Here is a 67578-nt window from a genome sequence, read left to right as displayed (position 1 = left end):
CCTGGTGGCCCTGGCAGTGCAGAAGAGACGCCTGGTGGGCAGCTCAGAAACGCCACAGCGCACCGGGCCCCAATATCATGTGGCCTCCTGTTGGGCCAGGGATGTGTTGGAGTCTTGAATCCCCTCCCCTGGCCCTACCTAACTGACCAGCTGACCCTGACCATCCCAAACTCAGCCTCAGCCTCATCAACCAACCCTCCCTAGGGTTCTGTAAAAGTATCAGAGCTGAGGAGGGCGTGGAATCCTCATGCTCCCCACACCCCAGGACCTTTGCACATGCCGTCCTTTTTGCCTGGGATTCTGGTCCCTTGTTTGTACCTAAAAAGTTCCTCCTCCAGCTCTGGATCAGGGGTCATCTGCACCAGGGAGCCCTCTAGGATGAACCCCACCCACCTAGAGGGTCCCGGCCCTGGCCTCTCACCCTTGGGAGGGTCTTGCTCAGGTTCTAATTCCTCACGGTGCCGTCTGGATCAATATCCATCTCTGGTTGACCGGGAGCCCTCGGCAGGCAGACCCAGCGCACCTGATCCATGGTTGTATCTCTAGAACCTGGCAGACAGTAGGCGCTCAATAGAGAGTGACAGGGGTGCGGGGTGTGGTTCTGTGTAGGGTGTGGCTTAGCATGCTGAGGCCCTGGGTTCCATCCTGAGCACCAGAATGAAATGAAAGTGGAATCAATCACTGGCCTCGGAAAAACAATAGTCACAAATAGTCCATGAGCACTCGGACTTGACCGCTCCTTCATTCAACAACTGGGTGGTGATCGGGGTCACGGGAACAAGCCACAGGTGGCTTTAGTGAGGGAGAATCAAAGGGAGGGTGGACGTGACTGAGGCAGGCGTAAAAATGTCACAGAGAATCCACTAATTGGTCCAATTAATATGCATTAATCTTAAACAGGAAGATAACCTTGAGCTTAAGTATATCCCAAGTATCACGTGGCACATATTTATACTTAAAAACTCGATGGCCGGACACGGTGGCGCACACCTGCTAACCTTGGGAGTCGGGAGGCTAAGGCAGAAGGATCAAAAGTTTGAAGCCAGCCTCCACCACTTAGCGAGGCCCTCAGCAACTTAGTGTGAGACCCTGTTTCAAAATAAAAAATAAAAATGCGCTGGGGACGTGGCTCAGTGGTAAAGTACCTCTGGGTTCCTTCCCCAGTATAAAAAAATAAATAAATAAAGGATTTATTATTTATCTGAAATGAAGATTTAACTGGGTCACCTGTATTTTTTATTGGGCAACCCTCATCCACTATGACGCCCAGTTGACAGAGGAGCGAGTAGAGGCCCAGAGAGGTTGAATGGTACTCCCAAGGCAGCACAGCCAGGGACGGCAGAGGAAGAATCGAAGCTCATCTGGAACCTGGAACCGTTAGCACCTCATTCCCACTGGGTCAGGAGCCCTGGCTGGAGGTGGCCACAGGAGTGGGTCCTGGCTCAGCAAGGACCCTCTGCAGACCCCGAGGAGCTGGCCACGTCCCGCTGGCCACGGGAACTTGGGCCTCTGGAAGTGGGTCTGGCTGGTCCCTTGCGAACTGTAAACAGCCGGCACCCATTGTCACAGTGCCCATCTGGCGGTGTGACTTCCCTGTGACCTGATACCTTGCTCTTGTCACTGGATACTTGGTAAACAGCATCCTGACGGGAGGTAGCAGTGTCTATCGGTGTGTGGCTGGGGGTGGGTTCAGTGACAGCCAGGAGCAGGGTCCCACTGAAACCCAGGACCTGACACCTGTTACCCCCGCCAGCTGCCTTCGATCTGGTACTTGGAGAAGGAGCCTCTTAGCTCTCACGGCTGCTGGTTTGGAATGTCTTTGGTGGCAGCCTGAAGCCACTTTACGCAGGTCCCCACTCTGTAAATAAGAATCCGAATCCCAGCCGCTCGGGAGGCTGAGGCAGGAGGATCTCAAGTTCAAAGTCAGCCCCCGAAACGGCGAGGCGCTAGGCAACCAGGGAGACCCTGTCTCTAAATAAACGACAAAGTAGGGCTGGGGAGGTGGCTTGCTGGGCGGGTGTCCCTGAGTTCAGTCCCTGGTGCTGCTTTCCCACCCACCCGGCGCCTCCTCCAAGGGCCACGTGAAAGTGGATTTTTACATTTGCAAATGATCTTTTTAAAAAATGCCTGAATGAAGAAACCTCTTTTGTGGCACCTGGAAAACAACATGAACCTAGAGTCCGGTCACCTGCAGCGCCGGTGGCTGCTTTCCCGCGACAGGGCAGGGCCCACGGTGCAGCAGAGCTGGCCTCGGGCCAGCGAAGCCTCAAATATTTACCGTGTGGCCCTGTGCGGGGAAAGGCTGCCAACTGTGCCCTGAGCTCTCGGGCAGTCGCCGTCCCCGTCCTGCGCTTGATCCCTGTTAGCAGTCGATGACCCACCGTGTCCACACACCGTGCCAACAGCGAGTCCCCTCCTGGGTCACACTCCTGTCATTACGATCCAGGCAGGTTCCGTGCAGACAGAATATCTGGTCTCTGATGACCTAATGTGTCCTGGGAGTGTCACCAGCTGCTGCCAGCAAACACAACAAAGATAAGACTGAGTGGCTGAGAATCAGGTCACGCTCTCGACACACTCGGGCGGGATCCCAAACGCTGAGGGGCCGGACTGCTTTCTTTGGGGGTAATGGGGAGCCATAGAGGGTGCGTGAGCAGAGCAGCGCCACGCTCAGCTGGGACACGGGGAGGGGTCTCTCCTGACCTTGGGTTTCCAGCCTGTGCAACGGGCTGAGGTGCCCGCAAGGACTTTTCCAGGTTCAGATCTGGAAGCATTTGGGGTTGTGACAACCAGGCTCCACGGGACAGGCCAGCACGCAATCACTGAGCAGGGGCTTTGCTTCCCCCACAGGCACCAAGGGGCTCTGCAGGCTGCTCACACTGGGTGTGGGAGGGAGGCAGCGAGGTCTGGGACCAGGGATGAGGCTGGGGGGCTCTTGGGAGGCCATGGCCAGGTGGCTGGGATGTCACAGTGTGGTGTCATCCATCCATCAAATTTTTGTTCACGGGGCAGGTACTAGGGTGGCCCTGCCTTCTGCATCTTGTCCCCGGGTTTCCCTGGAGCTCTGTGGCAACACAGATGGAGCATCCCCGTCCCCAGTCCAAACTCCACAATGCTCCAAAATCCGAGAGCTGGTAGGCATCGGCACGGCGCTCCCCCAGGTGAAGCCCACACGGGGACTGTTTCCTGCACAAGTTATTTTATTTTTTTATTTTTTATTTTTTTTTTAAAGAGAGAGTGAGAGAGGAGAGAGAGAGAGAGAGAGAATTTTTAATATTTATTTTTTAAGTTCTCGGCGGACACAACATCTTTGTTGGTATGTGGTGCTGAGGATCGAACCCAGGCCACACGCATGCCAGGTGAGCACGCTACCGCTTGAGCCACATGCCCAGCCCTGCACAAGTTATTTTAAAGGCATCACATAAACCACCCTGGGACGCGCAGGTGCAGGGGGGCTGAGCCGGACCCTCCCCCAGATGCCTCACTATGCAATGTCCCCTCACCCAGGGCACCCCAAGGCGGGAATAATGCTAGGCCCAAGCACTCTGGATAAGGGACACACAAGCTGTAGCACATTCATTGAGCATCTACTGCATACTTGACCTGGGTCTCCCACAGTTCCCATTACAGGAGGGAGGTGTAGGCCAGGTCGCGAACCCGCCGTCACACTGAAGTAGCGCAGTGGAAGGCTAGAGCCAGGGAAAGAGCGCTCTGGGCAACCGCAGCTGCAGGGTCAAAGGCCCTGAGGCCGGTATGAGCCTGTTCTAATGGAGGCCGGGCATGGCTGGAGCTGGCTGGCCAGGGGAGGCTGCAAGGCCAGGCCAGGGAAGGTGGAAAGCGTGGTCCTGTCTTCCTGCTGGGTGGCTGCAGGCCCTGAGAGTCCTCAGGCTTGGACAGAGCTGAACACAGACGCCCTCAGCCCGGGCGTCAGGAATAAGCTGCACAGAGATGGAGGCAGGAGGCCGAGGGGCCAGGCTCAGCCTGGAGAAGGGGGGCTTGGAGGCGGGGTTTTGTTTTTGTTTCCTTTTGCTTTTTTTGCAATCCTGGAGACCAAACCTGGGGCACTGGACCACGGAGCCACATCCCCAATCCCTTTTATGTTTTGAGACAGGGTCTTGCCAAATTGCTCAGGACCTCACTCTGTTGCTGAGGTTGGCCTTGAATTTGCGATCCTCCTGCTTCAGCCTCCTGAGTTGCTGGGATGACAGGCGTGCGCCGTGGTGCCCGGCTTGGAGGCGGGGTTTTGAAGGGTGACTAGAAGTTTGCCCACAAGATCAAGGCCTCCCTCGAACAGGCGTCCAGGAAGCGCTAGCCCCGCCCCCTCTGGCCCTGAGACAGCGATTCTGGGCGGGGCCTTGGCCCTCTAAGTCTCCCACACCTGAGGGCAAAGGCTCTGAGGCGACAGGCCACCCAGTCCAGCCTGGCTTTGACTCCACTTCCCCTCCCCCTTCCTCCTCCTCTCCTCCCTCCCCCTCCCTCCTCCCTTCCTCTATTTTTGGGGCGGTGCTGGGATTGAACCCCGAGCCTCACCAGTCTAGACCTTTCTACCTTCTGGGTGTCACCGGTCACGGGAGGCCACAGAGATCAGACCCGGCTGAGAGGAGGGGAGACGGAGGCCTAGAGGGAGGTGGCCCCTCCTGGACGGGGGGCGTGGCCAGCCTGGAATCCCGGTCTGTGGTCACATGGGGGGACTGAGGGGCGCAGGGGACTGACACCTGGGCTTGGTGGCTCCAGGGGTGGGAAGATGGAAGGGAAGGAGCTTGGAGGCCACAGGGCTTCAGTGGCCTGGAGAAGCCACCTGGGCTGGGAGCAGGAGAGCTGGGGGGGGACACCGGGGATGTCCGATCCCGGCTGCATCGTGCTCCTTGCACGCGCCCTCGTGGCCCGGGCACCCGGTGACATACATACCCGAGTCCCGCCCGCCCGCCGTGGCCGCCTGCGAGCTCCTCTTCAGCCCTCAAAGCCCCACGGCATCCAGGCCTGGCCCCCCGCAGCCCCGGCCCAGCGCCGCGCATGCGCAGGCTGCGGACCCCGCGGACCCGCGGACCTCGGCTGCTGCCCACCGTGTCCCCGGCCGCGGGACCGCGCGCGGCTCCAGCCAGCGGCCCTGGAGGGTCGGGAAGCAGAGTCCCCTCCCGTTTCCGGGCGGCTGGGAATGGCCGGTCCCTCCCCGCGGCCCCCAGGCCCCCAGACCAGGCGAGGAGACCGAGGCGCTGAGCGGCCAGGCCCAGCCCCGAGTGGCGACCCCTCCCCGCCCCCGGGTGGGCAGCAGCCGCTCCCCAGGGACTGTGACCCCAGCACCTCGGGGCTCCGGGGCTCTGGGACCCCCACAGCCACCGCTCTCTGCCCTGTGGCTCCTGTCCCCCTGTGCATCACCCTGTGTGTCCCCAATGAAGCCCCAACTCCGAGCCAGAGGTCAAGGCCCTGCGCGGGGTCACCCACCTCTGTCACACTCAAGGACTGCTGGCCACACCAAGCAGACTCGGGCTGTCCCCAGGGGTCCGGTGGAGCAGGTGACCGAACACGAGGACAAACACCCTCCCAGGCTGCAGCCCCGGCTCTGGTGACCCCTCTTCCCCCCTCGGAAGCCCCAGCCTCAGTGTCCCCTCTGCCTCCCAGGACCCCGCCCACTCCTCCTCTCTGGCTCTGCCCGACTCCACTGGGGGCTGAGAGTGGCTGTGTCCCTCTTTGTTCCCACCAGGACTCTCTCTGTTCTGTCCTTGTGGTAGATGGCCCTTATCTCACCCGGAGAGATTGGCGGTCCCCAAAGTCAGGTGAGCACCCCTGCACCCGTCTCCACATCATTGGTGACAAAAGGCTCTAACTGGGGACTGGCTCCAAGCCACCAAAAGGTAGGCACAGGGCAGAGACCCCTCCCCTTGTTCTGAGGGCTGGGGTCCCTGCCTGTCCCTCCCTGGCTGCCTCCCAGCCCTGCGTTCACCCGCCTCCTGCCCAGATCCGCCTGTGGCAGGCACCGAGGGCCACCGCTGAGTGGCTGCTTCCTCCTGGCCCCACGCCCGGCCTCGTGCTTTCTGGGGACTTTCCTGGACATCCAAAGCAGGATGGGGCCGGGAAGTGGCCGCGTGGAAAGAGCCAGCCCCTGGGGGCCTCTGGCAGATGGACCAGTGCCTCCCCCGCAGGGGACCTGCCCTGCGCTCCATGTGGCCCCGGGGCTGTGGCTCCAGGTCTGGCCCAGTGCCCTGCCCACCCCCCACCAAGCACCACGGCTGCCCCCCACGCGCAGCCCCGGGACAGGGACCCTGCTCTTTGCAGAAAAGATGCACGTAGCAGCCGGAACCTTCCAGGCGAGGCCAGGAGGCCGGGAGGCCGCTGGGGCGCGGGGTGCAGGGGAGGGGACTTTCAGTTCAGCCCTTGGCTGGGAGCCGCATGCCGTCCTGGGGCCTGGGCAGGGCTGAGCTTTGGAGGAAACAATGTCAATTGTAAAATTAGTGACCAAGCACCTGCACTGTGTCAGGCACTGGGGACAAGTGAGACCCTGGCACCGCAGACACCAAACCAGTAAGCACACAGCCCCAGGGAGAGGGAAAGACCAGGAAGCTAATACACCACGGCAGAAGTGGGAACCCAGGGGTGCTCTGGCCAGGGACAGGAAGGGCATTCTGAGCAGGTCACTCATGGTCTGAGATGTGCCCCAGGAGGTGGTTCTGGGCACATCTAGGGAGAGGGAGTGCAGGTGGCGGGAGCAGCAGATGCAAAGGTCCTGAGGTAGAGGTGAGCTGGAGGCAGTGGTCTTATTCAGGAAGGTCTAAACCTAGAGCTGGGAGGGGACGGGTCAGGGGTTTGGGGCCACCAGGACAAGCTGTCCTGTAACCGGAGCCCAGCAGGAACGCGTCCCGCTCCCACCCACCCCCAGCGCTCCCCGCTCAGGACAGAATGTGCCTGCCGGGAGGAAGGCAGCCGGCTGTGCCTGGTGGCTGGGGCGGGCGGGCGGGCGGGCGGCTCAGGATTCCTGAACAGCAGCCCGGCCGGGCTCCCTGCCAGTGCAGGCGGGAAAACAAGCGCTGGGCGCGGTGCCGGCCTGTCACCCTGTGCCTGCCTGTCACCCCGGGCCCCAGGGCTGGCCGGGCCACCGCCAGAGACAGAGATGGTGAGAGGATCAGAGACCAAGAGAGACAGATCGGGAGAGACAGAAATGAAAGTGACACAGAGACACAGAGGGACAGAGAGACACAGAGGGACAGAGAGACAGAGAGGCAGGGGGACACAGAGGCAGAATTCTGGGCAAGTCCAAGCCAAGGAGAGGGCGGAGGAAGGGGTAGAGGAGACAGAGACAGAGACAGAGAGACAGACTGGGGAGAGACGGCGTCACAGACCCAGGGACGGGGCGGTGAGGGACGCAGAGGGACCTGCAGTCTGTCTCTGCACAAGCAAAGTACTCGGTGCAAAGGATCCTGGGAGCAAGTGAGAAGGGGTGACACCCCCTCCCCATCTGAATCTTGTCCTCCATAAAGTAGGGGTCCTCCCGTCCTTCAGTCAGTCCACAACCTCCTCCCTCGGAGGCTGCGGCTGGGGACACAGTCATGACCTGACTCAGCCCTCAGAGTCTCAGACAAACAAGTGAAATCTCAGTGGGGAATTCAGAGTGTAGTGAGGACCATGAAGACATCAGAACAGAGGGAGGAGAGAGGGTGAGGGCAGGTGGTAACTTTTGTTAGGAGGCTGGATGCCTCTGAAAAGGGAAACAGGAGCCAGTCACAAGGGAAGGGCATTTCAGCAGAGGAAACAGCATATGCAAAGGCCCTGAGGTGGGAATCAGCTCCGGGTGTTTCAGCAGCAGCGGGGGTGGGGGAGTCGGGAGGAGCTGGGGGGGGAGGGGAGTCTTTGGGTCACTTCACACTAAGTTGACTGCGTTCCTCTAGGCCCCAGAAGCCCCTCCCTGTGTTCAGGGAAGTCAGTGAATTGGACTGTTTGAGCCAGCTCCACCCTGTGTCATGTATCTGACCCAGAAAGTCCTCCTGTAGGGATCGGGTTCCCCGCAGTTGCAGACTCAGGAGTCCTGAGGACACGGGTGTCTGGTCCTCCCAGCCCTGCCAGAGGGGAGTCTTTTGAACTGTACGCACATCCGATGTTAGAAGAAACGCCGAGGCCACTCTCAGTTTGGGAACACAGATCTGGAAACAGGTCTTGCGTCTTGTTTACCCCAGGTGTCGGGGAGTCCCCCCCCCTTTTTGGTACCGGGGATTGAACTAGGGCAGGTGACCACTGAGCCACACCCCCAGCCCTATTTTGTGTTTTACTTAGAGACGGGGTCTCACTGAGTTGCTTAGCGCCTCCCTAAATTGCTGAGGCTGGCTTTGAACTCACGATCCTCCTGCCTCAGCTTCCCAAGCTGCTGGGGTGACAGGTGTGTGCCACCGCGCCCAGCTCATCCCCTCTTGAAACTACCAATGTGGATGCTTAGGGACTGTGCTGTGGGGACATGTGCCCTCAGCCAGACCCCAGGTACCTTCTGTTCTGAGCTTGGTGCCAGGGCTGCTGTCCAGGGCGATGTCGGGTGGTCCCCAGGACAAAGAGCAGAAGAAATTGGGGGCCAACATCAGGCCAGGGTAAGGGGTGTGGTCTGGGGCTCTGCAGACACAGTCCAGGGACATCGTTGGGGAAACCAAGACTCCGGGGTATGTCACCTACCTGAAGTCACACACAGCCCTCACCTGCATCTCCCAGGGTCCAGTGCCTGGGCCACCAGTCCTCATCTCTAGCCCCTGACCCTGCCAGTGGCCACCATGGGCTGCCAGTTAATTTAAAGTATTTTTAGCCAAGCGTGGTGGCCCACGCCTGTGATCCCAGCAGCTGGGGAGGCTGAGGCAGGAGGATCTCGAGTTCAAAGCCAGCCTCAGCAATGGTGAGGCACTAAGCAACTCAGTGAGCCCCTGTCTCTAAATAAAATACAAAAAAGAGCTGGGGATGTGGCTCAGTGGTTAAGCACGCCTGAGTTCAATCCCCGGTACCAAAATAATTATCATATTAAAAATTTAGGGCTGGGGATGTGGCTCAAGCGGTAGCGCGCTCGCCTGGCATGCGTGCGGCCCGGGTTCGATCCTCAGCACCACATACCAACAAAGATGTTGTGTCCGCCGAAAGCTAAAGAAATTAAAAAATTTAATTTTATATCCTAAAAAGTATACATATTTGGGGGTGCCGTGTGGCCACTCAATACTTGGGTACCATGTGCAATGACCATTTCTGTCTCCTAAACGTTCACCATTTCTTTGTGCTGGGAGCTTCAAACTCCCCTTTTCTAACTCTTTATAAAATAGAAGTTGTCTTAAGCTGTGGGTGGAGCTGGGGGGGGCGCTGGGTTCCAACCCCGGCACCAGCTACTCCTACCCAGCTGTATTGGGGGACCCGTTATCTGACCTCCTTCGGTCCCCTCTCCCTTTCCTTGCCTCTCCTGGGCACAGCCTCGGCTACCAGATCTGGGCGTGGCTAGGATGCCGGGGGCGGGGCCTCAAAATCTGGCGCGGAGCCTGCGCAGAAGCTTGGGGAACCTGGCTGCGGGGAGGGGCGGAGGTGAGGGCTTCGGTCCCAGGAAGCCAGTTTGAGTGGCAGCTGCATTACTCCAGATCCTGAGACCCTGGGTGAGTGGCCTCTTACTCTTGGGCTGGCTGTCCCGTGAGTCACAACTCCATGTCAACAGCACTGAGAGCTCAGTGGATAGTCAAAGAAATCCTTTGATGTCCCTAGCGCAGCTGTGTGCAAAGGTCCAGCACATGCCCACGGTCCTCCGGCGAATGAATGGCTCAGCGCTAGGTGGTGATCCAGACAAAGGAATATTATTTGGCCATAAAAAGGAGCAGAGCCCTGATCCGTGCTGCCGAGTGGGTGAACCTCAAAAACATGCTGAGTGACAGAAGCCAGACAGAAAAGGCCACAGAGCGGGTGACCCCATTGACAGGGAATGTTCAAAACAGGCACATTCACAGGGACAGAGAGCAGATTGCCCATTGCCAAGGCCTGGGGGAGGAGGAGCAGGGCGTGACTGCTGAGGGGACAGGGTCTCCTTGGGGAGTGGTGGAAACTTCTGGAACAAGATAAGTCATTGATGGCACATTTGAAGCGCAGTGTGGTGAATTCTGAGGTTAATTTTATGGTATGTGAATCTCAGCTCAATTAAATCCAGAAATGTCCAGAGTCAGGTCGGTAGGGTCACCCTGTGCCCAGCCACCTGTATGTTCCGGGGGCAGAGGAGCCCCCGTCCCTGCTCCCCCGTCCTGTTCAGGGTGCAGGTGAGGGGCACAGGGCCCTCCTGCCCTGCTCGGCTGCCCGACTCTGGGCCAGGCTCTTCCCAGCCCCGGCCTCCCCTTCTGCACTATGGGCCAGAAATGCACTCCCGACTGTCACCCAGGAGAGTGGTCACGGCCACACCCGCCGTCTTGGTGGCTAAGATGTAAACCAATAAAGCCAGTCTCTTCTGCCACACTTTTATTTTATCAAAAATAATTGTATAAAATAGTGATTTTAAGGCCTGTCACCCACGCCGAGCCCGGGGATGGGCCCTGCGGCTGGGGGCTTGTCCAGCTGCCCCCTTCAACCCCCCCAGGGGGGGCCTCCTGAAGCACAATGGTCCCTGATTTGTCACCCTAGGCTGACTTGAGTCCCCAGGGCCTGCTTTAATGCTGTTGTCACTGTCGTGAAGTCCTAAGTCGCCTGTGAGCCAGGCCTCCCGTCCGTGTAGTAAGTAGCTTGCTGGTCCTGCCCGCCCTCCCTGAACCTGGGTCCCGGGCCACAGATCGCCAGGCAGCTCCTATGTCCTGGGGCACTTGGAGGAACTCCCGGGCTGTCCAGCCTGAGCCAGGGACCTCTGCTGCCCCACGTCGCTCCAGTGACCTGATTTCCTGACCGCTTGCTCCTGGGCCCTCTCGCCTGCCGGGCCCCTCAGCCCATGAAGACAGCTCCCCTCTCAGCCGCCTTCAAAAGCTGAAGGTGGTGGCCCCCAGATGCCACTCAGCGCTGACCTTCTCCGACTTCCCCTCCCCCTCGCCTGCCTGCTGAGCTCCTTTTTGTCCTCCAAAGCCTCGGCCAGCCAGGCCTCCCCTGCAGCCTCTCTGGATGCCCCCAGCCCTGGGTCCCCTCTGACTTCACGAGATGGGAAGTGTCCATGTCTGGCTCTGGCTCCCTAAGGCTAGAGGCTCCTGGGGGACTTGGCACCACCCACAGGTCAGGCACACAGGGGCCCAACAGTCCCCTGGGTCCGGTGCTGGCACCGATGCTTTGGGATGGCTGGTCCAAACACGTCAGCTCCCAGCCTGGCTCCTCCTCCGTCCTGTGGGACAGTGGGACAGTGGACAGCCTGGCCCTGCCCCAAGACTCAGTTTCCTCAACTTCAGGCTCCTGAGCCCTTGGTCCAGCCTTCTCCGTGGTCACGGTGGCAGGAGGTCTGTGGGCAAGCGCGCCCCTCCAGGTGTCCCCGTGCCGCTCAGCAGGTCATGCAGCGTGGCCTCATGGCCTCCGGAGGGGGGTTTGGGTCCTCCTGGGAGAAGGGTGCCTGTCAGGCCGGGGAAGGCAGGGGAGGTCCCTGGGCAGACAGGGGGTGAGGAGCCCCGCCACCAGGGGGAGCCCTCGCCCGCTGCCTCCACCCACAAGGTCCCCAGGGCTGGCAAGGCACCCGGGGCTCCTGCCCCCCCCTCACCTCCGAGTACAGGGGGGGCGGCTGGAAGCGGAACTCCTGGATGCAGGTGAAGTAGGGCCCCTCCAGGCTCAGCCTGGGGTCCGGCAGCAGCGGGAAGGGGCTCTGCAAGGTGGCTGCCACCTCTTCTTCGGTGACCACCTCTGAGTATTCGGGAGGGGCTGGGAACAGGGGACAGAAGGGTGAGCAGGGCTGGCAGGGAGCCCTCAGGCTGGGATTCCTGGGATCCGGGGCCACCACGGGACGCTTTTATTTTTGGTGCTGGGGACGGAACCCAGGGCCTCTGCGCCGGGCGCCCGACCCGCAGCCTCTGGTTGGGAAGCAGGTCCCCCCGTTGCCCAGGCTGGCCTGGCTCTTGCGACCCTCCTGCCTGTCCTCCAGAGCCTCTGGGATGACAGGTGTGTGCCACCGTGCCTGGCCACCAACGCAACCGTTACTGCGATCTTTCAGGGTGGGCACAGGGCGACTGCGGGAGGGAGGGGACCTGCGTGTGCCCTGCTGTCTTCTTAATAGGGCGGGACTCACCCTCGGGGCGCTCGGGCAGGGCCGCCAGCCCCCAGTCCAGCAGGAAGCTGGCGTGGCTGCCCACGCTGGATGAGCGGCTGCCAAAGGGGTGCAGGGGCACAGTGCCAATGACCAGTGGCAGTTCCAAAAGCAGCTTGGACGTGCCCGGGATGTCCACGCAAACCTGGAGGGAGCAGAGCCATGAGGGAGGGTCCCAGGCCTCCTGTTCCCTCCCGCAGAGGACTCGGGCCCCGACCACCCCATGTGAGACCCCAGCTTCAGCCTGGGGGTGGGGACTGAGGCAGAGCCACCTGCCCCCAGGGCCCAGGGGTCTGTACCTTGAGGGAGTAGCCGACGTGCAGCACGCGGCAGTGCAGGATGGAAGGGCCCACGGGCGGGATGCGCAGCGCCCGGCCCTGCCACAGGGCCCGCCGCCCGGGAGCCACGGGCTCGCCCGCCACGCTGGCCACCACGGATCGCTTCTGCTTTTGGGCGCCTCTGGCCATGAACGTCTGCGTCTGCACCACGGCCGCCCGGGGCAGCACCGGCCTCTTGCAGCCGTTGTCGATCTCAGCGAAGACGGGGATCACCTCTCCTGCGCCAGGAGCATGGCCTCAGTCCCCGATCACAGGCCAGGCACCACCTGGGCTTCGGCCCCCCGCCCGCCCACCCCAGCCGCCACCTGGAGTGTAGCCCTTGCGGTCGATCTTGGCAGAGAGGGAGACGAGGCCGCGGTTATAGTACCAGGATCGGGCCACCTTTTCCCGAGCGCCTGCTTGAGGTGCCTGCCCAGGTGGAGGAAAGGGACATGAATGGGTCATTTGTATAAACCAGACCCCGGGGGAGCCTCCACGCACCCTCAGCCGAGGGACAGAACCTGGGGCAGGGTCTGGTTCCTTTATAATAACCCAGGAACCATCTTTTAACATGGAACCAGGAACAGGACTCATAAAACTAAAAATGAAAGGAACAGGCCAGCACAGGCGTATGGTTAGTGCCTACTGAGCCCTGCAATCACCAGCCCTGGCTACCAGGCATTTCAAAGACCTGGCATCTGAGGTTCAGAGAGGGCAAGACACTTTCCCAGAGCCACAGAGCAAACTGGCACATCGGGATTTGTCCCCAGCTCCAGTGGACTCTAGCTCACTCCACTCCCTTCCAGGGTCCACTGAGAACCCTGCTTGGTGAAGGGTGAAAGCAGCCAATCAGGGTCCCCCAGCCCCTGCCTACCCTGCTCCCTGCTTTCCTCCCACAGGGGAGTCGCTCACCAGCAGGGCAGGTGTATTGATGTCCACAGGCTCAATGACAGTGAACACCTTCCTGGTCCTGCGTGCTGGGACCCAGGGGCGGTGCAGGGTGGCCTTGATGCAGTATCGGACACTGCCATGTTTTCCCTCAAAGGATGTCACCAGGGTCCTGGGGATAGAGAGAAGGGGATTCAGGGGAGGAGTAGGCAGACACAAAGGTCCGGTGTCTCAAAGGCTTAGGGGCAGAGAGATATCCTGGGGGTCCCCCGGAGGCAAGGGCAGTCTTGGTGCTCCTGGGTCCCCGGCCACCCAGCAGAGTCACACGGGGGCAGGGGCGGCCCCAGGCAGGGGGCTTACAGAGGCAGCTGGAAGCTGAACGGGAACTCGTGACACCCAGCAGGCAGGGTCGTGGTCTCTCCGGTGTCTGTAGGTACAAGCAAGAGGGTGGCTCAGCGGCTACGCGGGATCCCGGATGTCCTGCCGCCGGCCGGGGTGGGCGTGGGGTCCCAGCCGGTACCTGGGGTGAGCAGCGTGGCCCGGTGGCTCACGACCTCCACCCGCTCGCTGTAGCTCTGCGTGTACGCGGTGCTGGAGCCCGCGCTGCGCGACTCGGTCCAGTGCACGTGTGCGCGGCCTCGCGCGCGCAGTTTCAGGGTGCCCACGCGCGCCGCGCCCGCCATCTCCAGCAGCACCCGGCCCGCCACGACCTGGCCGCCGCTGAACACCGGCTCAGCGCCCGCGGTCGCGCCGTCCAGCTGCACCGCGAACGCCTTCACCTTGTCAAACAGCATCACGCCCCGGGGCGCGAACCCACCACGCGCGGACCCTGGCCTCGAACCCGCGACGCGGAACGCGAGCTAAAGACGCTGCAGTCTCCAGACGCAAACTCTCCCCGCGCACGCACGCGCAGTCGCCGAGCGGGCCAGAAACCCCGCGCCGTCCGGCGGCGGCGCCGCTTTTATACGGCAGGGCGGAGGTGGAGCCTGAGATGTAAGCCTCTCCCCCCGAAAAGGGATCCACCAATAGCGTGGCGAGGGGCGTGGCTTCGCCCAGGCGTGGAGCAAAATAACAAACGCCCCTGTTCAGCGCCGTCGCGCTCTAAGCTCGCGGACCGGCGGTGGCGGGGCGGGGACAATGAAGCCTGAAGCGTCCGAAGCCACTCTCTAGAGGGTCCCGAGAATACGGAAGGGAAACCGAGGCTCAGAGGCGGAGACCCAGGCCCAAGATCAACTAGCAAAGCAGTCTCCCTCTCGGCTTAATCATCACCTGGCTGCCACTTGCAGACGTGACTGGAGACACGTCTAGTCAGAGCTGGGCAGCGGCCCGACCCCAGGTCGAGTTGGGGAGGGGCCGGTCTCGGTCCTGCAGCGCCAAGCGGGAGGGGGGAGGAAGAGGAGGAGCCTCCCTCCTCAGGAGCCCGCTCAGCCACGTGACCACATGTCAAGGGTCAGCCTCTTGGTGCCTCAGTCTCCACTTCTGTAGAGCCGAGAGGCCCCGGCTCGATTCCTCCGAGCGCCTCGCGCCCAGCTCACCAACAGGTTCCCGAGACTCCCGGCCGCGCCTCGGTGCTTCGGCCTAAGCTTCCCTCCCGACTTCCGGCTTCTGGCAAACTACTCGCCCCTGGGTCCCTAGGCCTGATCCAAGCGTCCCCAGCCCCCACAGCCCAAAGGAAAGAGCCAAGCACGGGGCACACTCGGGCACCCTCGGGTGCAGGACTGCAGGGTGCTCCCGGGCCCGCGTGACCCTTCTGGGCCTCAGTTTCCCCAGAGAAGAGCCTCACGGGGCATTTCGCCCGCGGGAATCGTTTCCGTGCAGTCTGCGGCGCGCTGGCGCCCTCTGGTGGCAGCAGGACGCGCCGCTGTTCCCACCCACCTCTTCTCCAGCCTTCCCCTTATTGTCGCCGGGGCGACAGAGTCCTCAGCCCACCAGTAGAGGGCGGCCAGAAACACAAGGCCCCGCCCCTCGCTATCGGTCCTGCGGGTCCGAGCCGGTCAGAGGCAGGAGGCGCAGGATCAGCCTGGGGGGCTGCCTGGAGGAAGCGACACCGGCTGAGTGGAGGGGCGGCCCCTTCTCCAGGGTGAAGCTTGGAGGCCAGAGCTCAGGGCGAGGCAGGAGAGGAGGTTACTCCGAGGCAACCGGAGGCTCCTACTCAGCCCGCTTCACAGATGAGCCCCCAGAGGCGCAGAGGCAGGGGGACCCTCGCTTGAGGTCACAGTAGTTCCGCCAGCGTCACCCTCCAGTGTTTTAAGGAAGCCTCAACGAATGTCTGGGGCCAGGTGGGCACCGAGGGGTGAAAGTGGCTCTGACATGAGCCCCTGGGGAAGGGAAGTGCCTCGGGGGCCCCTTCCTGCCCCGCCCCATCGCGCTACCCGCTCGGTTTCCACGGTAGTTGAGCGGGGTGGGGGTGGGGAGTGGGGTGGCCGGGGACCCTGGCGCCTGGGAGCTCTTGGCAAAGCATCCGTTTTACGCAGTACCGTTGGGAGCTGTCGCACTTGCACCTGGCCTCGCCAATTTCGCAGACTGGTATAAGTGAGATCTGGCTTTGCCAGGAGCAGCCCAGAGAGGCCAACATTTCTCCTGCAGTCACACAGCAGGACGCTGGGGGCAAACTCCCTCCTTCTGTGGCCCTGGCCCGCTCCTGACAGGCGTGTGGCCCTGGGGGTGGACTGAGATTCAGAACGCAGTAAGGACACGCCAGAGACCCAAGACTCTCAGTTGATGTGACCCCACCCTGACTCCCTTCACCCCAGAGGCATCTACACCCCAGTGCCCACAAACACCACCAGATACCCCCACCCTCGGGAACAGCCCACAGCAGCAGGCGCCGCAGGGTAAACTGAGGCAGAGGAGCACGTGAGACGGGGACTTCTTTGAGAATCGAGGACCCTAAGCGGAGGGGTTCCCCAGAGCCTAGCCAGGGTTGAGGTCCCCTTGCTTTGAGAGGGGTCTCCTCACCGCATAACCTGTAAGTCAAGGGCACCTAGGCCTGGAATAAGGGACACCCAGAACCTGGCAGGGGGTCCCAGGAGAAGAGGTTCTGTCTGGTCCAAGGAGCGTGGGTGTCCCAGAGGGAAGGTTCGGCTCCTGGGGAGGGGTCCCTACTCTTTGAGAAGTATCACCCCGTCCAGATCGCCTAAGTCAGAAGGCTCTGGGCCCTGGAGAGGGGCGTCAGACTTGGGGACAGGTCCCTGCGGGGGGGAGGACCTGCCGGCGTGGGGTGCAGACGGTGCCTCACCTCTGAGTAGCAGCTGCCGCCGCCGCAGATACGTCTCGGCGGCCGCGTAGTCGCTGGACACGGCGTTGACGCCCACGCTGCGCCCTTCCAGCCAGTGCGTGGCCGCCCCGCCTCGCGCTGCCACCACGAGCGCCCGCACACGCAGCGGCGCGGCCACCTCCAGCAGCACCCGGCCGCACAGCCGCTCCCCGCCGCGGTACGCGCCGCCCGGGCCTCGCGCCAGCTCCAGGGCGAAGCTGCGCACGCCGCCCAGGCGCATGGTGCGGGCCGGGGCGCGCGGCCGGACGGTGCCCGGGAGCCCGGCGGGGACACGGCGCAGGCGCGCGGCGGGTCTCCGGGGTCCGCGGGCGTCCCGGGCACCTTCTTTTGCGTCTGTTAACTTCTACCGGCGCCGCGGGCCGCGGGAGGGCTCGTCGTCGGCGAACTTCCTGGTCCTCCGCCTCCGCCCCAGTGACGCGCCCAGGCAGCTGCCGAGGACGTGCCGCCCAGTGTCTGCCTGTGGACTTTGCCACCCCCTAGAGTGTGGCGGCCCGTGTTTTTGCAGGGTCGGCAACGATGAGTCAGAACCGCCGCCCCGCCTGCTCCCCCCACACGCCCTCTCCCTGTCACCTCTTGGCTGTCCCCCAAACACTCCAAGCTCAAATCTTGCCCGTGGCCTTTGCACGGCTGGTTCAACGCCAGATCCCCTCTCCCACCCACCCCTCCCACACCCAGATGTCATCTCCGCAGGCCCCAGCACCTCTGACCTGTTTACACCTCTGGCCGCGGGTTTGGCTGCCTGTTTACGTCTCCTCTTCCACCAGACCCGTGCTCCCCAAGGGTGGGCACCCGGTGAGCACCCGCCCTGCTCTCCCCAGAGGCCCAGGAGCTAATACTGGGCACAAGAGGGGACAACCGCTTCCCTCCAGGACTGTTTCCCAAACCAGCTAACAGGGCCGCTATGAAGCCTAGGACGGGCGGTGGATGCTTTGCAGCCCCTCTGGTTCCCGTGAGGCCTTCAGGAGACAAAGTGGAGGCCCTAAGCAGGCCTCAGCCTTTAGCAAGTTCTGGTTAAATCTACTGCCACCTCCATCTTACAGAAGACCCCGGAGGGCTAGCCATTGCTCAGAGACACCCCTTTGGCAACTGGAACCCAGGTCTCAATAGTGTCCTCTGGCCTGGTGTGGTGGCGGATGCCTAGAATCCCAGCAGTTTGGGAGGCTGAGACAGGAGGATTGTGAGTTCAAAGCCAGCCTCAGGCAGTGGTGAGGTCCTAAGCAACTGGATGAGCCCCTGTCTCTAAATAAAATACAAAATAGGGCTGGGGATGTGGCTCAGTGGTCAAGTGCCCCTGAGTTCAATCCTGAGAACCAAAAAAAATAGTGTCCCTGGCACCTCCCCAGACCCATCTTGTTCTTGGGTCTGAGCTGTCCTCTTCGAACGTATCAGGGACGGCCTATCTCCTGGGGCCAGATGCTGATGGCCTTATCAGAAGCTGCCAGGGGCCTTGGTTCTCCCACCCGCCCCACCCCCCTGGGCTAGCATCTGCCAAGTCGGACCGTGGCCACGCCAGAGACAGCACCCAAAACCCAAAACCTGGAGGGGCCTTTGGTTCTGATTGCATCTGGAACCCTGCCCACCAGTCCACCCACACGCCTGTCCTAAAGGATGCCACCTGTCCCCACTCAGACCTCCCTCCTGTGGCTTCCCCAGAGTACCCGCCGCCCACCAGTGCTCCCAGCTGCAATCCTGGCCCGACGGCTGCCTGCAGTGTGGCCTCTCTGAGCCTCAGCTTCCCCTCCCATCCTGGTGACGTCACTGTGGTCATTTACATGGTATTCAATGTATATAGCAGGTGCTCAATGTGTGTCCTATGAAAACTGAATACCCGCTTCACCCATGTCACCTGCCTCCCTGGATGGTGACCCGTGGTTCTATCCATCCAAGGTGGGGTAGGCATGGATGTCACCAAGGAGCTGTCCCCAGTGGAGCTCAGAGGACACTAGGACAGGACAGTCAGGGAACCGGCTGTCCTCAACCCTGCCTGCTTGGGGGCCTCCAGCCTGAGCACTGCTCCCGTGGTGTGCGACCAGGGGCCCCAGCCACCAGGACAGGCCACTACGTGGTGGGTCCTGCTTTATTCAGAGTTGGCAAGGACCCTCCCCGGCTGCTCCACACCCTCCGGGGGCGCGGGCGAGTCGAGGGGCCAGTGACCAGGGGACGCTCCGGGCTCCCCCGTCTGCTGGGCGCCTGCCCCGCCTCAGCCGGCACTGGGGACGCCCGGTCCTCGAGCCCAACTCAGCTTCGGCTTCTTGAACGGCAAGAGGCGACACTGTACAGGGCTTCCTGGACGGCGTGGGGACGGCGGCCACACGATGGCCAAGATTTAGGGGTCGGGTGGTGGGCAGAGCCGTCACCCGCAGTCTGAGGGGGCCACGGGTGGCCACCGGCGAGGCGGGCTCTGGGCTGTCTGGTCCAGGGGGCCGGGGCCCGGCCGGGGCGGCGGTGGCGGGGGTGGCGGGCGTATGGCTTGGGCGACGAGGCCGGGCAGGGCCTGCAGGGAGGTGCCCAGCGCGTCCAGGCGGCTCTCCAGGGCGGCCAGGCGGACCTCGAGTTCCTCCTGCTGGGCGTGCAGCTCGGACACCAGGTCATACATGACGCTCTGGGTCTGCAGGAGAGAGGAGAGCTGAGCGGGCGGAGGAGGGACGGGCACAGGCGACCTCGGGCTGCAGCTAAGGGGGCGGTGGGGGATGGGCACGAATGCCAGGCTCAGGGCTAGGGGACCTGGAGGGCCCGGGAAGGGTGGCCGCAGCCGGAGGTGCCCTGGGGGTGACCTGGACATATGTAGCCACAGGGGACTTCGGTGGGGGCTGCCAGACCTGGAGGAGGCGCTGGGCTGGGAACAGGGGAGGCTCCGGGCCAGGGTCTGAGGGGAACATGACGGGTTCCTGCCCCACACTGAGCTGGGGAGGAGGCGGGGCCTGATGAGATGGGGGACTATTCTAAGGGTCACAGATCAGGGACGTGTCACTGGAACATTCGCTGTTTCAGCAGCTGGTGGGGCGTTCCCGTCACCCCTGAAGCTTCCCCACAACCCAGAGAAGTGCTCCTGTTCACGTGGGCAGGAGACGACCCCAGGGACAGTCCCTGGCGCAGATGCCGCTCTGGCCGACAGGTGGCGCCAGAACCCCGCTCTGTGACTGACGGGGCCAGGTCACAGGAGAGATCTGAGGACTCCCCAGGCAGCACATAGAGGAGGTGGGCACCTGCTCCCTAGGAAGCTTGTCCCCCATGGGTCCCCCTCCACTGCCACCACCCCTGGGTGAGAGGGTGACATCTGCTGGTGCCTGAAGCGGCATCCAGCCATGGACAGTTCTTTGGGGCTCTCTGGGGACAGTAAACCTCAGAGTCAACCCCCTCGAATTTAGAATAGACATTTTACTTTTCCCAGAGAAAACTATTCCATTAGCCAGAAATCCTGGAGACCACGCAAATTTAACAGGGAGCCGGCGCCTATGGCCCCAGCTCCCCCTGAAGCAGGAGGATCACCTGAGCTCAGGTGTTCAAGACCCGCCTGGTCAACAGGTGAGAGCCCCGTTCCAAGACCCAACCCAACCAAAACCTACTAACCAAAATAACTGAAGAATATTCTATCTTTTATTAATTTTTTTAAAATTAGAAACTCACATAATATGATCCAGTGAAAGACTTATTTCAAAGAAGGTTTTGTTAAGTGTATTTTTGTGAGGAACGGGTGATGAAAGGGTGGGTCAGCCTTTTAAAATCCAATTTTCAGGGGCTGGGATTGTGGCTCAGCGGTGGAGTGCTCGCCTAGCACGGGCGGGACCCGGGTTCGATCCTCAGCACCACATGAAAATAAAGGCATTGTGTTGTGTCCATCGACAGCTAAAAAATAAATAGTTTTTAAAAAGCCAAATTTCAAGGCTGGGGTGAGGTTCACGGGCAGAGCCCCCGCTCACCTGGCGCAAGACCATGGGTTCCAATTAAAACTAATTTTTAAAGTAACCATATTAGTATTTGAGACAGGTTTCCTGCTTTGTGGCCCAGGCTGGCCTCAAACTCCTGAGCTCAAGTGATCCTCCTGCCTCAGCCTCCATGGGCTGGGACTCCAGTCACCACCCCCCCACCCCCTGCCCAACACATGAGTCTTTTAAAATAAACCCAGCTGCCAGTGTCAACAGGTAAAGATGCCACACGCAGAGGTAGATGCCTAGTGTCTCTCTTACATCAGGCCTACAGAGGACCCTGGTCCCCGGCCAGCACCTGTCCCTCCAGTCCTCCTCTGCCCGCACCCTGCCCCGCCCGCTCACCTTGGCCAGCTCGGCCAGCGTGTTGGCCTGGTCATTCAGCTTCCCCTGTTCAATCTTTACACTCCGGAGCCTGGGGAGACACAGGAGGGTGAGTGGGGACAGGTGGCAGCTGCCGTGGGAATGGGGTCCTTCATGCACCCACCCGCAGTGGCCTTTGGGACATGCATCGGGTCTGCGGGCGGAGGGCGGCTCAGCTCCCATGCTGTGGCCACTGGCTGAGGTGTCTGCAGGACTGGCCCCAATCAGAACCGTCCCAAGACCCAGGTGAATCTTCACACCAACCCATGGGACAGACATGCACCCTGCCTGCCTCTGAGGTAGGGGTTGGCATGCCCCGCGGGTGCCCATCGCCACCATGCACCCCAGGCTCCTGCCACCCCGAGCCCCATGGTGACTTACTTTTGAGCCCTGGCAGGACCAGCAGAGCAGGAGGGAACCACGAGGCAGTTTTAATGTCAGCCCAGCTGAGCGGCACGCACCCGACCCCACCCGGCCCCGCACCCCACCGGGGGCCAAGCTGGGGGTCCCGTGGCAGAGGGGCTGCTGTTGCTCTGCAGGAGGGGCCCAGCCTTGAAGGCTCAGGGCCAGCCCCCCAGGCAGGTGCCTGTCCTCTGTCCCTCCCCTCAGCAGTGTCCACACGGTCCTGGCCATGTGGCCTTGCTGTGCCTCCCATCAGGCCCGGGCCCTCAGATTGTGTTTCACCCAGAAAAGCTGAGGTCCGAGGGGCAGAGCCACTGCCCAGCGGCATGCACCCCAGCTGGATTTGAACCCATAACCGCCCCTGGTTCTCTATGCCCTCGGCCCCTGGACAGCTGCCTGTGGGGGCAGCCGATGTGTGTGCTCTCCTGTTCCCACTGTCCCTCCTGTGCTGGTCAGCCCAGGGTACCACGTCAGGGAGGACTCACCTCCCTGCACCCCAGCCCCAGGATTCCAAGCTCAGCCTCCGTAGGGCTCCCGGCAGGAGATGCCCAGGGAGCCCCAGTCCAGAGAAGCAGAGCTGGAAAGACACCCCCAGCCCCGGAGTTCAGGGCTGGGTGCTGGGGAGCCCCAGGAACAGCAGGAGGCCGCCGGGAAACCCAGACAGCCTTGCACTGGGAATAGTATCCTTGGCTTCTCTGAACTGCCCTGTTTAGGGTGAACCATGTTCTCCCCAAAACTACCCTCACTCCCAGTACCTTAAAATGTGACCAAATAGGAAATAGGGTCTTTGCACATGTCCTCAGCAAAGATAAGGTCATTAGGGTGGCCCTAATCCATTGTGACCAGTGTCCTTACTGAAAGGGGAGGGGGGCTGGGGGAGCTCAGTTGAGGAGCACTTGTCTAGCATGCACGAGGCCCTGGGTTCCATCCCCAGCACCACAGAAAAACAAAGCAAAATAAACAAACAAAACCCCTCCCATGGTAGCCAAGTGCTGTGCCCCGAGCCTGTCGTCCCATCTACTCAGAAGACTGAGGAAGGAGGATCCCTTGAGTCTAGGAGTTCAAGGCCAGCTGGACAACATAGCAAGACCCTGTCTCAAACAGAAACAAAAACAAGAGTCTTACCACAGTCATGTGACAAGGGGCTGCTGTCATCAGAAATCAGTCCAATGATAACAGTAAACACAATAAATGTAAACGGACTAAACTGTCTAGTTAAAAAACAAGGACGTCCTGGGTTTGGGCACCTCCCTGACCCCCGCCCCCCCCCCAAAAAAAGACAGGGATGTAAAAGGCATGAGGAAGTCTTTAGGGTGACAGATATGTTCATATCTTGGCTGTGGTGATAGTGTCATGGCGATAGTATACATATTTTAAAACCAACAAAACTGGGGGGGAAGGGGAGGGATAGAGGATAGTTAATGGGTTTGATCCCCAGCACGGGAGGGCATAGGAGGAATGACTTCTAATATTCAGGGGCACTGGAGGGCAACTGGCTGACAACCTCTAATTGTGATGCGTCAACATAGCTAGTCACAACGCAAGTAAATAACATATACTTTGAGACAGAGTCTTGCTATGTCGCCCAGGCTGGCCTTGAACTCCTGGGCTCGACTGATCCTCCCGAGCAGCTGGGACCACAGATGTGGACCACCAGGCTCACGAGGAAATGATAACCACTCAAAGAGATGGATATAACAATTACCGTGACCTGGTCTTCACACATATACACACGCATGGAAACATCACACTGAACCCCCGTAAGTCTGAACGATTATTCTGTCAAGGTTTTGAAAATATGAAAAAGCCAGGTGTGGTGGTACACGCCTATAATCCCAGCAACTTGGGAGGCTGGGGCAAAAGGATTGCAAACTGGAGGCCAGCCTCAGCAACTTAGTGAGACTGTCTCTCAACAAAAACAAATAAGGCCTGGAGATGTGGCTCAGTGCCCTTGGGTCCAATCCCCAGAACCCAAAAGTAAAAATAAATAAACAAACAACATTGACTTCATCGTTTCTTTTACTTTCTTTGGAAGTGGAAATTGCACTGTTGTTCACGTGTTCTTCTGTCCCAGAAAGTAAAGCTTTCTCAGAAACACTCAGCTTCCCTGTTCAGCAGAACTGGACAGCAGGACAGAGACCATCCAGCCCCACGGCCTGAAATATTTACTACTTGTCCCTTTACTTGGAAAAACGCCCTTCCTGGCGACATTTCAGATTCACCTGAGGAACTGAGGTTCCTGCTGCACCCAGGACATCTCGTAACTGCTATTGGAAGTGGTCTGTGAGCTTTTTTTAAGCTCCCTAAGTGACTCTAATGAATGGCCAAGGATGAAACCCACTTGATTAAATAATTCCTGGGGCCAAGGGACCACAGAAGTAATCAAGTAGTTTCTAATGATGCCACATAACCTCACGGATCGGATCACACATTTCATTCCAAGCTTCCTGGGAGGCAAAGCAAAAAGGGAAAATAGCTTCCAAGCCAAAAACGTTCAACCATTCTTGTTATCCCAGAGAGTAAAGTCTGCTTCCTCCACTTATATTGGGTGGCTTCTGCGACTCATCTGAGGCAACTGCGGTGGCTGTTGCCTGGCCTGTCGCTTGCCACCCCCCCATCTTCTTCTCTCCCCCAGCACAGGATGGCAGGTCCCAACCAACTGACCACTTGGCGTGGAGGGGACCCATGACGAGGCCACGGTGGGCTGCCTGGCCTGGCCCTTGGCCTCCTCCTGGGGGCCACAGCTGCCTCCAGGCCCGGCAGCCTGGGAAACACGAGCGGGAAAGTTGCTGGACTTACTGATGGATGGCTTGGAGGAACTTACGCTGGTGTTTCCGAACCCGGGCTTGGTCTGGCCTCTTCACCAGCCTGGTGTGTTTGTAGATGAGCCACGTCTCCCTGAGAACGTTAGCGGCGGCATTTTTTACCTGGGGCCAGAAAAAGAAGTTTCTCAGGGTAGGTAGAAAACCAGGGAAGGTTCTAGAAACCTCCAGGAACCCCCCAGGTCTGGAATCCCTGGACTGTAAGGTGTGGGGCTGTGGGAGCACTCCACACCCTAACACACGGGCTCAGCCCGGCCAGGCCCTGGGGTACACCGTGGGAACCTCAGGGCAGCACATCCTCCCGTTCTGATATGGCCTTGACTTTTTTCATACGAGGGGTTGAGCCCAGGGCCCTCTGCCAGAGAGACATGTCCCCAGCTCTTTTTCATTTATATTTTGAAACAGGGTCTCACTCAACAGTGACTAGCAATCCTCCTGCCTCAGCCTCTCAAGTAGCTGGAATTTCAGGCGTGAGCCACCCTGCCTGGCTGAGGCCGCCCTCATTCTCTGTAGGGGGACACTGAGGCACAGAAGGTCAATCTGCAACCTGGCCAGGTCAGAGAGCACGCACGTGGCACCAGAGGCGGGGTCCCAGGATCCATGCTTCCCTGTCTGGGCCCTCGGGTGGCTCCCCAGGCCGCCGGGGTCTGTGCACAGCATGTCATTGTGCACTGGGGGCAGGGCTCGCAGTCTCCACCCAGGCAGGGCGGTCACTCATGGGTGCCTAGGCCCGGGGAAAGGCGAGCAGGGAAGGCGGCCGTGTCCAGGGCTGGGGTCCTCACCCGCTTGGTGAGCTGAGTGTCCATCATGAAGTTATGCACGTGCTTTTCAGCCTTAGTGAGCTCCAGCTTCCGGGCCACCACGGCCACCACGAGCGCCGTGCAGCCAGCTCCCTGCAGGCAGAGCGAGGGGCACATCAGCCTCCAGCCCTAAGGTCGCCTCCTCCTCAGGAGACCTGCCCTGTTCCACCCCTGCTGGGCTGCTCCAAACCCGCCATGGAGGCAGATTCCCCTCTGGGAGCCCAGGCGGCCTCCCGCGCCTCCTGCCTGGCCCAGGGGCGGGGAGCCCACGAAGAGCTCAGTCCCCAGCCGCTCATTCTTCTCCCCTCCAGGTGGGGGCGGCCGAGACTCAGAGGAGAAAGGAGCAAGAAGCAGACCGGAGGCCCGCAGGCCACGCCCACAGCCACGGGCACAGCCACGCCCCCAAGGCGGGAGGATTTGGAAGATTTTGTTCAAAGCTCCGGGTCTTGGACGGGAGACAGGGCCGACGTACACAGGGCCACCAAACAGGGTCAGAAGGACAGGCGAGGGCTCAGGGCATTTGCGGGAGGGGAAAGGCAGAGGGGGCCCAGGAATAATGGGAGCTCCCCTGTGGCGGTTGGGGACTTGCTTGTGGCCCCCACCTACTGCTCAGGGCACCAGGGAGACGGGGAAGGGCAAGGCCAAGGTGGGAGGGAGACAGAGAAGAGTGACATGGAGTAGAGGAAGGGGGGGGAGTTCTGCCACCGAGAAGCAGGGGACAGGGAACCTCAGACACCCAGGGATGTCGCAGGCCCAGGGAGGCAGGTGGTCAGGGTGGCCGGGGTGGCAGAAGGCACCCATGACTGAGCCGCCAGCTGCTTCCTTCTGCCACTGCCCAGTCACAGGCTGGCAGCAGGGAAAGGGCCACACTGGGACCTGAGGGTGGGGGCCAGGACGGCTGAACGTTTCTCTGGGGACAGAAGGAAACATTTATGGGAAGGAGCAGGGAAAGGCCAGGACATTATCAAAAAAAGTCCTGGATGGGTTTGAAGACCAACATGCCAAGCCTGGGTGGGCGGGCAAAGGGGAAGCAGGGGCTCCCCACCTGGGCCAGAATGAGGATCCAGGAAAAAGGACAACTGAGGGACCCATGCAGAAGCACATGGGTGCTCCATAGCCACAGTCTAGACATGACGTTGGCCACTCAGTGCCAGCTCCCAGGCCAGGCTGGGGTGCCCTGAAGATGAAAAACAAGAATCTCATAGATGGTGCTGGAAATTGGAGCCTGCGAGGCACCGAGCACAAGGAGATGCGCTTGGGTAAAGACGGAAGGGGAGAGGGTTGACAGAAGAGGGAGCAAAAGAACCTGGCTGAAGCGTCCCGGTGTGGCTTCATGTGACACCTAAGGCTGAATGGAAAGGGCCCAGGGCGCTGGGTTCCGTGCCCACCACCGAAATCCAAAAAAGCCACCAGATTGACCTGAGTGACCAGTTCCATGTGCAACGGGGGCAAGGGCAGGGAGCAGGCTGCAGGGTAGACACCGAACTTTCTGGAAGGAGCCACGCCTGACAGCCACGCCCATGAAGGGAACATGGCTTCTCCACTTCATCCTGGCCCCCCTGGGTTCCAAGTCCTCCTGCACCAGCTGCCTGGGGAGGGGAGCGGGCACGGTCTCCCGCTTCCCCCCTCGACTCCAGGATGAAGTGAGGCCAACCCACACCGAGTCCCTCCGCAGAAGAGCGTGCAGCCAGTTGGGGGGGGGGGCGGAGTCCGCTTGCAGCAGAAGCGGCGGCCAGCAGGGGGTGACAGGATGGGGAGAGCGGGAGGGAAGGGAACAGAGCGAGGGGGGCGGCGGCGGGGGCGGGAGGAAGGAGGAGCACTTGTGGAGGAGATGAAAGAAACTTGGCGAAAAAGAAGGTTCCAGAAGGAGGAGATGATGGAAAGGAAACGGATGATGGAATCAGGGGAAAGAGGAGGACGCCCACGCCCACGAAGGCGGATTGAGAAGCCCAGGAGAGCCGGGTGCTGCTGGCCCGAGTCCACAGATATGCCGCAGCCGGGAAGCCACACAGGGCCCTGGGCTCCTGGAAGCCAGCCAAGGATGGGGGCACGGCGGGGCTGCCCAGGGCACTCATGGTTCCAAAGCATAAATGAGCCTAGTTTTTGTAGCAAGAGGAGAAAGTGGCAGAGAACAAGCTGAGAAACCAAGGTTCCTTGCCTGGGATCCAGGGCTATGAATAAACTGGGCTACGGAGAATAAGGGGGCAAAGATGATACTCTGCTCAGAGTGGACCTCAGCTCCTGGAGGGGCTACTCAGCCAGAGCTGGAAGAGCCCACTGAGAGACCACCGAGGCCTGAGGGTGCAGATGTCGCACGACAGGAGAGGGAAGGAGCAGGGGAGGACGGGTGGGCTGGCAGGACCTCAGGGCTCTGGAGGAGGGGCTCCGGGCAGGGTTGAAGCGGGGTGTCTCCCGCCCTTACCATGATGCCAGTGAGCAGGCACACGCCCTTCCCGCAGTAGGTGTGGGGCACCATGTCACCGTAGCCAATGGAGAGGAAGGTGATAGAGATGAGCCACATGGCCCCCAGGAAGTTGCTGGTCACTTCTTGCTTGTCGTGGTACCTGGGGAGTGGGGGTGGGGCTGCCATCAGTTCACGGTGATGTCTTGCCCGTCACACCCCTGGGGCAGGGCCGGGACTGAGGGCCCCTGCCCACCATGCCCACCGGCTGCACCAGGCCCTGACCTCGGCCACAGGGAGTGGGCCAGTCCGGGGCATGGTTCTGCTGGGGGCAGGAGGTAAGGGCGCCACAGCCTCCTTCCCCCCTCTCTCCCAACCCTCCCCCTTGCCCAACACCCAAGCTGCTGCCCCCCAGCCCTGGTGACAGGACAGAGAAGAGCCCAGGTGAGGGTGTACCCACACACGAGCACACAATCCCTCTCCCAAAAGACACACACACAGGGACACAGGTGGCTGAGGGTGCCAGAAGCAGCAAGGAGTGAAGGCAAGGATTTAGGTGAGACACCAGGAAGAACTTCCTCAGCCAGTGAGGCCCCAGAAGAACTATTGGACAGGCCAGGGGATGGAGCCCAGGACTTAAGAGAAGGAAAGCCAATACACAGGGGAGGCACCAAGGCCCAAACCCCGGGGTCTTGGGTTTGAGAAGGTGGGGGCAGGTCACTTGGCACAGGGGACAGGCCTGGAGCTATAGGCTGGTATCCAGGGGAACAATCCCCAAGATCTTGGAAAGGACACAACTTTGTCCCAGTCTCAGCCAGGCCTGGGGCCCCAGCCACAGGGGTTCAGAGGCACATCTGTGGCCCCTCAGGGTAGGGGCTGGAGGTTGGTTCTCTGGGTCTGGAGCAGCGGGGAGACCTGTCTGCATCCTTCTCCTCCCGGGACAACTCTGGATGTCCAGTGCCAACTGACAAGACTGCTGCAGGGAGTCAGGGGCCCTTCCCCGCTGACCTCGGCCTTCCCAGCCTCCAGAAGCCGAGGCCAGCTGTGGAGACCACCCGGGGACAGTTAAAGTCAGCAGTCGGCTGGGGAGATGGGAGGTGGGGACCCCTAGGCCTGCGGGGCACAGGGAGCCTTGGAAGGAGCAGTTGTGCTGGACACAGCCTGGGGACAGGGGTCTGGGGGAGGGAAGGAGGTGGAGGCCTCCCGAAGGGGAGCTGGGCAGATGGAGCCCCCTGATCAGCTGTTTGGGGGTCTCCAACCCCTGAGTCTTGGATGCTTTTCAGGGCCCCTCCAGTCTGGGCTTAGGCTGCTCACGAGGTGGGGGATCAGAGACAGAACCCCCTCTTATACAGAAGCATGTGAGTCCCAAACTGCCCCAGCCTCAATGGGGGTGAGGGGGGACCACAGCACCCGGCCCAGGAGCCAGGAGGGTGGGGGCGGAGGCGGTGAGGCCACGCCCACTGGAGCATGAGGCCACGCCCACCGGAGCATGAGGCCCAGCCCACCGGAGCATGGGGGGCTGCGCTGAGAACCCCAGGGGCAGAGGCGAGGAGCATGCAGGAGGCGGGTGGGGCCAGCAGCGGGGGCAAGCGTCATTGCTGGGCTCAGAATTTAGGACTGGCTGCCCTTGGCCCTGCCCCATCTGGGGGAGAGGCCTGCAGGGACCCAATCTGGACCTCAGGGACACCTGACCATGGGCCACCCCAGACCTACTCCTGACCCCGCTCCTGTCCTGATGGGCGGGGATGGGCTCCGGGACTGGCACGGGCACATGGGGGTCCGAGAAGACCCCCCCCCCGCAATGACTCCCAGATGGCAGACCTTGATCCCCAGAGGAGCTGGCCCCGGCCACTGTGAACCAGCCATCGGGTCCGAGAGGGGCTGCAGGAGGGGTAGGGCGTCAGAGCGAGGGGGAGTCCACCTGGGATGGCCAAGGCCCTCTCCAGCTAGGCATGAGCAGGGGGAGCCCCTCTTGGACAAGGAAGCCCAGGACAAGTCCTGTTGCCCCTCAGAGACTCAGTTTCCTCATCTTTAAGTTGGGCTGATGGTCTGCCGCCTCCCAGGACTGTCCAGACAAAGCCCACAGAAGCCCTGAAGGCCGGGTGACCCCAACCCGCTAAGCACTCAGGAGGGGGCTTCAGAGCCGCCCAAACAGGACGCTTCTCCAAGCGCCTTCCTCAGGGACACAAGGACCCAGGCCCAGAGAAGATGGCCTCCAGCCAGCGCGGGGTGCCCCCAGCTCCTCTGGGCAGCGCTGGCAGCCCGCTGACCCTCACTCGCTGTCGGCAGCTAATCTTAAATTCCCAGCAGCAGGGGCCGCGCGGGGGCTGCAGCTCTGAGCGCGCTGAGCTCGGCCAAGGGCGGGACTCACATGTTCTCCCTACAGTCCGGCAGGGCGGGCAGAGGGAGAAGGAAAGCTGGTTACCGTGGGGGCAGGGGAACAAGGGCGTGGGGTGTCCCTGTCCCGCTGCGTCCTGCTGCCTCTGCCACCCTGGCCTGAGGTCCTGGAGGAGCACGGGAGGCCTGCGGAGGGGAGGTGGGGAGAGCGGGAGCCCCGCCCACGTTGCGGGAGGAGCCAAGAGTGGCCCAGGACACCCCCCCAGCTGGGATGAAGGTCCTCAGGAATGAGCATTGAGACCACAAATGGGGCCAGGGGCACCACAGGGCTCTGGGGAAGGGTGATGAGTGGAAGTGCCGGCGGGAGGGGGGCCAGGGTCACGGGAGACGTGGCTGGGCAGGGGGACAGAGGCCGGGGTCCCCAGCCTTCCCGCTCGGCCTGGCGGCCCGGGGCGCACCTCTCACACACGCGCACGGTCCAGGCCGCGATGATCCAGGAGGAGATGCTGAAGACGAGCAGCACGGTGCCCGGGCAGATGGTCATGAGCGTCTTCATGACGAAGCGCGTGTTGAAGGTGATCTTGTTGAGCGCCCCGATGCTGCGGCTCGAGGCGTCCGTGAAGATCTTGCTGTGCAGCAGCATCACGCGGCCCAGCAGGTAGAGGCGGAGGAACATCGGGATGGACAGCAGCACGTCCACGTCGGCCTCGGCCACCGACGGCGCGTACGTGAAGGCCAGCCGCGCCGTCCACGTGAAGCGGTAGTGACCGGGCACCGGGTGGATGGCGCACACGGCGAGCTCCAGCGAGATGAGGAAGACGCGCTCGCAGGTCATGGCGATGCGCCAGTCATCCGCGCCGTTGTCCACCATGAACAGCTGCCGAGAGCGGACGCAAGGAGGGCGGTGGGTCCCAGACTCGCACTCAGGTCCCACCCCCAAGAGCGCCCTTGCCAGGAAACCCAGCCCAGCCTCAGGTTCCCAAGAAAAGTCAGAAGCGTGGCCTCAGAGGAGGATCCCTAGTTCTCAGCTCTGGCCAGATTCAAACTGAACATCACACCGGCCGGGCACGTCTGTCATCCCAGAGGCTTGGGAGGCTGAGAAAGGAGGATCGCAAGTTCAAAGCCAGCCTCAGCAAAAGTGAGGCACTAAGCAGCTCAGCGAGACCCTGTCTCTAAATACAAAATAAAAAGGGCTGGGGAGGCGGCTCAGTGGTTAAGCGCCCCTGGTTCAATCCCTGGTTCCAAAACAGAACAAAATCAAAAACACACAAAGACCTACGCTAACAAGACCGGTGTGTGGACAGGAGAGGAGGAGACCAGGGATGACAGTCAACACATGAGAAACCACACGAGGACATGGCGACCGAACGGCCACTTATAAGGCAAGAAGAGCAGTCCCAGGGACCCACCCCCTGCTGATCCCTTGATCTTGAACTTGTGGCCTCCAGAACTGCGAGAAGACACATCTCTGAAGTTTAGGCCGTTTCGCTTCTGGTATTTTACCTATAGCAGCCGCAGCGAACTCACGCAGATTTTGATCAACTTATTAATATTGTGTGGTTCGATTTATATGAAATGTCCAGAGGGGGCGGATCCAGAGACAGAGAGCATGGCTCCCCGGGGCCAGGGAGGGGGTGACTGCTGATGGGGATGGGGTCTCCTTCTGGGATTTTGGAAATGTTCTAGAACTAGATAGAAGTAACATTTACATAACATTGCAAATGCCACTGAATTGTTCCCCTTTAGAATGGTTACAGTCATATTATATGAATTTTACCTCAGTAAAAAATATCTAGTGGGATGCAGTGGTGCACACCTACAATCCTAGCTACTGGAGAGGCTGAGGCAGGAGGATCACAAGTTTGAGACCAGCCTCAGCAACTCAGCAAGACCCTGTCTCAAAATAAAAATATTAACAGGGCTGGGGCTGGGGCTGAACGGTAGACTACATGCCTAGCACACGCAAGACACTGGATTCAATTCCCAACAGTGCCAAAATAATAATAATAAAATTAAATAAATAGAATCAAAAAGGAGCAAGTCAGGGGTGTGGCTCAGTGGAAGAGTGCTTCCCTGGCACGTGTGGAGCCCTGGGTTCCATCCACAACACAAGAAAGACAGAAAGACAGACAGACTGACTGATGACCTTAGAAAGAGGGGAAATTGGAGACTGGGGGTGTGGCTCAGTGGTAGAGCGCTAGGCCCTGGGTTGGATTCCCAGTACTACCGAGAGGGAGGGGGCGCTTAGACACAGATGCACACAGAGAAAACGGCCTGTGAGCTTCGAGACCAGTGACGCATCCCCAAGCCAAGAGTACCAAGACTGCGGGGCACCAGAAGCCAGGAAAGAGGCTGGAGCAGCCCCCACAGACCTAAGGAGGAGCCAGCCCTGCTGAGGCCTTGGTCTTGAACCTTCAGCCTCCAGGACCGGCAGAGGGTGCATCTGTGCTGAGGGCACTCCGTGTGGGTCTCTGCACCAGGCCCTGGCTCATCAACACAGAGGTGCCCCCTTTCTATTGAACAAAGGCTCTATGTTTTATTTTGGTTATCCATCCGTTCACTGAGGGACCTTGGTGTGTGTGGCGGGGGTGTGAGTGTGGGGAGTGGTACCAGGGATTGAACTGAGGAGTGCTCCACCACTGAGCCACACCCCCAGCCCTATTTTGTATTTTATTTATTTAGAGACAGGGTCTCACTGAGTTGCTTAGGGTCTCACTGAGTTGCTTAGGGCCTCGCTAGGTTGCTGAGGCTGACTTTGAACTCCTGATCCTCCTGCCTCGGCCTCCTGAGCCACTGGGATTTCATTAAGGGAAATGAATGGTTTCTACCTTCTGCCTGTTGTAAAAGATGGTCTTATAAACGTCTGTGTGGATGTTGATTTTTGTTTCTCTTGTGGGGGTGAACCTAGCTAGGAGGGGTTGTTAGGGGCCAGGGTAACCTCCTGGTTAGCTAGAATCCGCCCTCCACACCTGAGTTCCATATCACACAGTCAGCTACCCACGGACTGAAAATATTTTGAAAAAAAAATCCCATCTGTACTCTTTTTCTTGTCACGATTCCCTAAACAACACACCGCATGCACGTTTATGCTGTGTTAGGTGTTCTCGGCCACCTAGAGATGATTTAGAGTCCCAAGGAGGTCGTCTGCAGGAACTTGAGCGTCCTGGGGTTTAGGTATCTGTGGGGGTCCTGGCACCAATCCCGCAGGGATCCCCAGGGCTGGCTGTATTGGAGGAACTGCCAGACACCTGTCCCCAACAGCCAGCCCCCAGAGACACGTGCACATGGCACAGATGGAGATTTCCCACTCGCACGTTCTGCCAGCCTGAGGCCCCTGGAGCTCAGGGGTCTGCGGCCAGGGCAGGAGCCCAGGCCGGTGCTGCCCACCGGGATCTCCCAGGGCCTGAGCTAGCTGAGCTCCAGAGCAGGAGGCCAGGCCCAGGCCCAGGCCCAGCGACTCTTCCTATTGGGAAGGACATCGGGTGCCTCCCAGTGGAAACAGAGCCTGCTTCCAGGGCTGCGAAGCCACCAGGAAGCCACCAGGGCCATGAAGCTCACTGTGTCCCAGACCCCTGGCTGCGCCCTCCTTCACCTCTCCACCGTTCCCGTTTGGAGAGGAGCCATGGAAGTTAACAGGCAGAGGCCTTTCAGGGAGGTGGTGACGGCGTGGTGACTCTTCACCGAGAACTTTGGTTTCTATTTGTCCTGTGTGTCCTGGGGAGCGGGGGTCCCAGCTGGGCTGACCGGGGGACTCTGGGGCCCAGGGGGAGGAGCCCCGCCCTGCCCCGGGAGGCACTGACCTGGATCTCCCGGGCGTGGTAGAGGACCACGAGGCCCAGCAGGATGGCGGTGGACAGGCTGATGAGGCATTTCAGGGCGAACGAGTAGAGCGAGTCCTGGGGAGAGGGAGAGGGCGCTGGGGGGGCTCCCAGGCACCACCCCCACCAGGCCCCCGGGGACAGCAGCTGGCCAGAGGGCGCTCCTCCCCATGGCCGCCCCGTGCCCGCTGAGCCTCCATCTCCTGAGCTGCCTGTCCCCGGCCTGGTCTCACTTGGGTCCTGAGGTTTATAAGGCCTGGTCCCATATGGCCCCGGGGTGTCTCGAGGCCTGCTGGGCCATGGACTGGCACCTCCGTCTGCAAGGCCTGGTGCCCTCCAGCCCCAGTCTCCGGGCAGCAAGCCCTGGTTTCTCTGTTCTCACACCCGCTTGGTGACACAGAGGACTCACAAAGCCAGGCTGGTGACACACCGACCACTCTAGACGGAGAGGGAGAGCGTGGCCTGCCCCAGCCCAGCCTTCCCTGGGGTCCCTGTCCCCAGCTCACCCGGGGAGCAGCAGAGGGAGGGGCTGGAGCGGCACAGGGAGCCCCAGGGTCCCCTGCATTCCGCCCGCCTCCCTGGGGGCCCTGAGGTGCCTGGGCGGGGCTGAGCCTACCTTGGTGTACACCCCCCAGGACAGCTCGGTCTCCGTCACCATGACGACGATGCCAAACATGCCGAAGATGAGGGCGTAGTCGCTGAGCCGTTTCCGCTTCTCAAAGAGGGCCCTGCGGTGGCCCAGGCGGTGGCCCACAGTCGGGGTCTTCCCAGGGCCCCTCCGCCCGGCTGCTTCGTCCTCCTCCTCCTCCTCCTCCTCCTCCTCCTCCTCCTGGTCCTGGGGCTGTCCCCGGGGGCTGCCCGGCGAGAGCCTGGACGGCTGGCTCTTGGCCACCACCACCTGGAGGCCGGGGCTGGGCGGGGGGTGCAGGGGGCGGCCTGCTTCAGGGTCCAGAGGGTCTCGGCCCAGAACACCTGGCCCGCTGCCCAGCGGCCGCCCCACGCTACCATTGTGGCTGTGGCCGTTCATGACCACCTGGCTGCCGGGGCTGGACTCCCTGCAGGCCACCCGGAGCCCGGCATGGCTCAGTGGCTGGGCTCCTGCGCTGACCTGCGGAGAGCAGAGGGACTTAGTCACAGGAAGGCCTTGGTGACTGACCAGAAGGGCAGGGATCAGCACCACCGTTCCAGAACATTCGAAGGCACAGGCCAGCTCGGGAGGTCAGAATGCCAACATGTGGGTCACCATCCAGAAACATCAAGTCAGCCTGGGGCCTCTGGGCTTGGACCCCCCCCACCCCGCCCAGTGCCGTCATTTGCTAAACCAAACTCCCTACTGCGGCCAAGAGGCCCTCTGTGGTCAGCCTTCCGCCCACCCCACCCCAGGCTCACTGCCTCCCAGCCACGCCGGCCTCCGTGTGACCCCAGCAAGTCCTGCTCTGAGCCTTTGCAGGGGCCGCACCCTCTGCCAGGAACACCAAACAGCAGACCCTTGCCTGCTGACTGTCTCCGTCCCCAAGGACGCAGCTGGCACCCAGTGAACACCCGCTGGATGCTGCGAGCTGGCGCTGCCATCAGGGGTGCCTGGGAGCAGAGAGCAGCATGGGAGGAGGATGTGGTTCTGATCCAGATCAGCCCCCCAGACTTCTAGACGGAGATTCTGGCTCCTCGCCCCAGACTTTCCAAAGGCCTGAGTGTGTTTACGCAGCTCAGGTGAGGCCTGGGCCACATCAGAGACCAAGGCTGACGCTCCCTCTGCCTCGGCAGGTTCCAGGACCAACCCTCCCTGCCAGCCCGCTGTCTCACACCCTCACGGGCACACCCTGCGGCCACCTGGCCAGGGTTTATTGAGCATCTACTATGTGCCGTGCTTCAATCTTGCAGATGTCCGCCCTCACCCTCACAGTATACCCCAGAAGGGGATCCTGGGCTTGGCCAGTCTTAGGGATGGAGACCCCGAGGCACAGCACTGTGAAGGGACAGATTCTGGCCTCGGCTGCCTGGTGGGATTCAGGAGACACGGGCTGGAGCTCCTCTAGATGCCAGGCCTGGGTCAGGGAGGTGGGCAGCAGCTGTGCCTATAGGCAGGACAGTCCCCACTCCCACTGGGGTGGCCGATATGGAGACCTTCAACTCAGGACACACCAAGATGAGCCCGACCGTAGGGGGAGACAGAGCGGCATTGCCCACCACCCACCACAGTCCACGCGTGCCCTCGTCCAGCAGCCCCCACAGGGGTCTGTCCCCTCCACCAGGTACCTCCAGATGCTGGTGCCATCCCCTCGTGGCCAGCCAACCTCGTCAAGCCTGTCCCCATCCCTGCCTCCGCCCACACTCGGCCGGGCACGCTCAGCCCAGCACTCAGCAGCGAGGCCTCCCGCCCTGCGCTGCAGGACTCGGTGGCCCCTCCCGGCCCTGGTTTCTCTCTACACAAACTCCCGGCCCCGCTCTCTACGCTGAGGCCACCGCCTTCCAGGTGGGCAGGAGCTCATCCTGGCCCTACGTCCTGCCTTCACCCGAGGGCAGGGGGCAAAGAGAGCCCAGGTGCCCTTCCACCGTCCCCTGAAGGTGCAGAAGGTCCCCACCTGGGCTGGGGAGCACAGGCAGGCAGGAGAGGCCGGTGGCCTGGCAGACAGGACCCAGAGGGGGCGGGGGCCTGCAGAGGGCCGCTGCAAACGACCTTCCAAACGCACCGATGAAGAGGCAATTTGGGATGTGACTCAGCCACCCGACGCCTGGGCCAAGTTCAGCGGTGTATCTGCCATGTTCCTCCTCGCCTGGCAGCCGCGTCCTAAGGTGCCCTGGGCAGGGAGGGGGCAGCGGGGGGCGGGGAGGAGGGGAAACATGACAGGTGGCTTCTGAGAGGGCAGAGGGTGGAGGGCTTTCCCTGGGCCCCTTGTGTGGACAAGTGCCAGGGCTCTTACTATGCTTCAAGCCCTTGATCAGAAAGATCACATTTCATCCCTACCGCCACCCAATGGGGCAGGTGACATGCCTGCTCCCATTCTACAGATGAGGCAAAAAGCTCAGAGAGGTTAAGCACACTGCCCAAGGTCACACAGCCAGGAAGGGCAGGCACCAGGTTGGTGCCATCCAGAGGTGTCGGGATCTGTCATGGGAAGAGGGAATCATCCTGGCCTTGCCCCAGAGAGGCCACAAGCTGGGAGACAACGGGTGGTGAGTCCCGGATCCCTCCCCCGGCCTCAGATGAAGAGAAGGACAAGTGTCTTTTCCAAGATCCCACTGGAAAAGGGGCAGCCCATTTCTAAAGGCGGGGAAGGACCAGAGGCGCTGAGGATGCAGGTCCCCTCCCCCAGGGCTGCCTGGACACCACAGCCCGAGAAACGCCTCGAAGCACCAGCCAAGGCTTGGAACCATGGACGGTGTTTCATCCCTTTGTTTTTATTTCTGTGGTGCTGGGGGTTGAGCCAGGGGCGCTCTAGCACTGAGGACAGCCCCAACCCTGCTTTATTTTTAATTATTATCTTTCTACACAATTCCTTTATTTTATTTTCTATTTATTTTTATGTGGTGCTGAAGATTGAACCCAGGGCCTCGCATGTGCTAGGCGAGGGTGCTACCACTGAGCCACAACCCTAGCCCCCCCCCCCTTTTTTAAAAGCTTTTGAGACAGGGTTTTGCTAAGTTGCGAAGGCTGGCCTCAAACCTGTGATCCTCCTGCTTCAGCCTCCAAAGTCTCTGGGATCAGAGGCAGGGCTGCTGCACCCAGCAGGAGGCTGTGTTTCAAGTTCAAGGCCCCAGTTTCAACACGGAGCATCCCCATAAGGTAGGAGCACCCTGTGGACTGCACTTGGATTCGAGCACCCTGGGCATTTAAGAATTGTTGAATGTGTCTGGTCACAAGACCCCTGCTCCCTGAAGGCTCGAGCCCAAGAGACACACAGACTTGTGGGAAAATGGGGGGGGGCGGGGCAGGGGGGGCAGGAGGGCTCTTGAGAAAAGCAGGGAGCAGAGGAGCTGGCCCACCTAAAGTCATGTGGGAAGAAAGACAGAGCCAGCAGCCCCCAGAGGCCTTTTTACAAATGATGGGCTGGTTGAAGCAGCTGCCCAGGAGAACCCTCAGGTGTCCCTACTAAGGGGCAAAGTCACCGCCCCTCTGGAACGCCTCTTCTTTAAGGCACCCCAATAGTACTCATCCCGACACCCTGGTGCCCGCAAGGGAGTAAGAGACACCTCTTCCCAGTCTTAAGAACTGGATCAGGAGGTGTCCCCTGCTCATGCGCCAGTCCTCAGAGCAGGGCCCCCACCCCCACCCCAGTGTTTCCAAAGAGCCAGAGCCACACACAGGCAGAAACTTCCAGGACGCACAGGCCTGTTCAGAGTCCCAGCCAGGGCAGCCCCAAGGCTGCGTGTCCCTGTGGAGGGTGAGGAAGGACCCCGGGGAACCCCTCAGCCCTCTCAGGACCCTAACTCTGCAAGGTGGGCAGGCTCCACTTGTCCTCCTGCCCTGGGGCACAGGCGGCTCTAGCTGAGCTGGGTGCTGGCTGCCAGCCTGGTCCCCATCACCACCACCAGGAACCTGCCTGCCAGTCCGCAGGGGCCACTCAGCCTGCCCTGACCTCCTGGAGGCCGCCACCCTCACTGCCCTCCTCTCTGATCCTCTCCATCAGCGTCTTCGCTGGGCCCCCAGCTCTGACATTCACATCTGCTGCCACACCTTCCAGGACAGCAGGGGCAGTGCCCTGGGCTGGGTACGGGGACCTGTGCGTCCAGGGAGAACTGGGAGTCTGGGGCTCGCGGACCCTTTGCGAAGCATCCCAACCCTTGGCCCGAGGGCTCAGCCGTGGTGAGGGGCTCCTCCTTCCCGTCCCCAAATCATCCCGGCTCCCTGCCAGCCCTGCGAGCTCCCCGCCTCCAACGTGTACCGGGCGAGTTCGGGACTTGCTGCCCCGCGCCCCGCCGGGCTCCCCAGGACGGGGTCCGGCTCCCACTCCCTCGGCGGAGCACGCTCGTCCCCTCCTCCGCGCGCCCCCTGGCCTCCAGACCCCGCGAGACCCTCCCTCCTGGCCCCTACCCCGAGCCGTGTCCCCTCTGGGACCTGGCTCCCTCGCTGGGTACCCGGGGCTGCGCATCGTGGACCCTCCCGCCGCCCCTAGGGTCCCACCGTGTACCTGAGGACGACGGTGGGTGGACGAGGCTGGCGGGGAGAGGGTCCCGCGCGGCCGTGGACCCCCCGGCAGAGGCCGGGGCCGGGGTCGCGGCCGGGACGGGCAGCAGCGAGCGGGCGCTGGGCCCCGGGGCGGCGGGGCCGGGGGCGGCAGCGGCCGGCGCATCCCCCGCCGCCCAGTCTACGGGCCCGGCCGGGGGGCGAACGCCCGCCCCAGCCCGGAGAGGAGGGGGCGGTGCGACGCGAGCGGCGCCTCCCATTGGCCGATCCCGGATGGCCCCGCCCCCGACGACCCCGCTAGCCCCGCCCATATTTAAAGATCCCACATTCCGGGGCGCCGTTCTGCTCTCAGCTCGTGGTCAAGTTCGCACTCTTGCCCCGCGTCACGGAAGGGGCCTTGCCAGAACCACAAGCCCCGCTCGCCACAGCCTTGGAGCCTCCTAGCCACTCGTGCCCCAAAATGGGTCCCCTGACTTCAGTGGCCCCTCCAACCTTGGCGTGCCTGGGGGCCCTCCGCACGGCTCCACCAGCTGAGTGGACAAGTTTGCAGGGACGCCCTCTCCCCAAACGACCTCCTCAGTGGTCGGCTCTGCGTAGAGGAGCAGAGGCGGGGGCAGGATGTGGGCAAGTAGGGGGCGCCTAGCAGCCTGCTGCAGCGGGGGGCTCCGGGGTGTCTGCGGTGGGGAGCGGGTAACTGGCTGGAGGACACCTTCTCTGGGCGGGGAGATGCCTGCTCACCTCGGGCTCTCCACCCCTAGACCCCAACACCCATGCCCAGATGGCAGGCGCAGGAGTCCCACCGAGCTGGGATCACCAAGTTGGGGGTCCCCCAAACAGTTGTCCCTTCCCCAGGCACTTAGGTTGGTGTTCATTCAATCTTAACGGGGCTCGGGGGACGGAGGTGGGGAACGCTCCTGCTCCCCCAGACCGCCTCACTGCCCTGGTCCCCCTGGTCCCTGGCTGTAGGGATGGCAGTGTGTGGATCTGTTCCCTAGCCTGGGGGGTCCCTGGGGCAGCAGCTGGCTCCTCCCCTCTCCCCACACACCCCCATCTGTTTTCCTCCTGGAGCTCTAGGTGGGAACACCTGACTGTAGTTGTCACTGCCTGGGGGCAGTCGTGTTTCCGGACTCTCAGAAAACAGCTGGACTGAAAGAAGGAAGGAAAGAGGGCGGGTGGGTGGCTGCTGGGCAGAAGGTGGCAGGGGGGCAGCTGATGGGACCGAGACTGAGCAGGACCAGGTGATGCCTCGGGGCCCAGGGTGGCAGATGGGCCCTATTCTCTTCTTTCCAGAGCCTGTTCTGGCCACCCTGAGGTGGTGACAGTGTTCAGGGATGTGACAGGAAATGGAGGCCCTGGTGGTCCCTGCCATGGCCACATAGATGGGGCTGGATGAGTGCCACCAGGGTAGGTACAAAAACAAACAAAATCCCCCAGAGTGCCTTGAGGACCTCAGAGGGACAGATCTCAGCTGTGTTGAGGAAAGCCCCTCCTCCCTCCTGAATAGCTGCTCCCTCGCCAGGCCCCCTGTCGCCCCAGTCTCCCCCACCCCTCTTTCTCCTTCCACCTCCAGCCCTCTGCACTCCAAGTCCCTGCCTGGAGGGTGGGAGGGTCCTTCTAAAGCACACTATTGAGAGAGCCACCCACAGCTCCCCAGGATCAGGAACACACCCTGCCCTGCACCCCAGGGCCCTGGTCACTGACTGCCTGCTCCAGCCCATGTACAGGTCCTGCTCCACGGGCAGCATTTACTGTGCCCACAGGCTGACCCTGCCCACCCTGCCTGCGTAGGCTGTGGCACTGCGTGTCTTCCAGATTCAAGTCTGACATGTAAACAAGCCAAAGTTCACAAAAGCATCAGTCCCACCCTCCACCCCCCTGGCCCTGCCCAGGCCCCCCAGCCTCTGTGCCCACCTTCTCCCTTTGGAAAAAGTCCTTTATTCACCTTTGGGACAGTTGAGCTGGTGGTCTACTGAGATGGCACTGCTGCCTACTGGACTCCCGCCCCTTGGAGTCAAGGCCCGCAGTGGGTGATGGGCGTTGGGAGTGGACGCGGGTGGGGCACGCAGGGCCTCTTGGGGCTGTATTCCAGGCAGAGCCTCCCATCAGCCTGTGGCTGCACCCAAGGAGCCTGCAAATGAGCTTGGTAGCCGGCCAAGGCACCCCTGGGACTCACGCCCCGGGAAATGGCTGTGCACACTGGCTGAGCCCTCTGCTCACAGGCAGCAAAACAGGAAGTCCTTCCTTGGCGCCAGAAACCCCTGGGCAGTGGCTGAGGGTGGGTGCAGGAGGCTGGGAGACCCTCACAGGACCTCCAGGACCCGAGGCAGCAGCTGAGCAGGAGGGGACCTGGGCCTCCCCCGCCCCAGCCCCACCAGCTGTGCCTCCACTGAAATCCTGGAGCCTTCCAGAGCAGCCTGCGGGGAGGCTGTGCCCAGTGTGCCAGGGAGGGCAGGGCAGGGCCAGCGTCCCCTCCCTCCTCGCATTCCCCATTCATTCACCTCCCTCTGGTTGGTTGTCCCTTCCTTCATTCATGTATCCACCCAGCTCCATCGCAGAGCCTCGTGCTGAGGACAGAGACCAGACTGTACAAACCCCGCTCCTCCTACAGCCCCCTGGAGCTGGCTTCCCCAGGAGAGGGACAATCCTCTTCAAATAAGGATAGAAAACTAAGGATCCGGAGGCTGGCGGTGCAACTCCACGGCCGGAATGCTTGCCCCGTGTGGCCCGGGCCCCCTCCGCAGCACCACCAGAACAAACGAATAGAACTTCAGGGCTCAGGCAGGAGGACTGCAAGTTCAAAGCCAGCCTCAGCAACTAAGCGAGGCCACTCAGAGAGAGCCTGGCTCTAAATAAAATATTTTAAAAAGGCTGGGGATGTGGCTCAGCGCCCTGGGTTCAATCCCGGGTACCCCCCCCAAAAAAATTCACATACTCAGATACACAAAAGCCCTGGGCAGAGCCAGTCAAGTCAAGAGACACAGGACAGGGGCCGAGACCACCAGACTTCAAAGAGCTGGAGGCAGTGAGGCCCTGGGGGGACCCAGGAGGGTGTCCTGGAGAGAGAAGCAGGAGACATTGGGATGGATGGCAGGGGCAAGCCGGGCAGAGAGTCCCAGGATGGGCAGGAGGCTGGGTGGGGTGACCAAGCAGAGCCACCTGCAGGGCTTAGCCCCCTTGGGCTCCGGAGGACTGCAGGGCAGGAAGGGGACAAGGCAGGCCAGGGAGGCTGGGGCAGGCAGGGGGCCCAGAGGCCTCGTTCCTGGGTCCCCTGGGATTTAGGAACCTGGGGTTCCTTCTGTCAGCATTTATGAAGCACTTTCTGTGTGCAGGAATAGGGCCTGTACTCAGGTGGGGACACCATGGTGACAAAGACACATAAAGAGTCTCTAAATAAATACATAAGACTCTGCTAATGAGCCTAGAGGGTAGGGGCTTTGCTTGTCACTGGGGGTAGACGCCTAGGGATGACAGACAGGTGGGAGGCCACGCCAGCAGAAGCGAGGAGTCCCCACGGAACATCTCAAAGAGCTGAGAGGCCCCGTCCCTGCCCCAGACATCAAGGTCCCCTCCTTCACACTCAGGCTGGGATGCGGCAGGCTACTCCCCCTCCCCCTCCTGGTGGCCCCTACCTGGCCACCTGCCCTGCATATTCCTCTGTGGCTGCACTGGTTTGGGAAACTCAAGTCCTCATCGGAGAAGAACCTCAGACTGGGACCTTATTTGGAAACAGGGTCTTCACAGATGTCCTTAAATTAAGATGAGGTCATACTGGATTCGGGTGGCCCCTAATCTAATGATGGACGTCTGTGTAAGGAGGCTGTGTGTAGACACTGACACAGGAAGAAGGCCCGGTGACAACCTGAGGCACAGATGCAGTCCATCAGGAGATGCGAGATGCGGGAAGAGGCAGGAAGGATCCTCCCTTGGAGCCTCAGAATGAAACGTGACCCTGTGACACCTTGATTTCAGACTTTGGGCCTCCAGAACTGTGAGAGAATCAGTTTGTGTTGTTTTAAGCCACGACTTGTGGTCATTTGTCCTAGCAGCCGCAGGACACTCGTACAGGGGTGCCGGGCGATGTGCCTCCCTGAGCCTCAATTTCCTCAGCAAGGCAGTGAGGCCCCTTGGAGAGCCCAGGGGTAAGCAGTTAATCCCCATCAAATGTCCCAGGCACACAGCAAGTGCTCAATGGATGCTTGCAGCTGGTACTGGCCTAGTTACTACGTGGACTATCTCAATAGGGACTCCTGGCCGACTCCTCCAGACCCCCAGAAGGATCTTTCTTGGTTGCAAACTGCACCCTGTTCCTCTAATTCTGGGCGCTCAGTGGCACCCTCCCAGCCCCCTGTGGCCTCCACACAGATCCAGCCTCTGCTGCCGGCTAACTCCTCCACTCACTCCCCTCTGGCTCAGGGACGCCTCCAGGATGTGCCCCGGGTGTTCCCCAGGCACAACAGACCCCTGCTTTTCCCTCCCTGTGGTCCTTGACCCAAGGCAGAAGCCTGGTCTCATTTCCTCGCCCCCAGCCCACTCTGGTCCGGCCCAGCTAACACCGCCAGATGCCTCCAGCCAGGGCTCTGACCCCTGCCACTTCCACTCTGGCCCTGATGGTCCCCACCTTCCACAGCAGTCATGACAGCTTCCGAAAACCCTAAATCACATCAGCCCCCTCCCCTGCTCCCAGCCCCCCATGGCTGCCCAGTGCGCTGCAGTCAGTGCCCTTACCTCAGCCCCTGTGTTCCTTGCCTGCCAACTTCTCTGCCTTCGCCTCCCTCCACTCTCTCCTTTGATCATTCTGTTCTAGCCGCAGTTACTTTCTCAGTGTTCCTCAGACACGCCAAGCTTGTTCCCACCTCAGGACCTTGGCACATGCTGTTCTCTCTGCTGGGTCTGCCTACCTCTCTCCCCTACCTCTCACTTGGTTGGTTCATCCTCTTCCTCATGGTCATCTCCCCAGAGAGGCCCCTCTGCCCACCTACAGGGAACCTTGCCCTTCCCCTTGAAGAAGCTCTTCTGTGGGTCTACAGGAGACTCCCTTGGTCATTCTCATACACCACCATGTTCCATTTTCCTGCCAATACACGTCACTTTCTTAACTGATGCCCCCATGAAATTCCACAAGGACTGACCTGGACCTGTCTCGGTCCTTCTATGTCCCCAGTACCCAGCCCAGAGCCTGGCACACAGTAGCCAACCGCCCGGTATTTTTGGATTCACTGAGTGACCATAACATCCCCCCGGGGGAGCTCACTGACGACCCCAAACGTCAGGCAGTGTCTGCAGGGGAAAGCAAGCGGAGGCTGTGGGCGCCTTTGGACCTGGTTCAACTCCATCTTTTTCTAGCTGTGTGACCCTGGGTGGACCACCAGACCCTCTGAGCAAGTTCTCTGCTACCCATGATCAGAGGAAACAGGAGGTGACTTTTGAGGGGGCTCTAGAAAGCAATCGTTGCTATTACTTTTAATATTCTATCGTCGTCATCTCAAAGGCTGGTAATTTTTCCTTAAGTTATCAGTCTTTCTGTCCAATCCTGGTCCACCCCCAACCCCAAAGGTGACCCGAGGCTCGACTCACTCACCCTGGGTGCAGGGTTCTGTCACTGAGCTGCTGTCCAGGGGTCTTCAGTCCCAGCCGCAGGCTGCTGTAGCTGCTGTGTCCTCTCAGGACCTGGAAGGAGGTAGAGAAGGGGAAGGGGTGTGGGCTAAGACAGGGACCAGGGGAGTGACTCCACGGCGAAAGTTAGGTCACTTGGGAAGTTTTAAAGAAACTTAAAATCGGTGGCTTTGCCTGTCCAGCGGGGCCTTGGGGAGCCCTGGAGGACGCTCCGTTTCCACTAGGTGCTGGACACTGACTGCTCTCTCTGCCCTTCCCCATGCTGGTCCTGTCCTTCCCCAAGTCCCTCCACGGTTCCTTTCCACTTTCAGTGTGCTGGGAGGGGCTGATTTGAGGGGGATGGAGGGGAAACCCAGCCAAGAACTCGAATGTCACAGAGGTCCCTTCTTTCACCAGGATCTGGGATGGGGCGAGGGCCACCTAGATGGCACAGAGGCCTCCTCTTCCAGCTAAGGGGGCCTTGGAGTTGATGCTGGCCCAGGAGGGCAGCAGGGTGGTCCAAGGTCGCCCCTCAGGTCTGAGATTCTGTCCTGCTTGACTCAAAGAGCTTTGGTTCGTTCATGTGCAGCCCCCCCCACACCTCAAGGATTCCCTCTGACAAGGTCTTGGGCATCCTGAAGAGGCTGAGGGAGAGGGGGCCAGGGAGGACAAAGGAGGAAGAGATCAGAGAACCTAGGGACAGAGCCAGGTCGGGGCTCCACTGGGTCTCAAGCTGATGAGGAGACACGGAAAATGAGATTGTAAGGAATACGCCCAGATCCAGGGCCCCCGGGAGGGTGCCCTCCCACCCACCCTCAGGGTTGAACCCAGGGAGCAGAGGATCCAGAGATAGCCCACCAGCCGGCTCTAGGGTTAGTGAATCTAACCCCCAAACCTGCTCTGCCCCTGCCCAGCTGGGTGACCTTGGGCAAGTGGTAACCCTCTCTGGGCCTCAGTCCTCCTTCTTTCTGTAAATGAGAGTAGGGGGAGCTTAGAGGAAAGACCAGCTGCCAAGCTCTAAGGTTGGGGGTTCCCTCCCACTCCGCCGCGGAGGGAATCCCCACCACGCACCGGGGAAGGAACGGGACTATGGGAGGGAAGGGAGGGATCGAAGGGTCATGAGGGCCAGCACCCGGCAACGGAGGATGCCCCCAGCCTGGTAAGTCCCCAGGTCCCCACTCTCATCCCACAGGGGTCTGTCGCTGCATCCCCAGACCCTGGAGTAGGAGCCCCCTCCTCCCAGAGATATGGGGGTGGGGTCCGGAGCAGACACAGGGCTCTGTGTCAGGGGGACACGAGAAGGGACGCTCGCTCCCTTCCGCAGCTCCCCTTGGGATTGCCCCAGGCGGACAAGTCCCTGACCTACTCGCCCACCAAGGAGATGGGGGACGCCGCTGGGACCCCCGCCCTGGGATCCCCCGACTGCCCACTCACCGGCCAGAGGCGGCCGCAGCAGCCGGAGCCGGCGCCCGGCCCGAGCGCGAAGACAAGTGCCCGGCCGGGCAAGGGCGTGAGAGCGGGAGGTGTGCGCGCGCCGCCGCAGAGCTGACCCCCGCCCGCCGCCCCGCCCCGCCCCGCCGCCCGGGAGGGGGCCGACCCGCGGGGAGCCAGGGAGGGAGCCGCCGCCGAGCGCCCGCCGCCGCTCTTCTCCAGAAAGGGGACAAGGAGGGAATCCCCCTCCGCGTCTCGCCGAGCCCACCCCCTTCAGGGGCGTGACAGCAATCTCGGAGGACGCTCCAAGCTGGGAGGCCCCTCTGCGGCTGCCGGCTGGAGGCCGCACGTTGTCCAGCCGGGGAAACTGAGGCCGGGAGAAGGGAAGCCCGAGGCCGGGCCGGCGCCCCGGCAGCGCTGGACAGGGCTGCCCCCCGCACTCCGGGGCCGGATCTCCAGAATCCCGGGAAGGCGCCCAGCCAGCGAGGGGGCACAAGGCAGGGCAGGGGGCGCTGGCTCTGGGGACTGGGGAGGGTCCAGGGCGAGACTAGAGGCTCGGGGCAGCCGGTGACGTTGCCCTGGCTGGAAGGTCCCAGTGAGAAAGGGGGAGTCTAGGTGACCAGAAAGCAAACAACAGGAAACTTCTATGTCTCGTGTTTGGATCGGTGATGTGTCCCCTCCCCCAATTCACCTGCCGGATCGCGGACCCCTCTGCGCCTGAATGGCAGAGGCCCCGGGCGACAGAATTGTGAAGGTCACTCCGCCAAATTAGATCTATGCGGCTCCCGGGGTCTGGATCCCTGGAGGACGGCCCGGGGGAACCCAGAGGAGACCCCTTCGGTGACCTTGGTCCTGCCCGAACCCCTTTCTGAACCTCAGTTTCCCTCTGGTCAAAGGACAGCGCCCACCTCCAGGGTCTCTCCGGCTGATCTGTGGGGCCGCCGGCTTCGTCTTGCTGTTTTCCTCCTTTAGATGCCACCCCCACCCCCAAGAAAGCCTGGCGCCCTCCCAAGCCACCCCTTGCAGTGCCCCTCCCCATTTTTGAACCCCACCCACCTTCTGCCGCGGTCTGGGGCAGGGGGCATTCCTCTTGGGAGCTGAGAGGCTTCTACAGACCTCCATCCTTCCCCCCACCCCTTTTCTTCCATATATTCTAAAAATAGTCCTCCCCCCTCCTCAGTCCCCCAGCCGGGAGCACGTCGTGAAAGGTACTGTGCTCCCCCCGCAGGGACCCGGGATTCCGCTGGCGCGGGCGGGGCTGGGGGACTCGGACAGCGAGACGGGAGGAGGCTGGGAGCGAACCCCTCTCCCATTGTGTGAGTGAGAGGCGCGCTCGGTGGGAGCCGACAGCGTGACCCGGACCGTGCGTGCAGGGAGTGAGAACAAAGGGGAGGGGGCCTCTCCGGTGTGGTCCGCGGAGCCGTGGTTGGGGCATACCCAATACCTCCCTGGGGGCTGCTTCATGCTCCCTGTGGCTTGTGCTCGGGTCAAATACAATGAGGAAGAAAGTCAGGAGGCAGCATAACAAGGGCTCCCATCACTGAGGGGTCCTCTGCAGATCGCGAGACCCCACCATCACCTTACGGAGCCCCTGATCCCTCCCCAGTCCCAAAGCTGGTCCAATCTCTGCCATCCCTCTACAGCCTCTTCTCCCTGACACAGATTTGTTCTCACCCATGTGACAGGTCACATCCCTGTCCTGCAAAGTGCCTTTCCCTCCCCCTCCCTCTTTCCTGAACCTAGAGCACCCTGACTTCTCCCAGGCCCAGAGTCTGGTTTCTCCTCCTGCAGCACCTCTTGCCCCAGTCTCTGAGCGTCTCCCCAGACCACCCAGTGCACTCTGGCCACGCCCAGCATCTTTCTGAACCAGTCCAGCCTGAACCTTTGCCATCGGCTCTCCCTCTACCAGGATCCCCTTCCCCTGCTCTCCTTACCTCCTACCCTTACCCTGGGTTCTCTTTCTGAGCCTGAATCCAAGGTCACCTCCTGCCTAGAAGCCTCCCTTCTCAGGGCACATCACCCTGACTTACTGTCCTCACTGCTCTTGGCCCCTGGTGTGACCTGTACACTCACTCATCTTGTGCTTCCCCTAGGGAACCGGGAGCTAAGTGCCCCTTGGGCTTGGCCAATGGTCAGAGGATCCTGCTCCAGACCCACACGCCCCAGGGATCACCCTGCACTGAATAAGGAAGTGCCATCCAAAGAGGTGCTAGAAAGTGCCCTGGGGTCAAAGCACAGAAGATCCACCACAGCCCCCATCTGTGGCAGGGATGTCCCCTTGGGCAGCAAAATTGAAGAGTCAGGTGGCCACGTGTCCCCCACCCCAGACTGCTAAGCCATTTCCAAAATAACATGCCACTGGGGAAGGGACCCACAGGAAGTGAGTTCTTCACCTCATGAGTGGAAACCAGCCTGGAAGTGAAACTGTTCCAATGGCAAATAAGTGGGGACAGCAAAGACAAATGTGTGTGTGTGTGGGGGTGTGCTGCCCTTTCCCCCCTCACTACTTCTCCACACTTTTGAAACCAAAGGGAAGGATAAAAGGAAAACCGCTTTGCTGAAAGGGACAAAGACCCAGAGAGGGTATGTGCCCCCATGGGACCAAGGGCTCAGCTGTCTTAGGCTGAGAAATGTAACCCTCACTCCCTAGGGCACCTACTATGTGCCACGTACTTATGTAACCAGAGAATGGGGGGGAGCGGGCCAAAAGCAGAGGACCCTGGGCTGGGCAGGATTAGTAGGTCCCCAGGGGTGCGTATGGGTGCCACGCCTTTGAGCCTTTCCTTGGCTGCCCGGGACTGGACTTCAGGCTGGAGTTCAAGGCCAACACGACAGGAGGTGAGAGGGCACCCCGTGTGCAGGGCAATGTGGCGTTGGGGACACCGAGACAAAGGCGGCTCCCCCAGGATCCCTAGGCGTTTAGAAAAACAACCTAAGGGCTGCCAGAGAAGGTACAGGACGCGGAATGGGACACACATGATAAAATGACTCGTTTATCTGAAAATCAAATTTAAAGAGATTTATTTTCTAAATCTGGAAATTTTAAACCGACACCCAAGCTGCTTTCTGCCACAGCGACCCCCACCTGCCACCCCTGCAGGCCAGGCGCTGGGGGCGCTGAAAGTACCTCTCCCCGCCCCACTCCCCTCCCTCCACTCCTCCACCCCAAAGTCCCCTCCTGGTCTCTTTGTTCCTCACATTGTTCCCTCCGCTCCTCTCAGAGCCCCGGCTCCCCTCCCCCTCCGGGTTCTCTCATCCCACCCTCCCCGGTCCCCCACCCGAGGCTCGCCCTTCCCCGACACCCCGCATCCCCATCCACCGTTCCCCCCACTGCCCCTTCTCCGGCATCCGCCCCTCCTCCTCCCTTCCCGCACAGTCGCCTCCATTCCCCCTCCCGCCCGCCCCCAGGGCGCACCAAGGGGAACCCCGGCCGTCGGCTCCGACCCGCGCGCAGGCGCAGAGCCACGCGGCTTCCCCGAGGCCGACACCGCCCCCGCACTGCGGCCTGCGCGCCCGGTTGTCAAGGCGACGGCGGGGGCTGGAGCGGAAACCTCGGGAAGACCCCGCTCTCGCAAGCTCCTCCGCCACCCCCTCGGCAAACCCCACTCCGGTTTGAGCCGGTTTCCCCACCCCGCCCCTAGTGCGCACTGCGGCTGGAAAGGATTCCCCGGCCCCCAGGGCGGAGGAGAGCGTGGGTGGAGGGGAATCAACGCATGCGCACTGAGCCGCCGCGCGAAGGGAAAGCCCAGACGCGTGAGGCGAGCACCCCTTACGCAGGCGCAGTGCGCACCCGGCGGCCCCACGGCTCCGCCCGGTCGTCCTGGCAACGCGCGCGGGGAGGGCTGGGAATGCACGGAACTCCCCTCTCACGCCCCCTCCTGGAGCGGGGATTCCCAGTTGCCAGCGCGCAGGCGCAGGTCTGGAATTCCGCAGGGGCGGGGCCGGAGCGAGCTGGGTCTTTTCTGTCCGAAGGAACAAAGTTATCCGCTTTGTCTTTATGTCTGAGGGCTCAAGGCGAGGCTCTCGGCTCCAGTCCTGAGTTTTAGCTTCATTCTGGTCCCTTTACCGGTCTCCAGGAGATCATGCCACGCGCCGATCCGCCCAGGCGCCCCACCGTCTCGGTGAAGCCCCATTCTGTTTCCGGACGAGGCCGAAGCTCCCGCCTGGCTGTTTCCAACAGGCTCATCACCACTGACCCCCGACCTTCCCTCCTCCCCCGCCGTCACGCGGGAGGTTCCTTTGCCAAGCCCCTCTTTAGCTCTCGCCCTTCCCAGGCTCGAGGATTCTCAAGACAGCCTGGGGCCGGGACTGTCTTCCCCTCCCCCCCCCCCCCCGTTTTATAGGGGAGGAAACTGAGGCTTAGACCGTTAAGAGCCTTGCCCGAGATCTTAAAAGAGGTGCAGATGGGATTCCAACCCAGGCCTCCATTTGTGGAGCGTGATCTGGACCTGTTTTCTGGCTAGGGCACCTGCACCCATGGAGAAACTGGCCGTGTCCCAGGACTCTGATGCTGCTGTCACATGCTTGGCCTGGGCCTGGCATCTAGGGGCAGTTCTTTTGGCTGGTACAGTCCCCATTCCCTTCCTCAGCACTCCTGCCAGGCACTGTACCCTCCAGTCCCTTACTCCTCACTCCCCAGGCTTCCTGGGGCTTTTTCTGAATCCCCCCCCCCAAACCCTGAAGGCCTAGTCCCAGGGTTGGCTCCTGGGGGACCTCCAAACTAAGTCCTGGGCTCAATCTATTTTGGGTAGTTCTTTCCTATAGTGGGATGGAACGTGGGCTTAGGGCATGCTGGGCAGGTGAGCCCCTCTGGCCACAGCTCCAGTCCTGCTGGGTGGCCTTTAATGTCAGTGACCACCGTTCAGCACCGGCCATACTATTCTTCAGCTGTAGCCAATTTTCAATGCACCTTCCCGTCGTCATAGGAGTTGTGACTGCCAGGCCTCTGTAAGTAAGGTTCCTTTTGCATTTCTGTCCTTTGCTTGGGTGAAGAACTCCTATGCATCCTTTAGGTCCCTCCTCCTTGAGGCCTTCCCTACCTCTGGGTGGAGGCTGGCCGACTTCACCCCAGCCCTGACTCTCTAAGCTGGGTCCCCATCTGTGGGGACCTGCATCCCTCCTGGTGGGAGGAACCAACAGGGCAGAGGTGTGGAGGGGAACAGAACTGCTGTGCTGAAGTCTCCGAGGTCAAGGAGCCCTAAGAGCAGCCCAGCAAAATCGCTAGCCCCCCCATGCCCATCATGGGTGATCTCAATTCCTACAGTACCAAGGCCTGGCATACAGCAGGCACTCAACAAATATCTATTGCTTGTGTATGTGGCAGTAGAGATTGAACCCAGGGCCTGCAGTGCTGGCAAGCGCTCTACCACAGAGCCACGTCCCAATCCTTTGTTTTTGAGACATGGTCTCACTAAGTCACACAGGCTGGCCTCAAACTTGTGGTCAGCCTCAGTCTCCCAAGTGCCTGGATCTTTCCCTTGCCTCATAGCCATTCCCAGGGCCAGTTGCTGTCCTGCCCTCTGTCCCTGAGCCCACGAAGTCAAGTGCTACAGATGATTGGCCACTGCCAGCCCTCGCGGGTGAAGGCACAGCCTGGATCAGACCTGGCTTTCCTCCCCCATGGCCCAAGCAATGTGCTCACCCCACAGCCTCGTGAACCCGCCTGCTGACCCTCTCTCCATGGATTATGGGTTCTAGAAGCCAGAAATGGGGTCAAAGCCCACCCTGTCTTTCCCACAGTCTGATAGGATGCTTGTTCCCACCCAGATCCACCTGCCTGCTGCAGCCTCTGGGCCCTGCCAGCTCAGCGCCCTCGTCGCCCCTCAGGATGCCATCTGACTCATCCTGTAAGGCAGGCTCGGGAGAAATCCACCAGTGGGAAGCCAGCCCAGAATCCCTCCCAGACGCCTCCCCTGTAGAGATGACAGCAGAGGAACCAGTATCCCCTCACCCCAAGTATGGTGGCAGATGAACCCTGGCCTCCAACTGTCCTCTCTCCCTGGCCCTGAAATGCTACATGACCTTGGGCCAGCACATGTCTCTGAGCCCTGCAGGCTGCAGGAGAAGGTCATACGGGTCTCAGTGGACAAGTGTCATAGCTTGAAGTGGGCCCTCGCCTTTCCCAGCCACGGTCTCAGCTCAGGTAAGGGCCGGTACCCAAGGAGAACACTGCCAGCCGCCCCCCTCTGGCCGACCCTCCGCAGCTACCCACGCACACAGGCCTTGCCCACCGCCTTTATTGGGTGCTCAGTCCCGGGGCTCCACAGGTGCCGCGGGATATTGAGGGTGTCACTCAGAGCAGGGACCCACTGGCGAAAGAGGGTTGGCGGTGATGGCACACAGCCCCAGGGACAGGTACCAGGGTCCCTGGACTCTCTGAAATCCTCAGAGCTGACCCAGTGAGAGGGCATTCGCAGTCGAGTCGTGGCCTGGACCGCCTGTGGGGCGGTCCCCCCAGTTCTGGTCTCACTTGGGGGCGTTGAAAGGCAAGGCCCGCTGGTTCATGGGGTTGTCCGGAGAGCGCAGCCACTCCTTCTTCAGTAGCTGCTTCAGCTGCGACAGCCGCATGTTGGGGTTCTCCTGCTTGAGCCGGGGCAGCTGCGCTTCCTCGAAGGCCGTGAAGGCCGCCCGCATGCGGCGCTCGGGGTGCCGGTCTGCCTCTTCCGCCACGCTGGAGCGCACAGGGGGGGCATTAGGGCGCTGGGTCCTTGCCCGGAGGTGGGGTGGGTGGAGGTGTCCAGGCGCAGGTCCCCACCCCGCCCCGTAGGGAGGCCTGGCCCCGCCCCTCGGCCCCTCCCGCCGGGACGCCCCGCCCCTACCTGAGCACAGCGATGGCGTCCTCGATGGTGCGCGCCTCCACGCTGCCCTCCTCCAGCACGCGGCGGTTCACGTTCTCCTCGAGTGGCACCTCCAGATGGCTCTTGGTTTTCTCTGCTTGGGACAGGCAGACGGCAGGGTGGGTGGTGACAGAGACACAGAGTCAGAGATGCAGAGTTCCAAGATGATGAGGCAGCGGCAGAAGCAGCCAGCGAGGGAGGAGGGGGCGGAGAGGAGCCGGAGCTGACCGCGAGGGGGCCGCCCCTGTGCCCAGCCCTGCAGGCCGCACGCTCCTCACCCCCCAAGGCCCTCACGCGGCGCCCCACACGGGGCTCAGGACCTCCCACTAGCACTCTGGGGAGCACCAGCCCTGGCGGGTGGGTGCGGATCAATACACGCATGCGCACACCTGTGACGTACCAGCCACCCTTCACGTTAAAGGAGGCCTGCAGACCCCGGGGTACATCCCAGGGTTCAGCCTTCAGTGGCCAAGAGGGCCACTCCATAGTGACAGGCAGCCCACCTGTGTCGACGGTATCCCTGTGCTGATGGTCCCGGCGCAGTGTGTCTTCAATTTGGGCCCGGGTGACCTTACTGGGGGCCGCGCGGGGCGCCTTGCCACCCTTGAGCTTGGAGTCCTCCTCCTCCAGCAGGCGCTGCGTCTCCTTCTTGCGCTCCAGCTGCTCCAGGCGCCGCTTCTCCTTCTCCTCCTGTGGGGACGGGTGTCAGGCTGGGGAAGCCACCTCACCGCACCCGGCTGGCACGTGGGGTCCTGGTGGTCATCCCAGCCAACCTGCACGGAGGCCTGCGGTGTCGTACTCTGTGCTGGGTGCGGGGACACAGCGAAAGGCTTCGGTCCTACAGGAATGTGGGCAACAGGGGACCCTGGCCAGGATAAGCAGCAGCCCTTGGAGAAGTGACTGGGGACAGGAGGAGGGGTGGCCAGAGTGGGGCCTTCCCTGGTGAAGGGTGTGGCAGGTACAAAGGACTGATGGGTCTGGAGGCTGGTGTGGCTGCAATGGGCAGCTCAGGGGAGTCGCAGAGGGAGAGGGGCAGGAAGGTGGGGACTGGGCGAGCAGGAGCCTCAACACCCGCAAGGGGTCTGCTTTTGGTTCCAAGAGCCATGGGAAGTCTGGGCTCCTTTGGCAGCTGGGGGACATACTGTCCAAATGTCCCCAGCCTATTAGTGAGGGTGGGGTAGGTCCCGACCCGACCCTGAGGCAGCTGGGCGAGGGACAGCTGGTCTGTGGGACTTGCCTTGGCCACTGCCCGCCACTGTGTGGGGAGGGGAGGTTGCGGTCTGTTTGTAGCCCAACTGCAGCGAAGGATGCGCCCGCCATCTGCCGGGCACCCCACAGGCCCTGCCCTCAGACCCCCCATCTGCCTGTTCACGACTGGGACTTCACCAAGTTCTCCCAAGGACACCTGCAGCATTCCCTGGGCACCACCTGTATCCCCAGACAGACCTGGCAGAACTGAGGGTCCCAGAAGAGGGGTCCTCACGCCGAAGGCCAGGCGGCACAGGAGGAAAGTGGGAGGGGACTAAAGTCAAAGGTGTTTAAATGTGGCCCCTGGGCTCTGCCCACTTCTGGGCCTGGGCACTGAGGCAGGGCCACTGGACTCTGAGATCAGTGTGCCACCAGTCAGAGGCTCCTCGACCCATGCTGGCGCACTCCCCTACTTACTTTGCTCCAGTGCCACTCTGCCTCAGGGCCTTTGCGCTGGCTCTTCCTAGCCTGGAGTGCCCTTGCCCGGCCTCCTCCTCCCTGGCCAACTCTGGTGCCCCTGAGCCCGCCCACTACACCAGGTGGCTCTTCTCTGTACTCAAGATCCACCTTCCAGCCCTCTGCTGACCCGTGAGCCTTGGTTGTGGGTGGTGGCTTTCTGGGCGCTGGCCAGACACAGGCAGGAGGAGTCCCATCCCAAGTGCCCTCCTCCTCCACGGCTCCCTGGTGCTGGCGTGGGCTTTGGTTGGAACATGTCCCCAAAGCTCGTGTGCCAGGAACTCGGTCCCCAGGATGGGGTGCTGATGGTGTTAGCAAGTGCAGTCTAGGGAGTGTTCTGATTGGACGGGGTCATGAATGGGACCCCACAGTGGAGGCATGTGACGCGTGGCTTCCTAAGAAGAGGGAGGGAGGCGGAGTTGGCAGCTCTGCCTCCCGGTCCCGGGGCTGCTGTACCACAGACAGGGTGCCACCTCTCCTCCAGGCAGCCAGCCCGCTGTCCCCAGCCCTCGGGTGCCCAGCAGCTGCTGACAGAAGTGTGCCAGAATGGAAGGATTCTGGAAGGTTCCAACAACTCAGGAAGGACAGGAAGCACGTGGTCATCACTGCTACAGGACGGGGCAGCAGTGAGACGAGCATCCGACTTTTGTTAGGGTGTGGTGGAGGCCGCCTATGCCCCAGCTGCCGGGACGCTGAGGCAGGAGGGACACCTGCGCACAGGAGTTCAAGACCAGCCCGGGCAGCACAGGGGGCCTATCCCAGGACTCTTCAAGACGGGGCTGGGCGCACAGGTGGGAGGCAGAGCCCGCCAGCACCAGCCCAGGCCTGGCCCACCACCAGGAAACACGCAGTCGCGCACGTGTGCATGCACACACACACACAAATACACACATACTAACACATTCACACACATACACATGCAAACACAATTACACACACATAGTCATATATGCACTCACAGACACACACCTATATTCATGTGCACTCACACACACTGTCCCAAAATGCTCATACACACTGACACACAAAATCACAACTGACAAATTTATGGTGTACATACATACACTCGAACATACTCAATCACACATTCATACACATTCATACTCACACACACACTCACATAAACTCACACTCAAAAACACATACATCCAGTCCCTCACACTCATAAACATGAATGTTCACACAAACACAACAACCACAACCAGACACCACATACACTTTCATTCACACATGCACACACACACAAATGCACATATGCATACTCACATGTATACTCACACTCCAACATACATGCACTGAAACTCAAATACACATGTACCAACACATTCACACATACATGCACATACACCCGTGCACTCTCACACCCACATACACACTGAAATACATACAAGTGTGTGCACAGTGCTCACACACTCACACACATGTACACATGCACTCATTCACTCACATACACACACTCAGACACATGTACACTCACACTTATATACAACACACTGACACACTTGCAAGGTCATGCAGAAACACAATCACACATATGCACACCCCAACTCACACACTCATATGCACTCACATACACTCTCAGACACATTGACACACACCCACTTGCACACACTCAGACACACTTCCTCTCTCATGCACTCAAATCAGACACACATGCACAAAAAGGCATGCTCAAACACAAATGCACACATATACAGACATACAGTCACACACATGTACGCACATGTGCATACACTCACACATTTGTACTCTCATGTACAAGTCACTTAAACACACTCATAGATATGCTCACAGGCATACATACACACACATGAACACGCACACTCACACTCATACACATAAACCACACACTAGTCACACACATACCCACACATGCACACACACACACATTCACACCCACACCTTCAGGCTCACCCGAGTACACACACACTGGCACACATCCTCACACACACACACACACACACACACACACACACACAATTTTGTAAAGGCCACTCAGTTCCATACAGTAGGACAGTGAGCAGCTGGCAGCGTGGGTGGTGGGGAGGGACACTGCTACTTAGTGGAACACTTCAGAGCCACCAAAAATGAACCTTATGCCAGGTGTGGAGGCTGAGGCGGGAGGATGGTGAGTTCAAAGCCAGCCTCAGCAACTCAGCAGGACCCTGTCTCTAAAAAAAATATTAAAAAGGCTGGGATGGGGCTGGGTGGAGAGTGCCCCTGAGTTCAGGAGCTGGTACCAAAACCCCCACAACTGAGCCTCATCAGGGGCTGAGCTGGAACCCAGTGTCGGCAGTGCTCATGGCCAATGTGAAATGCCACCGCCGGGTCGCGGGGCAGCCACTGAGCAGCCCGGACAGAGCGGAGTGGTGGAGGCACAGGGCGGGTGACAGGTGCTTGGGGGCCAGGGCAATGGGGATTGGCGGCCAGTGGTTTGGATTTTTTTTTTTTTTCATCAAAATAGTGCACTTGACTGTTGACCTTCACCTCCCGCCAGGACGACGTGCTGCAGCTCTCACGGAACAGGGAGGGGCCGGCGGACCCGAGGCTGGGACAGGGACCCCAGGCCACCACAAGATGGTGGAGAAGAGCCATCGGCAGCGCCACTAAATGCGGAGTGTCCAAGTGAGGGCCACCGTGGACACGGGAACCTGCCACTCCTATCGGTGCACTTAGCACTGCTACAGCGGCACGCCCAGGCAGGCTGACTCCACCAAGAAAAGAGGTTTATTTTGTTCTGGAGGTCAGAGAGGTCAGGGGCTGGGTCTATGGGAATGGAGGTGGCATCCTGTGTCTGTCCCCTCTCCTTTATAAAGTCGCCACCCCATGACCTGATCTGACCTAATCCCGCCCCAAAATCCCGGCTCTTCATCCACGAAGGCGGGACCTCAGGGGTTAAAGTGCCCGGAGTCGGCGACCACCTCATTCAGGGGACAGCGGGTCCAGCGCTGGCCGTTGGGGCGTGATGCCCACCCACCGATGGCAACTGCAGTCGGGAGGGGGCTGCGGGGAGCGCGGAAGGTTCTGGAGCCGGGGAGGCAGGTGTGCGGAGGCAGCCCCCCAGCACTGTCCAAGGCCACTTCTGTGCCCTGCGTCAACGTCTCTAGCGACGGCAGGGTTCTGCTGCCCGCCCCCAGCTTGTCCCCACTGCAGTGGGCCACTGCTCCACACGCCCTCCCAGGTGCGTGCCACATGGTGTGTGGCCCCACTCACCCAGGACAGGCACCCTGGCTGCCGCCCGCCACACCCCAGGCCACACCGCGGAACTAGGTGCCAGCCCGGCTTCTGCCCCTGGGCCCGAGAATGCCGCTGCCTGCTCTCTCTGTGCCTAGGTGTCCCCACTCAGAGGACGGGACCACCCAACACCCAAGCGCAGGCCACGGGAGGGGTCCAGGGGCCCGAGCTCGGGGCATGACCCGCTCCCAGGCTGTGGCTGGGGGTCTGGAGGGGGATTTTGGCCAACCCCGTTTTTCCGCAGCTCTCGGCCAGGCTGCCGGGGACTTTGGATGAGGGGAAGGAAGGACATGGGGCAGGGAGGGAAGGCCGCCGTGCGCTCTGTTTTGCTTGTGGAACCTAGAGCCTCAGTGCCAGCAGGCGCTCTGCCACCAAGCCTCCCTGCGGGCCTAGAGACTCGCCTCTAAAAAAGAGTAAAGACGTCCCAGGTTCCAGGGCATCCTGAGGGCGCAGAGAAGGAAGCCAGTGACATTCTGGGTTTGCTGAAAATAAGACAGGGCAGCCCCACACAGGCCGAGGGGAAACAGGGACAAGCACCCTGGTGGCCACAACTGGATTGGTAGGACAGTAGCCCTGGGGCGGGGTCAGCGCACCTCACCAGACAACACGGGCAGAAAGGGCAGAAACCAGGACGTGGCTGGTGTGGGTCGCTGGCACCACCTACTGGCCGCAGCAGGTCAGCACCGCCCTGAACCAACCAGTCCTGGGGAGCAGGTTGTGGGCTCAGCACCCAGCTGCAGCTCTGCCGGGCACTGCACCACAGGTGCTGAGCCGCACCCCTGGCTTCCACACCAGATGCCAGCGGCCCCTCCTCGCTAATTGTGACAACCAAACACATCTCCAGACATTGCCACATGTCCCTCAGGAGCTGAATTTTCCAGCAGGACTGACCAGTCTAGCTCCACCCCCGCAGAGAGGAGGGGCCTGGCCCGCCATTCCCTAAATGAGGCCAGCACTCACCACCCCAGGGCCTTTGCACGAGCTGCACCAGCTGTCTCCACCTCCCTCCCACCAACCTTCCAGGCCAGACCCCACCCCCCACTCCACCAAGCTGCAGGCCCGCTACAGCCCTGCCCACCTTGCGCTGCTCCTTCCTCATGACGTGTTTGTCCTCGTCCTTCCAGTACGCATCCTCCAGCTCCTTCTGCTTCTTGGCATCAGCTGCCGCTTTGGCCTCAGCCCTCCGTGCCCGGGCCGCCGCCGACTTGGTGTTCTCGCCCTGGAACTTCTTGGGCATCCCTCAGCAGGCTGCGGGGGGAGGACACGGTGGTGAAGGGGCGCTGCCAACCCCTGGCACCCCAACACACACATGGCGCTGTCACCCCCTGGGAGACCTCATGGTCTCCTCCCTCTCTGATATTTTATCAAGGTCAACTGGTGCCTGTCACCCCAGAAATAGGAGGCTGAGGCAGGAGGATGGAAAGTTTAAGGCCAGCCTAAGCAACCTAATGAGGCCCTGCCCCAAAATAAAAAATAAAAAGCGGGGGACATGGCTCAGGGGTGGGGCCCCGACATCACAAAAACAAGCCTCACCACCCAATCTGCAAAGTGAGCCACCAGAAGGGCGCGTGACCCCCATGTGACCCAGCCACCACCTCTTCTAGGCCCAGCGCCTTCCCATCACCTCAGGAGACCCCGCCCCTCAGTCACTCCCCACCCCAGGCCCTGATCTTCTCTGGGTCTGGTGACAGGATGTTCTGGACACTTGACATGAACGGAACCACATGTTCTATGTCCCTTTGCGCATGGCTTCTGCCCCTCAGCCTCACGTTCTCCAGGCTCCTTCTCTGTCTTGGAGCCCGTCAGTGCTTCATTCCTTTCCTGGCTGCGTAATATTCCACTGAAGGATAAGACACTTTTTGGGGTACCAGGGATTGAACCCAGGGGTGCTGTACCACTGAGCCACACTCCCAGCCTTAACTTGCTGACATTGGCCTTGAACTCACGACCTTCTGCCTCAGCCTCGAGCAGCTGGATCACCCTGCGTTCCACGGCGCCCTGCTGACGTGCCAGGCTTTGTTTATCCACTCGTCTGCCAACGGGCGTCTGCTGGACATCTGCGTAGTTTCTGCTTTTTGGCTTTTCTGAGTCATTCTACAGTGGGCCCCAGCGTCCCCTCCCACTCTGCCACTAGCAGGACTCAGAGCCAGTGACTCCCACAGTGGACGCTGGGGACCTCACACACCACGGCGGGTGCCCCCTTTCCTTAGTGGAGCACCTTACGCGGCCCAGCTCCACAGGGCGCTCCCCAAACCCGAAACCTGGAGTTGTCATTAGCCCCACTCAGAGGTGGGGAAGCCCAGGTCCCCGTCAGGTCACACAGGGCTCTACATGAAGTGTCACTTGCAAAGCCAGCTTCTCAGATGGCAGGAAGGCATGCTGCAGGGACGCAGGGCCCTGGAGTGTGGAGCCCTCCCCCATCCCCCCCCCCTCCAGAAACCCTGACAGCAGCCACCGAGGGGAGGTTCTGGACAGAGGTGAGGACGTGCAAAGGCCCGTGGGCAGGAAAGGGCTGCGCCTCACAGGCCACTGCAGAGGCCACTGTGGGCCAGTGGGGAGCAGGGGGGAGGGCAAGGCGAGGGGTTCTGGGCCGAGGCAGCTCTGAGCAGGCCATGAACGCGTGCTCGCTGAGGCTGCTCCGGCTGCGGCTGTGGCGAGGCTGGGGTGGGCCGCACCATGGTGTCGTGGGCAGGGCTAAGCCTGAACCCCTCGGGGCCAGGCGGTGATGGTAACCGGGAGGTGAGCGCAGGTCACACCGGGCACATTCTAAAACACTGCGTCCCTGGCTGGGCCTGGGGGTCCACAGATGGGGCTTTGACAGTGTCACTGACATTCCCAGAGGTCCCAGAGCTGGCAGCGGAAAGCCAGGATTCCAGCCCTTCCCAGCCCCTCAGTCCTGTGTCCCTGACCACTGTCGTGCTCCAGGGTCCCCCAGCTGCCCCCCAAGAAACACCAGTGCAGGTCAAGATGCTGGGGTCACTGGGCCCCCCAACCCCGAGGCTGGGCGGAGCAGGGCAGAGTGGGGACACGAGTTGCACCAAGGAGTGAGGGGCACAAGAGCTGGCTGTGTGACGAGCTGAGGTCCCTGAAGCCCCACTTCTCCCAGCCCTTCCTCAGACCCCTGAGTCTTACAGTGCACCCCGCAGAAGACCCATCTGGGAGCCCCAGGAGACCACGGCAGGGGGGGTCACTGCTCAGGACGCAGACGAGGCCCCGAGGCTCTCGCTAAGGCCCTCTTTGCTGCCTGTCCCACCCACCTCCTTGCTTCTCCCCTTCCTTCACCGAGAGGCCTCTTTGCTGTTCTTCAAATCCTCAAGCAGGTTTCCACCTCAGGGCCTTGGCACTTGCTCCTCCCTGCACCTGGTACTCTTTGCCCCTCTTTTTATGTAGCAAACACCTATTTAAACTTCAGGGCCAGACTCAGGAGTTCCCACCTGCAGGAAGCCTTCCCTGAGACCTCCTCCGATTCTTTCAGGTCACAAACCTCTCTTGGAGACATGTACCTGGGTCGCTATTTTAGATTCATTTAGATGGTCACCTGATAAGTGTCCCTCGTTCCTACCAGGCTGGAGTGAGCAGGTGGCCGGCAGCACAGCAGAAAGATGCCTCACCAGAACTGAATGAGCAGGAATCCCACCCTCCACGTCAGAGGAAACCTATTTGTTGTTTAAACGGTCAGGCTCAGCTGGCCAAGCTAACACAGACACCCTTCCTTTCCTGCAGGTCACTCAACACACACACAGTAACTAGTGGGTGTGGGGTGTACGTTAAGAAGTGGCCCTGAGCTGCCTGGGTGCACAGGACTCCCCAGGCTGACAGGAAGATAGATGAGTGACAGGAGGTACAAGATGCAACCGGCCAGGCTGGACCTGCAGCTGTGGCAGAGCACTGATGCACAGGCCCTGGCTTCCATCCCCAGCACCACGCCCCCTCAGACACAATCAGCTGTGAGGACACTCAGGGCACTGGGAGGGGGCTCTCTGACCCTGCCTGGATTGATGGCCCCTGAGAAAAGGTACAAAATGGGCTGGGGCTGAGTGGCAGAGCACCTGCCTAGCATGTGCGAGGCCCTGGGTTCGATCCTCAGCACCACATAAAAACAAATAAAATAAAGGTATTGTGTCCGTCTACAACTAAAAATATTTAAAAAAAAAAAAAAGAAAGAAAAGAAAAAGGGAACCCAGCCTGCGGAGGTGTGCGGGAGACAGCTCGGGAAACGGGGGACTCCCATTCCAGGATGACAGGAAGGTGTGGCGGGCCTTCCAGCGGCACCAGTGGGATGGTGAGGCGGTGGACTTGAGGACCCGCACGGGTGGGGTCCAGGGGGTGGGAACTGAGACCCACGTGACTGATCGCAGGTGAATGAAACAGAGGATAAAGCTCAACGCTGCCTCCTCCAAGAAGCCCTCCTAATTGTATCCCCCGGGCCACCCCAGCCCAACCCCTAACGCCGCAGCCAGAGAATGTCCGCATCCTGCTGGGTCCTCCTCGGGGTGCAAGCTGCTCAGTGCAGCGTGGGGCTGGGTGGCCTCCAACACGATGCCCTCTGGGTTTCAGTCCCTGGGTCTGAATAATGGGCACAGCTCCACTGCGGGAGCTGTCAAGACTGGGCACCAGAGGTGCTCCCGTCCCCGAGCACCCCACCTTCAGCCTTCCCGCGGGCAGGCCAGCGCCGAGCAATCCCCGCAGGGCCCGTCGGCCCCCTTACACACGGGCTCCGCCCGCACCGCCGCTGCTCCTACCTCCTTCCTCCAGCGCCGGCCCGGTCGCGCCTCCGTGACGTCCCTAGAGAGCCTGCGCGTTGACTTTCCGGTGGCGCGCTCTTATTACGTAACCATGCCGCGGCCATCTTGGTAAAGGAAATTCCGGCCCGGCCTCGGCCCGACTCTAAGTCATCAGCCATTTCTTCTTCTTTATAAAACGAGGATATTTCGTGAATCTTCGTTATTTGTTCCCACTTCATATATTGGAGAGCCAGAATGGTGGACAGAAGGTATAATCTAGAACATTACCTTTACAAAGATGGCCGCTGCCCGGATGAAAGATGGTGGCCTCGATTTCACACGTGGTCTGACGGCGTCAGCCAGGAGTTCGCCCGCGGTCCATATGGGGAGATGATCCAGGTAGTATTGGCAACCAGTTTTAGCTTTGAAAGCGCTTTCCTAGTCCAGAAATCTTCGTCCCACTCACGACGCTAGGGCACAGGAGAGAAAGGGGCATAGAAAGTAACGCCCCCTGGGCTGGAGCTCGGTGGCAGAGCGCTCCTCATCCTCAGCGCGTGCTGCCCCCGTGCCCCCGGGAGAAGAGAAACCAGGCCCTCCGCGCGGTGCAGGGGAAGCTGAGGCCCAGAGAGATCAGGAATCAAATTTGGCTAAAGTGTAACTGTGGGCGGTTCAAAATTTTCCTCTTTCGTTCCTACTGGCCTTTTCCCCTGGATCACTGCCTCTACCTCCCCTATTTTCGTTTTTCTATTTTATTTTCCTTTTTATTTATTTATTGTTTTGGTAAGGAGGATTGAACTCAAGGGCTCTTAACCATTGAGCCACATCCCCAGCCCTTTTTTTTTTGAGACAGGGTCTCACTGAGTTGCTTAGGACCTTGCTAAATTTGCTGAGAATGGCTTTGAACTTGTGATCCTCCTGCCTCAGCTTCCGGAGACGCTGGGATGACAGGCACCTTTATTATTTTATTAAGAAAGTAGGTTGGGACACCAATTTGTCTTAGGCACCTATGCATCAGTATGTCTTAAATGACTAAGCCTTAGTATCCTCTTCAAGACTCAGCGGTAGAGCGCTCGCCTTACATGTGCAAGGCCCTGGGTTCAATCCTTAGCACCACATAAAAATAAAGTTATTAAAAAAAATGTACCATCTTAAACAGTTTAAAGTGTGCAGTGTAGTAGGTTTCTTCCTTCTCTTCTTCCTCTTTCCTACTGGAGTCAGAACCCCAGGTTGCTTACTACTGAACTACATCCCCCAGACCTTTATTTATTTACGCTTTGACACCGGGTCTTGCTAAATTGCTTAGGATCTTCCTAAGTTGGGGAGGCTGGCCTTGAACTGGTGATGTTCCCGCTGCGCAGTCTCCTGAATCCCTAGAGTGACAGATCTGTGCCACCATGCCACGCTTAGATTTCTTTCAAGAGCATTTCATTTTATGATTTTCATGACACTGTAAATCATTAGAGCCTTTATGAGTTTGCTGAAAATGTAATTTTCAGGTCAACTCGATGACAGTAGAAAAATGTCACTGAATTCATAACGACGATGCTTGGGTGCCTGGGCAATGTCTATAGTAGGCAGAGGGCGCCCCCAGGTGTTCAGGATCCCTGGATACGGGAATCCTTGGTCCTCTAGCAAGAGATTTTGAAGATGTAGTGAAGGGTGTGGACTTTAAAATGCTGCAGAGGAGACACTGTGGTGAGTGAAGAAGGCAGGCACAGACAGACAAGCAGGGCCTGGCTCCTTCCATGTGCAAGTCCATGTGCAGGAGAAGAGAGTGGAGTGGGTGCTGTTGGGTTAAAAGCCAGTCGGGCCCTGGAGAGCCAGAGTCTCCAAAGAACATGGGGCTGGGGAGTTTGGAGGGAAGAGGGCCACTCCTTTACCTCCAGTCCTTGGGGGAGGACCTAGAAACAGGATCCTTGGCTGTAAGTTGGCACGAGGTGGCCCTCCACCGTCCCAGCCCCCGCCCTCAGGAGTAAGTAGTGACATGTCCAAAACCTCTCCATGGAGTCCTCCGGGTTCTTTCTTTGAGATCAGAAAGCAATAAGCTGCAGTGTCGGGGCTGTTGCAGTCCTGGGGTGGAACAGCTGGTGACCAGAGGCAGGGGAATGGAGGAATTGGGGGAATCACGGTAGAAGGAAGCAAAGTTTGAGTTAGGAAGAACTATTCCAGGTGCTCCACGTTGCTCCTGTGCATTTCCACGGTTGATGGCAAGGTTTTGTGTATTTGAAAATCTGCAGGAGTAGGGATTTCTTTGGTTTGGTTGAACCCAGAGGTGCTTAACCATGGAGCCCCATCCCCAGCCCTTTTTATTTTTTATTTACAGACAGGGTCTCACGAAGGTGCTTAGGGCCTTGCTAAATTACGAGGCTGGTGTGGAACTCCTGATCCTCCTGCCTCAGTCTCCTGAACCGGGGGATTACAGGCGTGGGCCACTGTGCTGGGCAGACAGAGTAGGTTGCTCGGCTCCATTTGGTTTAGTTTGGGTTTGGGTGCTGAGCTCCTTCTGGGCCAGACTTTTGCAAGTGCTCGCATCGCTGTGGCCCTGTGCACACAGGCAGAGGCCTAGGAAGAGGCTCCACTGCAGGTCGCTACGTGAATCATACGGATACAATGAGGCAAATGTCAGGTCTATTTTTTCTGTTAAATGACTATTATCTCTGTTAAATGACTATCATCGCTAATGCGGATGTTGCTTTTGGTCCTCAAGATGTTGATTCTCTTACATTTCATGCTCCCAGATGGTATTTGTTTTTTGCAGCGCTGGGAATGGAACCCAGCGCCTCTGGCCACCAGGCAAGCACTCGGCCCCGGGCCACACCCCCTTCTCCAGGTTTTCATTAATTCAACATTGTTACTAGAAGTTTTTCATTTGTCAAATGGAGGATTTTAAAAGAAGCCTGACAAATCAGAGTCCATCTGCTTAAGCTGGTTACCTAGAAGTGAAAACATGCTAATATGAATATCTTTCCATACACAGCTGTATACTTTTCAGCTAAGAGAGGCACAGTCATGCTTAATTAAAATACAAAGACGGCTGGGTGCAGTGGCCCACGCCTGTAATCCCAGCAGTTCAGGAGGCCGAGGCAGGAGGATCTCGAGCTCAAAGTCAGCCTCAGCAACAGCAAGGCCCTAAGCAACTCAGTGAGACCCTGACTCTAAATAATATACAAAATAGGGAAAATAGGGCTGGGGATGTGGCTCAGTAGTTGAATGCCCCTGAGTGTCGCACACCATCACCACAGTGTTCTAAATCCAGCCGCCCTCCCTCCCTGCCCGAAGAAGGGACATCTCACTGCTGCCTCCCTGGGCTAGGGAATGATCTAGAATCTGTGCAGAACTTCCAGAGCTTTGCTATATAGTAGAAATGCAACTCGCGTCACAGATGCTATTTAAAACTTCCTAGTGTGCCAGACACAGTGGCAGTGGTGTGCCCCTGTAGGGGCAGCTGCTCAGGAGGCTGAGGCAGGAGGATCCTTTGAGCCCAGGAGTCCATAATGCACGAGAACGCTCTTGCTTCTTTTGGGGGGTGGCAGGTACCAGGGATTGGACTCAGGGCCCCTTGACCACTGAGCCACATCCTCAGCTCCATTTTATATTTTATTTAGAGACAGGGTCTCACTGAGTTGCTGAGGCTGGCTCTGAACTCATGATCCTCCTGCCTCAGCCTCCCCAGCTGCTGGGATGACAGGCGTGCGCCACTGGGCCTGGCCCACTATTGCTTTTGCACCATTGTACAGTGGGAAAATTGCAAGTCAAGTCATTATAAAGCAAGGATCATCTTTATTCTAGAATCCTCAGTGGAACATGCTGCCAGTGGTCAGGATAAGATACACATCTTTTTCCCCTTGTGATGAGGCTGGGGATGGAGCCCAGGGCCTCCCATATGCTGGGCGCTGTCCCACCTCTGAGCCCCCTCTGGGCCCCTCCTGTCTCCAGCCTGTTATGCCGACCTCCCGTGGCCTTCTCCTGCTCATGCATCCCCACAGCCACGGCTGCTATTCTTCATTCCACACCTGGCCCTGGGGACAGTGCTGTGCCAGCTGTTCCTTCATACAGTTCAGAAAGTCGAAGTTGAACTGTGTCCCTCCAACAGAGAGGTTCATATCCTGACTCCTGAACATGACCTTATTTGGAACTAGATTCTGCAGACGTGATCAACTGAAGTTGAAGTAACATTTGATTAAAGTGGGTTCTAATCCAATGACTAGTGTCCTCATAATAGGAGGGGTTTGGGCTGGGCATGGTGACACATGCCCATATCCCCGCTACTCAGGAGGCTGAGGCAGGAGGATTGCAAGCTTGAGGCCAGACTGAACAATTTAGTGAGACCCTGTGCCAAAATGAAAAATAAAAAGGGCTGGGGATGCAGCTGGGTGAAGCCCTGGTTCAAACCCCCCAGTACTGCAAACTAAAAAGGGGAGGTCGGACCCAGAGCTGTACAATGCGGAAGGCAGGCACTGGGGTTCGTACCTGCAAACCAAGGACGCCCGCAGCCACCCAGCCCACGTCGGAGGCCCGGAATAGACCCTCCCTCCTCCGAGCTCTAGGAGGAGCCAGCCCTGCCGACACTTTGATCTTGGCCCCTCTGGTCTCCAGAACCAGGAGGCACTCCATTTCTGTTGCTCTAGCTGCCTGGTCTGCAGGGGCATGTCGTGGCAGTCACGCGAACTTCCAGGGGTTTCCTTCTCTGGGCTCCTCCTGGAGGCACAGCCTCACGCACGTCAGCCTGCGAACTTCATCTCATCAAAATCGGGGCTTAACCTTCTGTACCCAAAATGCTTCTGCCGAGATCACCACGTCAGGCAGCGAGCCCAGCCCATCAGGAGTGGAGGCGAGCGTTAGGGTTCTTTTTTGTTTGTTTGTTTGGTCTTGGGGACTGAACCCAGGGTGACCTACCCCTGAGCCACATCCCAGCCCTTTCTGTTTTTTGAGAGAGGGTCGCGCTAAATTGCTGAGGCTGGATTTGAATTCATGATCCTCCTGCCTCAGCCTCCCAAGCCTCTGGGACTCCAGGCATGTGCCACCGCGCCAGCTGTCACTGCTTCTTAGGAGGACCCGAGTTCAGCTCTGGAAATGCAGCAGCCAGTGCCCCCTCATCGGCCAGGGCTCTTCCTCACAGCCATCAGGATCCAGCCTGGGTCCTAAACGTCCTTGCTGTAGAGTCGGGGCCTGGGGCCAAAAGAAAAGCCGTGTGCATCCCCCCGCGGCCTGTGGGGCATTTTTTATTTGGGGGCCCGGGCTGGGCAACCTTAGCCTTTTTCTTCTTTGTTCTGGGAACCAAACTTGGGGCAAGTGCTCCACCCCTGAGCTCTGCCTCCATCTTGGGGCTGGATTTATTGACTGATTTCTGAGGTTGACAAACTAATGCTGAGCACAGGGGCGCACACCTGT

The 67578-nt window shown here is 60.3% G+C and overlaps 3 protein-coding genes across 15 annotated transcripts; all 3 read right to left on the bottom strand.

Moving 5' to 3' along the window:
• Positions 1-10428: 10428 nt before the first annotated feature.
• On the bottom strand, positions 10429-17152 carry Arrdc2 (arrestin domain containing 2). 2 transcript variants are annotated; one of them, XM_078037824.1, is made up of 8 exons: positions 16634-17152; positions 13756-13822; positions 13420-13567; positions 12834-12936; positions 12490-12746; positions 12173-12335; positions 11651-11808; positions 10429-11491 (listed from the first exon to the last, which is right to left on the bottom strand). In XM_078037824.1, exons 1-8 carry the CDS (start codon positions 16890-16892, stop codon positions 11438-11440), a joined length of 1209 nt encoding a protein of 402 aa, XP_077893950.1. In that variant the 5' UTR covers positions 16893-17152; the 3' UTR covers positions 10429-11437. The 2 variants fall into 2 exon arrangements, with proteins under 2 accessions (XP_077893950.1, XP_005333062.1); XM_005333005.5 differs by lacking the exon at positions 16634-17152 and adding an exon at positions 13916-16053.
• A 1579-nt stretch (positions 17153-18731) lies between these two features.
• Kcnn1 (potassium calcium-activated channel subfamily N member 1) lies at positions 18732-46836 on the bottom strand. 9 transcript variants are annotated; one of them, XM_078037822.1, is made up of 10 exons: positions 46746-46836; positions 44245-44333; positions 34158-34649; positions 33524-33619; positions 30182-30600; positions 27408-27549; positions 24968-25078; positions 24163-24290; positions 20944-21013; positions 18732-19280 (listed from the first exon to the last, which is right to left on the bottom strand). In XM_078037822.1, the coding sequence occupies exons 3-10, from the start codon at positions 34566-34568 to the stop codon at positions 19026-19028; spliced, it is 1632 nt and encodes a 543-aa protein (XP_077893948.1). In that variant the 5' UTR covers positions 34569-34649; positions 44245-44333; positions 46746-46836; the 3' UTR covers positions 18732-19025. The 9 variants fall into 9 exon arrangements, 5 of the variants coding, with proteins under 5 accessions (XP_077893948.1, XP_077893947.1, XP_077893949.1 ...); XM_078037821.1 differs by lacking the exon at positions 46746-46836 and adding an exon at positions 45693-45790; XM_078037823.1 differs by lacking the exons at positions 44245-44333; positions 46746-46836 and adding exons at positions 36124-36339; positions 38671-38806.
• A 5071-nt stretch (positions 46837-51907) lies between these two features.
• Positions 51908-62333, bottom strand: Ccdc124 (coiled-coil domain containing 124). 4 transcript variants are annotated; one of them, XM_078037815.1, is made up of 5 exons: positions 62206-62333; positions 58542-58711; positions 53029-53215; positions 52508-52622; positions 51908-52359 (listed from the first exon to the last, which is right to left on the bottom strand). In XM_078037815.1, the coding sequence occupies exons 2-5, from the start codon at positions 58698-58700 to the stop codon at positions 52155-52157; spliced, it is 666 nt and encodes a 221-aa protein (XP_077893941.1). In that variant the 5' UTR covers positions 58701-58711; positions 62206-62333; the 3' UTR covers positions 51908-52154. The 4 variants fall into 4 exon arrangements, with proteins under 4 accessions (XP_077893941.1, XP_077893944.1, XP_077893942.1 ...); XM_078037818.1 differs by having other exon boundaries at positions 52508-52619; XM_078037816.1 differs by having other exon boundaries at positions 62108-62244.
• Between the last annotated feature and the right edge of the window lie 5245 nt (positions 62334-67578).

The sequence above is a fragment of the Ictidomys tridecemlineatus genome, chromosome 2, assembly GCF_052094955.1.
Source record: "Ictidomys tridecemlineatus isolate mIctTri1 chromosome 2, mIctTri1.hap1, whole genome shotgun sequence".
Taxonomy (NCBI): Eukaryota; Metazoa; Chordata; class Mammalia; order Rodentia; family Sciuridae; genus Ictidomys; species Ictidomys tridecemlineatus.
The sequence above is the reverse complement of the archived record's forward strand: the minus strand, read 5'-3'. Positions and strand labels throughout refer to the sequence as shown.

What these genes read in the sequence shown, in the direction of transcription:
- Arrdc2 (XM_005333005.5), bottom strand. Translation starts at nt 14,189, where the DNA reads ATGCTGTTTGACAAGGTGAAGGCGTTCGCGGTGCAGCTGGACGGCGCG. An exon ending in CCGCAAGGGCTACACTCCAG is followed by an intron (nt 12,747 to 12,833) that starts GTGGCGGCTGGG and finishes CTCCTGGCGCAG; the next exon opens with GAGAGGTGATCCCCGTCTTC. An exon ending in ACGTCGGCTACTCCCTCAAG is followed by an intron (nt 12,336 to 12,489) that starts GTACAGACCCCT and finishes TGCTCCCTCCAG; the next exon opens with GTTTGCGTGGACATCCCGGG.
- Kcnn1 (XM_078037819.1), bottom strand. Translation starts at nt 38,832, where the DNA reads ATGCGCCGGCCGCTGCCGCCCCCGGCCCCGCCGCCCCGGGGCCCAGCG. An exon ending in CCTGGGGGGTGTACACCAAG is followed by an intron (nt 33,620 to 34,157) that starts GTAGGCTCAGCC and finishes CCCTCTCCCCAG; the next exon opens with GACTCGCTCTACTCGTTCGC. An exon ending in ACACTCAGCTCACCAAGCGG is followed by an intron (nt 24,291 to 24,967) that starts GTGAGGACCCCA and finishes TTCTGGCCCCAG; the next exon opens with GTAAAAAATGCCGCCGCTAA.
- Ccdc124 (XM_078037815.1), bottom strand. Translation starts at nt 58,700, where the DNA reads ATGCCCAAGAAGTTCCAGGGCGAGAACACCAAGTCGGCGGCGGCCCGG. An exon ending in TGAGGAAGGAGCAGCGCAAG is followed by an intron (nt 53,216 to 58,541) that starts GTGGGCAGGGCT and finishes CCGTCCCCACAG; the next exon opens with GAGGAGAAGGAGAAGCGGCG. An exon ending in GACGCCATCGCTGTGCTCAG is followed by an intron (nt 52,360 to 52,507) that starts GTAGGGGCGGGG and finishes TGTGCGCTCCAG; the next exon opens with CGTGGCGGAAGAGGCAGACC.